General features: G+C 41.9%; 1 protein-coding gene, 1 long non-coding RNA gene and 1 pseudogene across 6 annotated transcripts in view; all 3 read right to left on the bottom strand.

Moving 5' to 3' along the window:
- Positions 1-14,225, bottom strand: part of LOC115031515 — a 64,367-nt gene extending 50,142 nt beyond the window's left edge. For all 5 annotated transcript variants that reach the window (XR_003837157.1, XR_003837159.1, XR_003837158.1 and 2 more), the window contains exon 1: positions 14,107-14,225. The gene's annotated coding sequence lies outside the window, so the exon portion shown is untranslated. The remainder of the gene's footprint in view (positions 1-14,106) is intronic.
- Positions 14,226-44,754: 30,529 nt separating this feature from the next.
- LOC110297962 lies at positions 44,755-54,115 on the bottom strand (annotated as a pseudogene).
- Positions 54,116-62,301: 8,186 nt separating this feature from the next.
- LOC110297832 overlaps positions 62,302-72,089 on the bottom strand; it is a 111,194-nt gene continuing 101,406 nt past the window's right edge. The window contains exon 13 of the long non-coding RNA XR_003837138.1: positions 62,302-62,495. This is a non-coding gene — a long non-coding RNA (uncharacterized LOC110297832). The remainder of the gene's footprint in view (positions 62,496-72,089) is intronic.

The following is a 72,089-nucleotide window of genomic DNA, read 5'->3' as shown; positions in this document are numbered from 1 at the left end:
AAAATGGGCAAATAGCTTAAGGAATATATAAGACGGCATTAAAGGCAAGCCGAAAAGCATCATGGTATACAGAATGCAGAAAGCATCTCCTTAACAGTTCAAATCTTTGTGCCATTTCCCCCCAACAAACTCTTCTCGCTCCCACTGGCCAGTTCAAATGGCACCCACGTCAAGACCTTCCCTTCAAAATATTCTGCAATCGACTCAGCCAAGCCTTCTTGCCCTTCACCACGAAGCTTCAAACTTCCAATCATTGCTTAAGCTTACTGTATTGACTTGATTTTACTTTGTAATAGTAACTAGTTATATCTATACAGTGCTTATCACATACCAAATGTGTGTGTACTTATAGATATTAATTAGTAGTTTAATAAGCAAATACATTGTATTTTGTACATTTTGTTTTGATAAATACTGTAAGCAATATTGTAAGTATGGACTTATTTTATAGATCACAAATATTTCCATGTCATCCCAACAACTCTTTAGAGTTGGACTTCTGGACTTAGGGTGAGGAGTTGGGTGGGTGGGTGGGTAGATAGGTGGGTTGAGACAGAGCTGTGGCAGGAAATTGGCAGGCTGGAGGTTTCTCCTCAAAGAAAACTTGATTCATCCTGGCTGACAGACACCCAGGAGCAAAATGACCAGCACAGTTTTCCAGGAAGACATCAAAGAGGTGATACAGAACCATCTATCAAAAAACAGTTCACAGCCTATGAATGTACTTTGCTCAGCCAGCCTCCCACTTAGGTACAAGTAGGTCACACAAAGGCAGAGCAAGTTTGTTCCTGAGGCAAAGCTTGCTTGCTTATTTCCCTAGTTCTCACTGTGCTCCGAGCCCCCTGCCTGTTGTCTTGAAGTCCTTGGGTTCTTCCTTCCTTGGGCACAAAGAAATAATAAAAGAGTCTTGAATATTATCCAGAATTCACAGAAGCTTAGTGTCTTTTCAAAACTATAAAATTTTAGGGTAGGGAGATGGTTCTAAGGGGAAAGTGCTTCACAAGCCTGAATCTCTAGAACTCATCACCAAGTGCAGAACCCATCCATAATCTCAGCCTTCCATGGTGAGGTAGGAGGAGAAGGAGGAGACAGCTAGCCCTGCGTCTCACCAGCTAACAATAAAGACCCTGTTCCAAACAAGGTGGATGGAGTGGACCCATACCTGAGGCTGGGCTCTGACCTCCACATACACCATAACAAAATCCCACCCACACTAGGACCCCTAACACACACACACAGAATCTTTTGAAAACATAAATTTAGCAGACATAAGAGTCATCCCAGTATCTACCAGCCAGTAGCTGCTGCCCTTCTGAGACCAGCACTAGTCAGTCCTTGCGTTGGTGGTAGAACCCAGGTTCCTCTCTGCCCTTGTAGTCATTCTGAAAAAGCCACAAGGCCATGTAATATTTTGAGAACCAATCCAATAAGGTCATCAAGACTTTGCTACAGATAATATACCAATTCCCTGGCTATTATGAAAATTCATTAAGCCATGTGTGACACCATTATTGTCTATGCCATCTACATGCCTACCTCTAGCAAACTGGTAGCAGCCAGAAATCACACAGTTACCCAACTATTCTTGGCTTTATTGCATTGGTGATTCTGATGGTGCATAAGATTATATTCTATAGAAAATCAAATTATGCCTCACTCTGACTAGGTTCGTAGTCAAGGAATTTACTCCATAGATTTTTGAGGATATGACAAATTTACCCTTGAAATGTCTCTCGTGCCATCAGTGAAATGTGTACATGGATGCAGTACAGTAAGTAGAGCTATTATGTTTATACATAAAAGCACAACCTAGCTGGGGATACAGCATCATTGTAGAGCACTTTTCTAGCATGTGTGAGGCCTCTGGTTCAATCCTCAACTCTGTAAGATAAAATGTATTAAAATAAGGCACCATCCAGGCAGCCAAATATTCACACAAGTCCGTGGGAGAGTGGGAAAGTGTTGCAGAGGGTAACTGAGGTGTTGTAAATCCATTCTTGCACAGGATTTTTTACTCCTGGAAGAGAAGCAAAGTTGAGTACAATAGAGGCAGAAGCAGCTGCTCTAGTTACAGCTTTATACGTATGTATTTAACTGGAGGTTTTAGGTAGCTAAGATAACTGAATTTTCTGAATGAAGGAAACCAGAAACCTAATCCTTGTCGCTCTATAGAATCACTTAATGACACTTCTCATGACACTTAATTAAAAGTCTTCAGTTAAATGGTTAACTCCATCCATATTTGGGGAAATGTAAATCCCTTTCATAACAGAGTGGTATAAATAACTCATTATCCTATGGAGGCATTGTCTACTGGGGCAAGCTTTATTGTTCCTCTCTGGCCATATCACTCTGACTGTGCCCAATCTTGTCTAGTAGGTTTTATTCAATCATTATAATGTTCCAAAGCAAGTTTCTTATCCCCATAAAATCCAGTCAACATGGAAAGTTATTAGAAACATAAAGTTGTCCCAAATCAAGTGAAGTATTAAGGTAGAATAAGAATCAGGAATGCAGTGGCAATCAGGGGAGCCCATTGCATACATTAAGGACTTTTATTTTTTAGTAGATATTTCTGGGTTGAGGATTTAGCTAAGAGGTAGTATCTGGCACTCAAGTACAAGGCCCTGAGTTTGATTCTCACCCTTAAAATGTAAAGAAAATAGGATAAAGTAAAGATTTCATATTATGACTGGACCAGCCCCATCTCTCTTAATAGAGAGTGTCCATCACTTAATATATGCTCAATAAATGTTTGCCACATAAAGACTGCATGAATTTGAAAGGCTTGGCAAATGTGCCTTCGGCTTCACTGCAACTTGAGTGTTGAAGACATCTTACAATCTAGATCTATTATTGACACATACAACCGCATTTTTGTTTCCAGAACTGACTAATGTTAGGAAGTATCTCATATAAAAACTTCATATGTTAGCCTTCTTCAAGTTGAGCAAGAAATGGTATTGAGTGCGCACGCGTGCACGCATGCATGCGCACGCACACACACACACACAAACTGAATTATTTGATGCTACATACCCTCTCACCACAATGACCTCCTACCTTTGCTCTGGCAATAGTGATATTGTCACTCTTAGGTGACACCTGCTTTCCTGGGAACCAACAGCTTGGTATGTGCCATGCTGCAGCAGATGGCTTGAGGCATGACGTGTTAATGGCAGTGATTACTTTATGAATAGTGACAGCTGATCAGGGACATAATAAAACAATAGTGGCTGCCATCCTGGAAAAGGTGCTAAATAGGGGTGACATGCTTAGTGGGGGCTATGTATGCTCCTGTCCTGAACCTCATTATCAAATCCAAAGGGACTCACAGCCTAGCCAGGCAGTGGCAGGCTCAAACACAGAAGAAAAAACAACTCAGCTCAAAGATATACTTCAATGTTAATTGGGAGGGGGTGCAATCTGGGTTTATTGCAGGAGGTATTTAGACAAATAGCTGTGAATATGTCATATAATTTTTGTCCCCCTGTATGATCCTTGAGCTTAGAGGCCAATCCCCATGCTTCTATGCAATCTGGTTCTTTCCAGTGTTCATGAATCACAGCCTCCAGCCAGGGTAGAGATCAGCATGAGGAAATCAACCTTTGCATGTAATGAATCCGAGGAGTAGCAATTTTCTGAAAAAATAAATGTATCTAATTTAAATCCCTAAAAAGAAATAGCTGCAAATGGGGATTCCTGATAGGTCTCTCTTCAGAGCAATTCAACCACTCCATTCACTGGATGTGGCATAGTAAGGCAAACAGGACAGTGCTTACCTACATGATACATGAGGGAGACTTAACAATACAACCACTCACAACCTTGAATGATGAACTATGACTATTATCTGTGTTGAGCATAAGATTGGATCAGAACTTGAGAAAAGAAGGCCATCAATTTAGTCATCTTAGTATTTAATTAAAGTAAAACAGTCAATGTTCCACTGCGTTGAGCTTAACCCTCTGATTTACCTTGAGTTATCAACAAACCTACTTAAACATCATGTTTTAGTAAATCAAAGAAACAAAATCTGTTATTTTGAGGAGGCCTCTAGTATTTGGTTGTTTTGTTTAATTGTTTGTTGTTTGTTGGTTTTTTTTTTTTTGAGCAAAAAGTATCTCAATGACCTAACATAAAAGTGCTATAAACAAAATATTGTCTTTTCCTCTTTGATGAGGGGTAAGAGGCATATTCAAACAGCCTTCAAGAGTGATAACCATCCGCTGAGGGATAGGGGTGTTGCTCAGTGGTATAGCGATTGCTTAGCATGTATAAGGTCCTGGGGTTCAGTTATAGTCATCATTTTTCTGTCCCTGTGTCTTTGTGTCTCTGTCTCTGTTATACTGTAGCTCTGTCTCTGTTTCTCTGTCACTTTGTCTTCTCTCTCTCTCTCTCTCTCTCTCTCTCTCTCTCTCTCTCTCTCTCCCCCTCTCATGTGTGTGTGTGTTCATGCACACCTCTCCTCCTCTGGCTCATATAAGCATGTAATATGTATGCAACCATGTACATAATATCTATATTCAAAATCTGAGCAGAACAAATGAGTGTGCTACCACCACCTGGGTTCCTCTGAGCTCATGACTCAAATGTCTGCCAAGGCCAGCTAGTGTCATGCAAAATTAATAGGCATCTCTTCTGTGTTCTGTGATCTTCCACTGATATTCTCTTTATAACTCTCAGGACCAAAACTGAGTGAACAGATTATAACAAGTTCATCCCACCCATTACAGGATCTTCCCAGAGTGACTATTAGGGAATTACTGTACTATATCTGCCCTGGAGACAAGAGAAGGCCCTGATGTATTCCAGTGATTTTGCTTAACCTGGTAATTAGTTTATGTGGTTTTATAGAGATTTTACTGCTCTGAAGATGACAGGTTTTCTTTGCAAAATTACTTCTGATAGCCAGTCATTTCATTTCATGGTTTACAAAAGAGCTGATATATTTGGTAAAGGTCTTCATTTAAGAATATAGAAATAGCCCTGCTTCTCAGTATGGGAGAGCTGGTTTTGTTCACTACAGCTTTTTTATGGAATATATTTTGAGCCCATGTACAGAATGGAATTACTTACAAGAAAAAGGCAATTTAGATGTAGGGCTGAGTCTTAGTAAGAATAAGAGTTTTGCATATAAAATGCATAGAATTGACTAAATAATTCCAAATGCTTTAAAACAGTTAACACTAGATGTGCAAAAAAAATAACAACAACAACAAAATACCACAGGCTTGTTAATTCCTTGAGCAGAGTATTTGTTGATCATCTTCTATGTTCCTCACGTGGCTCTAGGTCTTAAGGGACAGTAGCAAAAACAAAACCTAATCCTCTTCCTCCTAAAATGCACATCTAGACAAGAGGAGAGGAAAGTGAAGGGTGGATTAAAAACAAATAACTGCAAGTAGGAACAAGAATGGTGATTGGCAGTTGAAAAGACTTGACCAGAGTAAAGGAAGAAGATATGTGAAAACCAAAGGAAGATTGTCCCAGAAAGCAGAATCAGCATGTATGAGGGCACTGACGAAATAAAAAAACAGAGAGTTTTTTATGTGTTCCTAGCAAAGTAAACAGATAGCCCAGGATTGCATTAAGAATTGAGTTTCACTGGGTGTGGTGATGCACGCCTTTAATCCTAGCACTTGGGAGGCAGAGGCAGGTGAATTTCTGAGTTCGAGGCCAGCCTGGTCTACAGAGTGAGTTCCAGGACAGCCAGGGCTACACAGAGAAATCCTGTCTTGGAAAACCAAAAAAAAAAAAAAAAAAGAATTGAGTTTCACTGATTCAGTGGTGTTTTAAAAAGAGAGCAGTCTCCAACTGAGTCACAGGTACAGAGGAGCTGCTGTGTTACTTCAGCTGGGTATAAAATTTCTGTGAGACAGCAAGGAAATATGCATGGTTAGAAAACCTTGTTTTACAACTGGAGAGATGGCTCAGGACTTAAGAGTACTTGCTTCTCTTGCAGAGGCCCAGGGTTCTGTCACCAGCACTCATATGGCAGCTCACAATCATGCATAACTCCAGTTTCAGGAGATCTGAGGTCTTCTCCTGGTCTCCACAAGCACGAGGGAAGCACAAGGTGCACATACATTCTCACAGGCAAAAGAATCATACATATGATATAACTCAAATTTTAAAGAAAACTTTTCTTAATATTTGTCAAACACAGATAAGACAATCTATGCACTAATTATCCCAGGAGTCACAGTGGGTATGATATAGTCAGAATGGAATGTAAGATCCAAGATAGGAAAGGTATCTTGTTTTTCTATTTCAGGAGATTAATTCATCATCATTCGCTTGGTCTACCTTTTTCAATTTGTTTCTAACTTTAGAAATAGAGAATGACTATTCCCACTAGTACTACAGACTACTAGAGATTAAAAATTCTCTTTGACCTTCTTAGCTATTTTTCTTTTCTCAGCTTGTCAGAGACAAAAGAATTTAGATCTGCTGTATACCTTGATGTACATGAAATGTTTACATTTTTTACATATACCCTAGAAAACATAAAACCTTGTCTTTAAAAAATATCAAATGATATTATAATGTTTATATTCTGAAACATGATAATTTCCCCCTGTGTTTTGTGGCAGTAAGAGCCTGGCCCCATTGTTACAAGTAGTGGAGACTCTAGTTCTCAGTGTTCCTCCAGGAGTCACCAGATCACAATATATTTCTCCATTCCCTTGTGATAAACATTTACGTTGTGTCCAACTTCCTAGTACTGCCAAAACCAGTTTCAATGATCACAGTTGTATATTGTTCCCTGTATATAGCAAACTACTTTCCTGGTATATGCACCTAATTTATCACTTATTATGCTAGACTGCATATCACCTTGCCTTAGAATCTCCTTCATCAAGACAAAAAGAAACACAGCTGCAAGAACACTGTCTTGATTTTCAACTCTGAGTTCAAGTTCAGTTACTAGTAAAGAGCCACTTGTTACCACATGCAAAACAATTCCAGAATGAGAAGGCATCTCTCCCCTCAACACTTCCATCTCCTCTCACGCTGTAGATGACTTTATAGGGGAACAGAGTCCAAGTCATGTTTCTCAGGGAGCCAAGAGAAAGTTGGCCCTCAAGATACCTTGTGAGAGGACTTGGTGAGCCATGAACAGAGCAGGATGGTTTCCAAGGAAGCATGGAATTCAGAGTTGTAATATAAAACAGTTATTTGGCTATAACTAATCATACTAACATATGTTAGCATGTGTTGCCAATATACTTCCTAATTAAGAACAACATAAAATCATAGGAAATCCTGTATCCTGTCTTCATAGACTCTTCATGTATCTTTAACTCCCTGGCTTTATTTCTGAAGTATAACTACAAAGAAAGAAAGAAAGAAAGAAAGAAAGAAAGAAAGGAAGGAAGGAAGGAAGGAAGGAAGGAAGGAAGGAAGGAAGGAAGGAAGGAAGAAAGAAAGAANGAAGGAAGGAAGGAAGAAAGAAAGAAAGAAAGAAAGAAAGAAAGAAAGAAAGAAAGAAAGAAAGAAAGAAAGAAAGAGAAAAGAAAAAGACAAAAAGGTTGATTCTAAAGTTATGTCTGGCCAACCATGAACTGCAATGTCATTAACAAGATTAATGTGCATTCCAGAAGACACTACCAAGCATTTTCCTCCTTAAACAAATGCTGCCATTAAAAACTAATTTTAAAAGAAAAAAACTTATAAGCATCCCCCTCAAAAAAAAATGATAGGTCAATGCCATCTCATTGGTGAGGTAGTATCCATAACCAATATAAAGCTGAAATAATTAGGGAACACTTTTCTTCCTGGAAAAGCCTGAAATGTTGGTCACCTTTGCATGTTTGCTCATATTGTTCACAAATTTCAGGATGATTGTCAGATGAGGCTTGAGTTTTTCTCTTAGGCTCTCCTTAAAGTCATGCTAGTTCACCTGAGACTGTTTAGAGATGTAGTCCTGACCCATCATCCCTTCACAAATGGACACTGCATAATTATTCCACAGATAAAGTAGGAGGTGAGACAACTGACAGAAACTAGAAGCTACCTGGTGCAAAGGTTTGGCGAACTCCTTAGTTAGCTTTTCAGTGCTCTGACAGACATCATGAAAAGCAACCTGGGGAAGAAAGAGTGTATTTTGGCTTTCATATCACAGTCCATCACTGAGGGAAGTTGGGGCAGAAACTCAAATAGAGCAGGATCGGGAGACAAGAGCTGATACACAGATCATGGCGGGATGCTGCTTATTGGCTTGCTCCTCATGACTTGCTCACTCTGCCTTCTTAGACAACTCAGGACCACCAGCCCAGAGGTAGCACGCTCTTGGCTGGTGAGCAGGCTCTCCCACATCAATTATCAATCAAAGAAATGCAACATAGTCTTGCCAATAAGCCAGTCTGGCGGGGCATTTTTTTAATTGACATTTCCTCTTCCAAACTGACACCAGCTTTTGTAAAGTTACCATAAAAACTACCCAGCACAGTAGATAAAGACCAAATCTACCTACCTGACTTCCAACTCTAGGCTCTACCTGGCAAAAGGAGAGAATGCATTTCCTAAAGTTGTCCTCTGGACCTTCACACCCTTGCCACGCATGTGCCTCAATACCATCATACACACACATATACACTTGCGTGTGCACACATATTCACATACATACGTATATGAACACACACTAAAAAATTAGGCCTGTAGAGCCCCTAATGAGACCCTAGCTTACTGTTTGGATACAGTTTTCCAACTACAGAGTCAAACTGATCTCTCCCTTCCAACCACCAGGATATATTACATAGGATTTCTTTATTTTGTTGAAAAAAAAAAGCAGAAAGCAGTCAGTCAGAAATATATTACACATCAAATTTCTACCTCTCGTTCCATTTTACTTTTGTTAGCTCATGCCCTGAAACAGACTCAGTAATGACCCAGGCTGGATTTGATGGCATCTTCAGACACATCTAGAGGACTTCCCAGTGGTTTGAATGCTCCTGATCTCATTGCCCTTGTTCTGAGCCCCACTTTGCTTGCCTCTTAGTCTCTCCTGCTTCCAGATCTATTTATTGCCTGTTGATCTTGGCTCCATCTCACTTTCCATTTTTCACGATTAGTTCTTTATGATGGCGCATTTCCTTTTCTTTTCCCTGTGGTGGCTGCCAGCCCAGTTGTTCTCTCTGGGCCCTGCTGTTTCCCTTTGCTAATGAAAAGCCACATCCCTGCCTGGCTGGGGCTATCCAGCTGTTTCCGTTTTTAAAAATGTAAACTCATCTTTATTCTGAGGGGTTCCTAGGTAAACCTAACTCATTGTCCCAAGTAGCCGATTAGAACATCAAGGATAAATTGTTTTCAAGAGGCATGTGTGAAAAGTTAGAAGTCAGGGAAGGATGATAAACAGAAAATAAAACATTATGAAAAAAAATCAATGTCCCCTTCCCCAACATATTTCTCCTTTATGTCTTAAGATTCCTTAGCAGATCTGGGTATCAAGAAGTCTAGCCAGGAGGTGGTGGCGCTACCCCTTTAATCCCAGCACTTGGGATGCAGAGGCAGGTGGATCTCTGTGAGTTCTGGCCTCATCTATAAAGTAAGTTCTAGGACAGCCAGGGTTACACACACACACACACGCCTGTCTGGAAAAAACAAAAACAAACAAACAAACAGTCCATCCTTCCTTAGGCTAGACTTCCTTATCCTTCTTTAGCTTTCTATTTTCCCTGCTGAACATTTGTCAGCTTCTGCAAAAACAGAGCAGCTAGCATCGCCAACCTGGATGGTCTGTGACTGGGTGTGTAAAAGGTGCCAAGTCAAGGTGGAGCCTGCCCAGTCAAGTTCCCATGAATCTTGGATGGTGCGAGGTAATGGCAATCCCTCTTTAATCTCCAGCTAATGTCGGCAGATGAACCCTTCTTAACTCAAAGGAGGTCCCTCAAACAAAACAACCTGTTTACCCTTAAGCTTGCAAATCCCCCAAATATTTCTGGGGGGGAAATGAATATGCCCCACACTCATCATTCTATCAAAACAGAACGGCTAATTCTTCTTCAGGTATTATAACTGATAAAGCTGAATGGGACCGAGGGCTTATCTTCTACCCAAGCATTGTCTTAAAGAGCTGGTTGATTAGACAGATGTTGACATTCTAGATCTTACAGCTCTGAGGTAAATCGTAGAAGCTCTCCCCTTCTCTGAAAGCGTGTTCCCCGCCTCATGGAACATTTCCAGGCAGGGTGAGGGATAGGGCTCACAGTTGCAGTGCTAGCCTTGAACGTTGGAGGTTCTCTTTCAAGCCTCCTAAATAAGTAAATTAATAAACCAGCAAAAATTATTTCTCACTATGAACAGGGGGAGCTAATCAAATAGAGCTGTTAGAAACCACAAAAAAAAAGTGTTTTAAGTGTAAAGTGTCAGATAAAAGCATATCACTTAGAAATAAATTTTAGGTAAGACAAAATTTAATATTTCTATTAGAGATGGTATAGGATGGGTATCCATCACTAAAACACGCATACGTACATATATGGCATGTGACACGGGGGAACAGTACATAATCTTACGTGAAGCCCACAGGAGCTTGTAAGGTAGGGATGTAGGAGGGGAGGACTCTTGGAAGACAAGATTCACATGTTCCAAGATGTACATATTTTCTTAGAGGTGAGTCCTGGAATCCCGTGCAGTTGGACCTCCCATCTGTGGAGACTGCAGAGGATTCTCTAGTCTTAAGAGGAAAGGCAGAAAGCCTGAGGGAGAAGTTGATTTTTGTCAACCCCATTTTATTCTCCAGTCTTCTCTGCAAAACAATTTCAAGGGCTGGCAAGATGGTTCAGTGGGTAAAGTTACCTGCCATCAAGAGTGGCAACTTTAAGTCAGATCTATGGAACCTGCATGGTAGGATGAGACTCCTGCAAGTTGTCCTCTGATCTGTATACATGTGCTGTGATATGCTTGTGACCCCCTACAAACACACACACACACACACACACACACACACACACACACACATACAAACTCACAAGGAGGAGGAGTAAATAAAAAAATATTAAAACATTTTAAATAGCAATAATTTTAAACTCTTCACAGTAAGGAAAGCCACACCTACTTCTTCTTCTTCTTGGGTTTTTTTTTTTTTGTTTTGTTTTGTTTTTGTTTTTTGAGACAGGGTTTCTCTGTATAGCCCTAGCTGTCCTGGAACTCACTCTGTAGACCTGGCTGGCCTGGAACTCAGAAATTCGCCTGCCTCTGACTCCTGAGTGCTGGCACGCCTACTTCTTATCTTTTTACAGGTTTCTTAGCAAGTGTCCAGTAGACCAAGGACAATCTTGCAGACTTGAGATCTATCTGAAAAAGAAAATAGAAATATCTTGGATCCCAAAGAAATTAAGTTGCTTGGTGGGTGATATTTTTATCCCGCCCCACCCTGCTTACTGCCATCCCTGAATTCTCTTCAGCCTTGTTTCTGTTGCCTGCCTGTCTGACCTGTTCCGTCCTCTCTCCCTGTTGTTTGCCTCACAGTTCTAAGTTACGACACACCCCTGAACTCTGAGACATTGTCCCTGGAGCAGATCATGACCTCTGTCTTCTGTTTGTCCCTCTGGTCCCTAAAGAAATAATAATCCGAGGTTTACCTTGGCCCTAGCTGACCATAGATCATTAGACCAAAGATAGGCAAGATCCTGATCCCAGGGTTTGCATGGTTTTGGTGACTGTCCATGAAGAATAAGCTGAGCCTAACCTGTCTTTATTCCACATTCTATTACCTGGGTCTTCAGTGGAGCAAAATAAGACAGGAGCCCTACATTTGTGTTGCAAGATGTCTCCAACTAGAAAGAGCAGTAGAGAAATATTGAATATAGAGGTATTTCTCAACCATCTCTGTGCTACCAACAAAAATATTCAAATTTCTGTGTTTCAGAATTATTTCTAGATGTTCTAGTGTACACTTAAAGTTATATTTTTAAAAAGAGAAATGCTCCCTTTTTTGGCCAGTTCAGACTCCTCTACTGCTAACAACAGGACAGCAGAGAGGTGAGTGAGCATGAGGGATCTAGAGCTCACGAAGCTTGATCTTCAGGACCTCTGCATGCACATTCCTTGGCCTCACCAGGGCCTACCAACTGTTTTCACCATCTTTAATTTTGTTTGATTAAAAGTAGCCCTTGGGCTCTGGGGTGAAAGTTCAGTCTGAAATGTGTTTGCTGTACAAACACGAGGACCTGAGTTCAATGCCCTAAATCCAGGTAAAAAGCCAGACATAGTCAATCGTTAATGCTTGAACTCTTGGCATGGGAGAGAATCTCAGGGGCTCACTGGTCAGTCAGTCTAGCTAATGGGTAAGCTTCAGGTTCAGTGAGAGACTCTGCCTCAAAACATAAAATGGAGAGTCATTGAGGAAGACACTGGGTAGAACACACACACAAGCACACATATACACATGAGTGAAGTATTTCCATAAATTATATACTTGTTAAGACAACAAAGCTGTCTCTAGGATAGAAAATGAATTCTGAATCCTTATCTTTATCTTATGATCAGAGGATGTACCAGCAGGTAGCATTCTCCAATGATTTCCAGTGGTATAAGTAAAGGCTCAGAGTCATCTAGTCCATCCCAAGAGTAGCTAGGCAAGATTTTAAAAAGTATGATGAGTCACCTGCTGACGTAACCTAAAGTTATGAACGGTGACCAAATCGAATCGACCTTTCATGCATCACTTCAACATTGCTCAATTGAATGTTGATTTTGTCAATCTGTTTTAACTGAATCTCTACATTTATCTCAGATTCGTACTTGTAGGAGAGACATAAGCTTAAGAAATGTTTGCCCACTTTGGAGTTTTCCCATACTTAGGAAACATTAAAATGTGAAATTAATCAAATTTCAAAAACTCTTTCAAAAGAAGGAGGAGCCAAGGAAGAGGGCTAAGGTCAGTTGATAGATCACTGGCCCGGCATCTGGGAAGCCCTGGGTCTGATCCCCAGCACTATAAACCAGCACTGTCTGTTATCCCACCATGTGTGAGGTGAAGGCAGGAGGATCCAGGTCACCCTCAGCTAAACAGTGAGTTAAAGGTGAGCCAAACTGAACTACATAAACCTCTACCTCAATAAAATAAAATAAAATAAAAAGTGTTGGAAACATGGAGAGAACGAAGGGGAAAAGGGCTGTCAAACCCACTGACAATACTTTCAAAGCCTAACAACCTCAAGTTCCCATCATCTTTAGTTTACATGCCTCAGAGCTAGCCTGTGCTATTGCCTTAACACGACACAATAAGACCATCCTAAACAATAGTGTTCTCTGTATTCCCAGCCCCTATATTTGCCAGGGACTTGTGCTTGGGTGTGAGAACTCTAGTCAAGTGTTTGCTATAGTCTCCAAGAAGGGTGATGACAAAGTCATAGATACTCAAAGCAGGACTCACAAGCATTCAACAAAATAAATGAAATCATACACTTTACTTTTCTCATTGCTGAGACTTAATACCTGACAAGGAGCAGCTTCAAGGAGGAAGGTTTATTCCAGTCCACAGGACTATGAGGTAGCTGGTCATATAGCATGCACACTCTGGAAGCAGAAGGCAGCAGACAGAAAGTAACGCCAGGCTCAAAAACTTCAAGGCATGTCCTGTCCACAGTGGCCCACTTCCTCCAGTGAGGCTCCATCCCCTAAATCTTCCATGACATCCCATGACCACACCAGGAGCTAGAGACCAAGTCCAGCGACACAAGTGTCTGAGGGACAGCTCCCATTCAAACCAGTTTAAAACCTTTCCCACAGTGTGGGAGGCTAGTGACATGTTCACAATTATGCTTTTCTTTAAGATGAAAATAACTCTGGGGATGGCTTTGCTATACTAATGCCAGAAAATGTTTCATGTTCCACATTCCAATTGGCATGCTCCTCAACCAACTCCCTCCTCAGTTTAACTTCCGAGCTACTCCTGGAAAACCAACTAATTCTTAATATCGGAACAAACAAAGCAGAATTAGGAAGGCACATTTCTAAGGGAGAGAAATCAGGCAGCCGATTCCCAAGCCAGTTTATAGGATTTTTTTTTTTTTTTGCTACTTTTCACTGTTGGCATTTTCTATCATTCCCTCCTCCTCTTTCATGGGTGGCCTCTAATTAAATACTCCCAGGTACCTGGCAGCCAGAGTGTCCCTTGAGAACTGCTTCCCAGGTGTCTGTAATAAGCCTTGCTCTTTAAATTCACCATGATTTTTGATGCCCCTCTTCATGTTCTTCAAAAGGCAACAGATCGAAAGACTCTTACCCTTTGATCTGAGAGGAGGACTCTGGTTCAGATCCAAAGCCATAGCTGGGCTCAGCAGCCCCTTTTGTACCCTTGGTCACTCACCCTGCTCCCTGAGAAACAGGGCAAGCAATGAAAATTTGAAAGTTACGATTCATAGCATATCTGCAAATCCTGAGAGATGGTCTTGTCCACCCAGTTCCAATAAGAGGGCCAAACACTCTTTTTTTCTACTTCTATTGAAACCTTGGTAGGCTCTCTGAACTGGAATGGTTATTTCTAAATCTCAAATTTATTAAATTAGCAATCTCATCATTTGTATATACTCAGTTCTTGTTGTTTCAAACCGGATGTTTATTAATCTTCCAAAAGTAGCAAGACTTGGATCCAACCTGTCTCATAAAGATGTTAGGCAAGATGCCAGGTACGGTGGTATACCTTTAATCCTACTAAGAACAATCAGATCTCTGTGTGTTTGAGGCCAGCATAGTCTAAATAATGAGTTCCAGCCCAAACAGGGCTACACAGTAATATTCTATAAAAATAATATTAATAATACAAAACAAAACAAAAAGTGAAGAAGGAAACAAAAGAACAAGAAGATAGATAAGAATAGATAAGGTCTCTACCCAATGAACTGCCCTGAGTGTCTTGAAAGCTACTCTTAGAAGAATAATTAAATAATTAGATTAGGTCTAATTACATAACTGTCTAGAAATAAGTAATTTCCATTTAAAATCACTGGTTACTGTATATCTGATTGGCATGGAGTTTAAATTCAAAGACACTAAACTAGTTTTATCATGTAGAGTAGGAGACAGAATAAACACTGGGGACTACTCACTTCTGCTCTTTTGTTTCTTGTTCTAAAAGGTTTACTGCCACATCTGCCCCTTTCCCAACATCCCATATCTGAAATGTACTAAGTGCAAAAATCCATGGGAACCCTGATAAGCATGAGACAAGAAGGGAGAGTTACCAGGAATGAGAAGAGCAAGCTACAGCTTCAGGAGATCTGCATATAGATTAATATGTAGTAAATGAGAGTCTTTCGTTCTTTTATGTACAGACTTGTGCACATGTGAGCGCATGTGTGCGCGTATTCATGCACATTCCAAGAGTTCTCTCATATAGGAATTTAAGATGTTGTGGAACACCATGCAAAGCTGGGCAGAAAAAATAACTAAAATCAGAGTCAGTGAACCCCAATCTGTATCTACCACTTAGCAGCCATGTCCTCTGAGCAAAACCCTCCCCTTCCCCTTTTTCTCAGAGCACAGCTGTCAACACCAAATAACATAATGAATATGAGGTACCATGTTTGGTATTAATAGCTACTCAGTAAAAGGCAAAGAATTTATGGTTTCCATTCCTAGTGTGGAGGGCCTGGGATGCAGGGAACAGGCTAGCTTGGAATCAGCCACTCAGGTTCTGCATACATCATGTCAGAGTCAACCTGTGTGACTTGGGGTCAGTCCGTGAGCTGTTTCATCTACATGACACAAGTGTAGCTGTCCTGAGCAGACCTTTTCCAAAGCTTAGTATCATCATCCACCTTGCCCTCTTCCTACATACCATCATACACACATTCACATAAACATACACACACACACACACACACACACACCACAGCATTTACTATTTAATTGCCTAAAGTTGGTAGAGCTAAATATAGTCCTGTCCCTCCAACCAGCAACTCTAGAAAGAACCTCAATTGCCTTGACTTACTCCCTACCAAAACTTGACTTCCAGCCTTGTGAAAAAATGAGAACTAAGAACACTCTATGACAGAATGTTTCGCAACAGACGCCTTGTCTACTGTTGGGAAGGGTCTTACACTAGCACTCATTCCTTGCTTCATGTACACCCCCCTTAGAGAAACCTGAGTCCTGCTCCTCATTTACTTCTGAGCCAGGATGATTCTGAGATTACCACTTTGAAAACAAGGAAAGCAGACTTCAGCCCAGTTACCAAGCAGACAGTATTGTATTGGAAAGAGGGTTCTTAGTCTTCTTTTGTGGAGACAGGGTTAGGGAAAGGAATTGTAGCAGACCCCATTAGCAAGAACTTATGCTAATTACGTAAGTTCTAAAATGTGAACTGAAAAACCATCTTCCTCACTCCAACACAGCATCCTTTCCTCCCAATGCCATGCCCTTCCATACAGGGGACTCGGCCCAGGAAATGCCTGTCTGGGGTAAATCACAGAGAACTCCCATGCTATGGAACTTCTAGGCCAGAATACACTGCGAAGGACTCATGCCATTCTTGAAAAATCTACCAGCACATATTCATAAGCTGTTTCTCTCCTAGTTCTTAGGTGACCTTTAGAGTTCGAAAGTATTCCTTTGTGTTAAAGCAAACATAAACTAGTCTGCAAGCATCATTCAGAGAACTGAAAGATTCTATTAATCGTGTGTTTTCATTGTTATCAAGAAGAGGAAACAGTGATGCCTTTGTTTTCTGGATGACCACATACTTCTAACCAGTGGCCCACAGTGCTGGCCTTTGCCTTTTGAGTTGTAGGCAACTCTGTGTAGCCTGGGGCTTCAGTGTAGCTTTTTCTCAGATGGGAAAGGCATAGGATAAACGCAAAGTGTGCTTCCTGGACCTGGATCCAAACTGAAGGAGGTTCCTGCCCAGGATCTGAAGAGTTTATTCTGAAGAGTACTTTCATACAATCATTAATAAATGTGGTCTTCCAGATGAAAGGAGTCAAGTCAACAGGTCCATGGGGACCAGAATTCTGAACACTAATATGCAATCCAAAGGGAAAGAAATATGTCTACACTATATAAGAAGAGGAAGGAAAAGAGGAGGAGGAGGAGGAATAGCAGCAAACCAATTAATTGAGTGATAACATTCTGTGCACCTACTATGTGTGGGGCATGAAGAGCATAGTCATGAAGAAAGAATTAAGATTTAGCTTCTGTCTCTCAAGTGTTTACATTCTTCTGGAAAAGAATGATCCCAAGTCTAGAAATAACTAGAGAACAAGCTGAATGCAGTAAGTCACCAACAGGGAACAAGATGTGGAGAACCAAAGATAACTCCATGGACCAAGAAGCATTCAAGGATGGGCCTTAAAAACCCAGGAAAAAGTCAACCTCAAAAGACAGCTGAGCTAGGTAATGGGGGTGCATGCCTGTGATACCCATACCCACTCAGGAGACAGAAGAAGGTAGACCTCTCTGTGAGTTCAAGGCCAGCCTGCTCTACAGAGCAAGTTCCATGACAGTCAGGGCTACACAGAGAAATGCCTGTCTTAGAGATAGATAGATAGATAGATAGATAAGTATCCAGGCTGAAAAGCTGAAGATGAGCTAAGATCAGGAAGTGGAGAGGTATAAGTTTTGTGGAAAGTGAGCGATGCAGAGACTCAGATTTAAGACAAAAATAATTTCTAATAAACCCATGGACATGAGAATAAAAAATACACTTACAAGAGATACTTTGCTGAACATCTAAGTTTAAACTAGCCTGTCTTAGAATACCTAAAAACACACTTAGAATACCTAAAAACCTCCCACCAAGCAAAACAATCTAACACAAAGCCCATTTTAAAATGATGTGCTGACCAGCTCCTCTCTGAATATGTTGAAGGCCAGTATCCAAAATACACTGGCAGCACAGAACACTGCAGAGTGTTTAGTGATTTACAGCCAGTAGCATGTGGCTGGCAGAGATGTGGCTCACCGTGGTGGGCCAGCATTCTGACAGAGAATATACCACAGTCACGAGCCTGGGTGGAGACTAAAGTTTGAAACTGAAGGCTCACTTTGGACTGAAGGCTACTGCTTTCCTACCACCAAGGCATCAAAAGTGTGTAAGTAACGCCAGACAGGGTGGGGCAAAACTGTAGCCCCTGCTACTCAAGAGGCTGAAGCAGGGGCGGCAAAAGTTCAAGACTAGCTGGGGCTGAAGAAAGAGTTCAAGGGTTGTACTGGCTAGTTTTGTGTCAACTTGACACAGCTGGAGTTATCACAGAGAAAGGATCTTCAGTTGAGGAAATGCCTCCATGAGATCCAACTGTAAGGCATTTTCTCAATAAGTGATCAAGGGGGAAAGGCCCCTTGTGGGTGGTGTCATCTCTGGGCTGGTAATCTTGGTTCTATAAGAGAGCAGGCTGAGCAAGCCAGGGGAAGCAAGCCAGTAAAGAACATCCCTCCATGGCCTCTGCATCAGCTCCTGCTTTCTGACCTGTTTGAGTTCCAGTCCTGACTTCCTTGGTGATGAACAGCAGTATGGAAGTGTAAGCTGAATAAACTCTTTCCTCTCCAACTTGCTTCTTGGTCATGATGTTTGTGCAGGAATAGAAACCTTGACTAAGACAAGGGTAGAGGGGGATCTTACTCAGACTGTGTTGAGAAGTTACTAAGACCATGGTGAGCTAATGGGTTTTTAATATTCAAGAATGTGGTGTGAAGGAAAAAAAACCCACCATGAAGACATTTTGAATAATAATAATTTCAAATAAAACTTTAAAAATGTAAAAGGTAGCTGGGGATTCAGCCATCTTAATAGTAAAATGGTGCCCTAATGACAACTTTCTGTATTGCAAATAAATAAATAAGAATGAAAAATATTGTACATTAAACCTTTAGTTAAAGACCATCTATTTAAAGCGCAGCATATTTGGCTAGTAGCATCAGTCGTCAGTAAAACAAATTGATAAAAAGAAAAAAATTATACATTAAACTTGTATACAAAGCACAGCATATCTGGTTAATATTAGAGACTACAAGAAAAATAAATTGTAGATGTAATGCAAAATAGAAGAGGAGGGGGAAGAGGAAGGAGAAGGAGGAGGAGGAGAAAGAGGAGGAGGAGGAGGAGAAGAAGAAAGAAGAAGGAAGAAGAAGAAGAAGAAGTAGTCAACTGACTGCAGAACACACTGGATCCTGGACATTTTGGAACTCTGAAATATCATGATCATAGAAGAAAGCAGGAGAGGTACCACATGGAACAGAGACCCAAATTATAGATGAGGCTATAGACTTCTTCATTTGACAGACATTGCTTGTGTACCATGGTGTGGAAGCACTATTCATGACCTAATATATTCTAGCTCATAGTCACAAGCTCAGAGAAGATGAACGGCAAAAGAAAAATCAGTAAGATGTGAGAACTTACTGCGTGTACAATGGAGGAAGGGGTGAACCCCCCCCCCAAAAAAACAAACCAACTACCAACCAATCCCTCCACACACCCCCACCCCCCCCCAAAACAAACAAGCAAAAAACAAACCAAAGCAAACCAGCAAACAGTGAAGGAATAGGGAAATTGATGACCAGAACAAAGAAATGCCTTAGAAGAAATAACCCAGAGCAGGTTCTCAGTGGAGACAGAGTAAGCCAGGATTGATGCAGGTGTGACTCTGCCTTTTCCTGCAAGGAATCATAGCTGCCCGGTGGAAGAGAAACAGGGCATCTGACAGACAAACAACAAGGCAGAAGGAAAGACCAAGGGCAGAAAGAGTCAGATCAAAGTAGATGGGCCAAAGGGAAAGGCAGCATCAAGGGAGAGCCGACCTGTTTTGAATGTAAATAGATGAACAGTGGGACATTTCAATTTTCAGACGATCTCTGATGAATATGGAAACTTCCAGGAAACAGTCCAGGGCTAGGGAGACGGCTAATCTGAGAAAGCACTTGGCCTAACCAGGATGAAGGCCTGAGTCTGAGCCCCAGAACCCCTGTGGAAAGCTGCCTGTGATTGTGGACACTTGGAATTCTAGCACTGGAGGTAGAGATGCACAGATGTTTGGAACTCACTGACCATCCAGCTCAGCTTCCTAGGCAAATTTCAAGTAAGAAAGAGATCTCATCTAAAAAACAAAAGGGGGGGGGTAGCACAGGAGGTTAAACTCTGACCTTAACAGCTACACACAGGGCCATGGGGGGCATGCATCTGCAAAGACATGCTTAGCCTTTATATATGCACACATACACACATGCATCCACAAATCCGTATGGAAGGGTTCACAGTGTTGATATCCATCCAGAAAGACCCACTTCAGCTAATCAATCTTAGAAGAGGCTAGAACTGAGAAAGGGTTTTTCTCTTTCCCAGTAAGACCTACCAAATTGCAATCACCTTTACAGAAAGGGGCTGCAGAAATAGTGTCAGCAGCAAAGGAGTTGAGTTCGTAGGTCAATATGTACTGCTCAGAGGTTCCAAGACTCCCTCAACTAAGGTTGCCACTCGCTCCCTGTTTCTGGATTTGTGAATAACTCAAATTGGTGGATTCTGTTTCCCCATCCTGTCTTTGTGTGTCTCTATGTGTGTTTCTGTCTCTGTGCTTCTCTGTGTCTGTCTCTCAGTCTCTCTGTCTCTCAGACATTTCTGTCACACACACACACACACACACACACACACACACACACACACACACTCACACTCCTGCTGTCTCCCACCCCTACAATCGTTAGACTTTATGTCTTCCTGAAGCAGAACTTTAACTGGACATATTTTAGTGTATCCACAGTGACACATCACTCTGCAGGTGTCCCTCCAGTGAAGGACGTGTATGCAACTTTGAGTGGAATTAACACTGCTAAACTGAGTTTGAATCTGCAAGAGGAAGTGCCCTGGGATTTACCAAAATAGTCTGGGAGTTGAAAAATTACAATCCAGGTGCCTGGCTTTTTCAGGTTACTCCCCTCCCTCCACTCCCATGCACCGCTGCCTGCAAGCTTATTTACAGAGTCAATTAACGAAAGATAACCTCCCATTGTGTAACCATCAATAAATCAATCGTGTTAATACTATCTTGGAATGTCCCCCACTATTGACGTTCATATTGTTTACATTAGACACTTGAGAAAGCCAGAGCCCTTGAGTCGGCTTGTTCCAAGTTAATGGATTCTGGAGTAGCCATTACTACATATTACTTTCTTTACAAAATATTTGAAGTTGCTCTGGGGTTCACCTGCCTTATCCATGCTGGCAGGGCGCCCTCCTCCCAAGCAGCAGGATCCAATCTCTGCCACAGAGAGCCCGGTGAGTACTTAGGAGGGCAAACATTTATGAGCAGTCATAGAGCAGTCACTTAGGGTACACCTACTTCTTTGTGATGCGAATAATGTATTTCCACCCAGCCCAGCCCCCCACTGTCAGCCACCCTCAACAATCTGGGGAATCAAATTAATCTTCAATTATGTGAAAGAATCTTAGCAGCTAACACAGCTCACGTTACCAAGCCACTTACAATTGTGAGCCTTTCATACAGAGAGCACCCCAAACACGGGGCTTTTCATAATATCTCTCCCTCCCCAATAAACTTAGGGAACTCTTTCCAACCCTGTGATCATTTCTACGTGGGGGGAATCTTGAAAACGTTGTTGATTAGCTTTGAAAGTGAATGAGAAATAAATCATTGTGCATAATGCCTACGGTCTGAACTTTGTCACTCCAGGCATAAAGTCGGGTCTCATGTTTTGTTTTCTGTTTAGTACTTCCTCTCTAATGACACCAGAAAGACTTAAAGAACAGGTTTTTCTCTTAGCAGGGACACTCCTAGGCTTTCTGGCCAAGGGAGTTTGCAAAGGCAAGAAATGTGCAGGATTAGAAAGGAGGGAGAGGGAAACCCGGTGGTGCAGTGTCTGAAGTTTCAGATTTCAGAGCTGGCTGCAGACCTGGGCAAAGTTCACTACTCCCTCTTCGAGACATGGTACATACTTTTCAAGTTTCCACTTGCTTCTTAGAGAGGGAAAAATGTGGCCTGGGAGTTGAGGTTGCTAAGGCCGAGTGGAGCCAATTTAAGCAAGCATTCCTTTCCGAAAAGACAGGTTGCCTCGCTGTTGTTATTTCACTGCAAATACCAGAAAGTCTAGATCCTCCGCACTCTAAGCAAATACTTGAGCTGCAATGTTGAAGCCATCTTTCTTCTACTGTGGGAAAACAGCTATGCCCCTCCCTGGCTCTTCTCTCCTTATGCCTTGACAAAGTGGAATATTAACCTACCTTGTTGCACATCTTATCAAACAATGGCTTCATTTTTCGCTTGCTAAGGATGGGTAGTTATGCTGCCCGGGACTACTGGGTTATAAAAGAAAGCTCTCGTTGTTCCTAGTCCTTTTTTCTTTTCTTTTAACTTTCATGATGTATCTATCTTCTGAAGGGTGTTTTAAAAAGGGTGAAGAAAATAGACAGGACTTAGGAAAGGAAAACAGACCTAATTACCGTCTCTTCTAGGTCTTACTGTGACCCTAAAGTGAAAGCTCCAAAGAGCAAGAGTGACCTTAGAACTGCACACCAACATGTTTATGCCTTCAACTTGTTTGTACAATAAAGCTGTTGATTCTCTTCCAAAATAAAGAGGATTTTCAGTTTTTTTTAATGAATCAATAGTTATTAGTATTTGCGTCTTACATGAGAAAGTAAAATAAGTTTCCAAATTTATAGATATAATATTTTGCATAAAAATTTGCATCAGTTGAGCATTTAAGTCCATACCAGTATGTAACTTTATATTACATTCTGAAAAGCCTTTTTATATGGAGAGAGTACACTTGTATTCAGGGCAGTACATACTAAATTGAAAATTTAGACAGTCAGTTAGGAGACTGTCCTCTGTAATCAAAATGGCATTGTTTCTCTACAACCTGGAAACACCCATCTTTTAGTCAAACTAGAAAATGGTAAATAGACCCTGCATATGCTTTGACACTTCAAAAAGCACCTGAGACCTTAAAGTGTATGAAGTGATAAGCTGGAAGGTGGATATCCCTTCCTGGGGTGCTTTGTATGGTTTCTTTCTCCCCCTTAACTTCTTACACACTGCTCTTACCCATGTCCCTCCTTGCTAACTCTTGGCTTTCCTTGCATGTTGTCATTTTGCTTTCTGCTTTGCTTGTGTCTTGCCCTATACCACCATATCCCATGTGACAAACACTCATCCACCAGCAGCTGATTTCTCCCTCCACCACGTTGCTTCAGGCTCCTAAAAGCTCTTTCTGCAATCATCTGCTCATGTGGCTATCCAGGCATTTAAACATCTATGTCAATACTAGAGGACTTCATTTTCTCACTGGCTAGGGCTTTTGTATATAGAAAGTCTGAGACTGACATTGTTTGGGATTCCTATATGAAAACATAAACATGATTTTACATATAGGCTTGGCTTGACTAACTGATATTTCTTAATGTTCTCTGAGAGCACGCATCATCATGGTAATATTCCAGCCATTGTATAGCTCCAAATGGAAATAGTACAGAAACACCCCTGAAAGCCGGAACGACCAATTCATGTCCACCTGGCCTTTCTGACTTCCCTCACAGCACCACTGCCCCCAATCAGATCCTACTTAGAGACAAGCTAATAAGGTGGAAAGAAGAGTTTCTATGCCATCTGCCCCTTTGCTTCCTCATCTAAAAGATGGAAATGACCCTATGAAAAGCCTTATGGGCCTTTTCTGCTGGTTGCCGACTCCTGTAGTATGGACTGCTCCTAGACATTGGTATTATCATTCCAGCTAGATAACAGAAAGGAAGGCACTTGGTCAAAAATCAAAGGAAAGATAAATGGGCTTGGGTAATGGATGAGACCAAACCAGCACAGTAATATAAGACACCCACCAGAAAGGGGACAAAGGAGAAATGGGGAGCTCCTACTGTTGATTCTACATTGACTGGTCTCTTCCCAAGGCTTGCCACGAATCGGGTTGGGCTTGAAATGCCCACAACACTGGTCATGTGATATCCAGACACAACCACAAATCATTCCTCAGGCTAATCGTGGCCTAAGAAGTGGCTACAACCTGAAGAGATAGTGCTGTCCACGGTTAGTGCGTTTAACTGAACACATTTCCCTTTACAAAGCAAAGATCACTAGAAATTACATGTTCTCATGAAGAGACAAAAATTTAAGTAGAATTACAAGCAGGCAGTATCTGCATAAGGCCCTGTAGTTAATAATGTACTTGAGACGAAGGACGAGAGCCAAGATTGAGTAGAAACTCTGTATCCTTTTTACATGAGCCACACTAATAGTATGGCTGGAAACACGGGGCTGTTTCTTCTCAAGTTTCAGAGCAGGTGAGTGTCAGGATTGAAGCCCTCAACAGTAACTTAAAGAGATTGATAGTCACTAATAAATGGAAGCATCTCCGTCCATCTGTTATAGCAGCGCACGGAAAGAGAAGAAGGCGTCCTTTCAGTAAAATGCACACACTGCTCTAAGTTTTATGTGAAGTGTCTTCCTGTCCCCTATAGGTCCACATCTTAAAGGCTTGAGCCTGCTATTTGTAGTGCTACTGGGAAGCATAGGCCCATTAGAAGGTTTGGCCCAATGGGAGGAAGCCAGGTTGTGGAGTGTGCCTTTGAATGGGATCCTGGGATTCTCAGCTCACTGATGTTCTTCACCTCTCCCCTCTCTGCTCCCCTGCTCTCTAATTATTGTTTCCTCTCCTTCCGGGTCATCAATATATAGGCAGCTTCCTCCAGCACATAACCCTACCATAATATACTGCTCACTACAGAGTACGTGCTGAACCCTCTGAGCCAAGATAAATTTTCCTTATAACTTGCTATCCTCAGGTATTTTGTGATAACAATAAACAATTGAGCAACACACATAGCTATACGGCCTCTTGGGGACAAGACCACAGCCAATCATCATGATGATGACAGTGACAAAGATGTCATCCCCTGTTCTCAAGATTTTATATACACTCACTTACTGAATCTTGAGGATACCTTTATATTTCTGGCTCTAATATTACTCTTATTTTTGGATGAATCCCTGGACGCAGAATGGGGCTAACTAATCGTCCCAAGTTCATAGAGTAGACAGTACATGGCAGGGGAGGTTAAGTTACACAGAGCAGGGATGGAATCTGCCTTTTACCCTTCTGCTCCCAAGAGGGAAAAAGGAAGAAACTAGTAATTCCATTGGAATTACTCTAATTGTTGCAGTATTTTAGCTTCAGTATTCTAGTGGAAGCGGTTTCTTTGACTCTTCATATATTGCGCACTAGCCTTAAAGAGAAGAATAATTTTTACCTTTGTGTGCAATAATGAAATTACTCAGACATGAAGGTGTTTGGCTCCAAGGCCAAGTTCCATCCCTAGGATACCTGAGTTCCATCCCTAGGAGAGAATCAGCTCCAGCCAACTGTCCTTTGACTGTCACAGGCTTACTGTCATAGGAATGTACTCTCCATCACACATAGATTGATAGATAGATGATAGATAGATGATAGATAGATAGATAGATAGATAGATAGATGATAGATAGTAGATAGTAGATGATAAGAGATGGATGATAGATAGACATTAGATGATAGAGATGGATGATAGATAGACATTAGATGATAAAGATGGATGATAGATATCACTGTAATACAAATAATTATGATCATCCTCTTCTGTTTGATAGCCCATTATATATAAAGTATTAGCAAATATAGCTTATCTCTTTATGCGTTTGGCTAGATTAGAATAAATTTCAAACTTCCAAATGGCCAGGAAAAAAATCAAAAGCAAAGAATATTATACAACTCTTGAAATTAGTAATCTCAAATATGAGTATCCATGAATAAAGTTTGGTTGAAATAGAGTCAGACTTCATTTGCGTATTACTTATGGCTTGAGTGCACCTAACTTCCAGGTGGAATTAAGTAATTATAGCACAGACTTCTCTGGCTAGTGAAACCTAGAATATTTGCTCTCTGGTGAGTTGTACTAAATGTTTGCTGCTTTAAACGGTTGTAGGTCGTTCTCATGCATGCTCTTTCCTAAAATGGTGTGTGTGTGTGTGTGTGTGTGTGTGCATGTGTGTGTGTAAGGGTATGTGGTTGTATGTCTGGTTGTTGTGTGTGCATGTGTGTATAAGTGTAGACGGCAGAGTTCTCATCTAGTGGGGTTTTTTTGGGGGGGTTGGTTTTTTTTTGTTGTTGTTGTTTTTGTTTTTCAAGACAGGGTTTCTCTGTATAGCCCTAGCTATCCTGGAACTCACTCGGTAGACCAGGCTGGCCTCAAACTCAAAAATCCGCCTGTCTCTGCCTCCCAAGTGCTGGGATTAAAGGTGTGCGCCACCACTGCCCGGCTCTCATCTAGTGTTGCCCTCAGTTGCTATTCACCTTGTTGTCCTGAATCAAGGTCTCTCTCTTGGCCTGAAGCTCACCAGCTTGGCCATACTGGCTGTTAGTACATTCCAGCAGTCTACATGCTTCTACCACCCCAATGCTGAGGCTACAAAGGTGCTCCACCCGCCACCATGCCCAGCTTTTTCATAATGGAGTTCTGGGAAGTGTACTCAGGTCCTCTTACCTTCATCATAAGCATTTTGCCAACTGGGCCATCTCTCTACCACCACCACTCTACACCCCCCACCCCAAGCTCATCTTATGGTAACATTTCTCAAATTCTTCAGCATTTTCTCACCCTTGGAATCTGGCCTAGAATCTCCTAGCATTTCTGTTGTAACACACATCCTTCATGCCTCTTAAGATGGTGCTTGGTGGTGTACATACACAATTCATTCTCAGAATTTGAAGGAGAAAGCCTTGCACAGATTGTCTTGTGGGGTATTTCTAGGATTATGGATTTTCCAAGCACACAAAATGAATCTATAACAAAAAAATATATAGTCATTTAGTAAAAAAGAAAAACAGAACACGGGTTGTTTGGCAAAAATCAGTCAACATCTCTGACCATCAAGATGGCTAAGTGGATAAAGGTATTTGCTGCCAAGCCAGACAGCAACTCGAGTTTGCTCTTCAACACCTACATACTTAAAGGAGAGAATCTATCCCTACAAGATGTCTGTTGACCTTCACATTTGTGCAATGGGGTATACACAGGTGTGCACTTGCACACATATATATACAAACACTAAATAAATAAATATAATGAAAACATTAATAACAAAACTCAAATTGTACACCTACAGCTTATACACTGTACCGTTGTGCTTCCAAAGGAAAAGACCTTGTAAACACACGCTCTACCCTAATCAGCGAGCTGCAAGTGGATCACCTTGGGGCTGTCGTGTCTTAGAGCCAATTCTGAAATGCATAAGGAAATCTAGATCATCAGGAGGTTGGGTATAGAGGTAGATGGTAAGACATGAGATCAAGCAAGAGGAGAAGTGTTCATTATGGTAAGAAAGCAGAAGTAGTGAACATGAATATTTAGCCTCTAAATTCTTTCACTTCCTGTGCTTTAATTGTGTAATTCTAAAATGTGCTTTGAAAAAAATAAAACTTTGCTCTTATGCTAATGATGTCATAGTTTGAGGTCGATGTCAAAAGTTACTAAATCGTTGACATTAAATAGACACAGTTTATTGCATGCCAATCACGCTTCAAAAAAAGAATGTTTTAAAAGGTGAACTCAGTGACAGAGAGATGGCTCTGCAGGTAATAGCACTGACTGCTCTTGCAGGGGACCCAGGTTCATTTCCTGGTACCCACATGGTGGCTCACAACTGTCTGTAACTCCAATCCTGGGAATCCAACACCCTCTTCCAACTTTCTTGGATACTGTATATACATGATACATAGACATATATATGGGCAAAATAAAATAAATAAAAATTTAAAAAATAAGATAGAAAGGTGAACTCATAACATATTTTACCGTTGCTTTAGAAATTACGAATTAAATAGTGGTTCTAAAAAAAACAAAACAAAAAAAAAAACCTACATCAAAGTAGGGGAGAGGCATAAAACAAAAATCTCCAAAATGCAGCACAAAATGACCACTCTCCCTTTCCTTGGCCACACTTATGCTTGGGTTAGGTATGGTTTTGTTTGAGACAAAGGCATGCTCTAGTAGCCTAAGCTGGCCTAGAACTCTCAGTATGTTTGCCTTAGCTTCTATAGTGCTTGGTTCAGTTAGCTTTTATTTTCCTTAAATGGAGCTAAAGTATATCTTCCTTAAGATTAACTCTGAAGTACATTGGCTGTAATCCAAGTATATTCTCCAGTAGAGTCTAAGTCTACAGAAAGAAACCAGATTTTGTTTCTCTGTTTAAATTTTCTATAAACAGATTCATCAAATGGAAGTCGCAGAAGCATCTTCCGTAAGATGTCTGCAGCAAGCACACTTGTAGGACATGGGGTAAATTCCACAACTGAGTTCTTGTCCGATGAGTCTCTTTAAAGAGAAGCAGTCTACTCGGTAGTGGCTGAGCTCCTGGCCTTTTAAACCTCACCTACAGTTGCTCCGTATTCCTAAGACTATCGTTTTCATACATAACACCATTGTAAGCATGCATCACAAGACTATGTATGCATGACAAAAATTCAAAAACAGTCCTTGAAATACACAGTATCATCTCCTTATGAGGTATTTCTTTGGAGGGTCTTTATAGTGCACAATCTGCAGGCTGACCTTTGCTTTCGTGAAATGCTGGTGTTAGCAGTCATAACACAACTGTTGCAACCATTTGGAGGAGGCCAAGTATCTGGAAAGCTCTGCCTTCAGACCGGAGGCCGAGAATCAAGAAAGTGAGTAGAAAAGTCCTGAGATCGGTCAAAAGAGCCATGAAAAACACCAGGGTGCCAAGCTTAGCCATTTACGTATCGCCAAAACCAACACTTAACATCCTATGACACTTAATTAGTTCAAATCCCAATGAGCCAGGATTTGCAGTACATATACTAAGGGAGGCGGCATCTCTGCAGACACAGAAAGCACAGCAAGAACCAAAGGAATTAGTAGCCATGATTCCAATCCTCAAAGCTACACCATTTGAGCAGATGGAATGTGAGATTAAAAATATATGTGGTCTACAATCTAAATACCACCGTCATGATTTTAGTCTTACGTGTCCCCCCAAAACCACAGATGTTTGGTGGCAAGCTTGGTGCCACAGAAAAGGGATGGAATCTTTAGAAGTTGGTATCCAGTGGAGAGAATAGAGGTTTTCTTTTTAGTGAGATTTTGAGACTAGAGCCTTTTACTACACATTTCCTGGCCTCTGTGATGCAAGCAGTCTTCCTCAGCAACATGCAATAGAAACACAGGGTATAGAAACCATGCACTGAAAACTGGAAAACCACGAGGCTAAAGAACCATTCCTCCTACTAGGAGAATTTTGGCACAAACTGAAAGCTGACTTACCCAGCAACTGAGATGCCATTTTACAAACCGTGGTGCTAAAACCAAAGCTTTATGAGATAGGATATGATGGTTCATAAAACTGTAGGAGGACATATCATCAGCTATATCTAGGAGATAGTCTCCTCAGATCTAATACGTCAATGTTTACACTGTGGTTTCAGCAAACCCTAAAAAGAATACTGGCTTGCTTTCTTTTGCCTGGTCTAAGTTTTGATTTGTTTTGCTTTGCTCTTTGACCACACGAATAAAGGTTTTCTCTTCCCATCATAACGGAGTCCTTCAATCTCCCTGAATCTTCTGATCTGGGGAGTGGCTCTAATTTTTCCCACACCCTTCTTCTCACAGATGTTTCCTGCCCCGAGCTTTATATTCATTTTGTTTTGTGCAAATTCTCAGGACAACTTCCTAACCATCCACACGCCCAGTCTTCCTCGGCACTCATGTCCTTTCTCTCCCCATGCCTTTCCCCCCGGCTGCTGTTAACGGACTCACTAGCCTGGACCCTGCCTTGAAATGCTTCCCTCGTTCACTTCCAATGTTACCGCCCTGTAACTTTTGTAGCTCTCCTCTCTCCCTGCCTTGTTTTCTTCATGTCTCTAACATCGGAGACCTCCCTTCTGCCAGATCTCATCCTCAGCTGAAGACACTTGAACTTGCCCACTCTCTCTGTGTCTGTACAATCTTTGCCCCACTATCTACACTGTGCATCAGTCCTGGCCCACCCCACTGGCCTGAGTGGGGAAAAAGAGAGCCCTTCTTGGCCAAGCTCTGAGCATGGGGCTGTGGTAGCGTGGTACCACCTCACCCTTGACTTCCAAGCCAGTGTAGTCGTCTTCAGTCTTGAGCTCACACCTTATCTACTCGGCTTGGGCCCACTTTTCTCTAGACCTCAGTTTGCCCAACTTTAAAATGAGCCTACTACTCTCAGGCTGACGTTTGTCGTCAGGTTGAATTAAGCACTGTCACCCTGTGTTGGTAAGCTCTTAGTTGTATTTAGAATGTGGCAGCTTTATTTGTCCACTTTCAAACTTTGAAACTATTGCACTCATAGGAGCCGAGCTACAATTTCTTTGATTGCCTCAATTTCTCCAGGTTCTAACCGGCTCTTGCTTGGGCTCCGTGCGCCTCCAATAAGATCGCTGCTTCGATCAGAACGGTCTGTTCAATAGGGAGACTGCTGTTAAAGTGCTTCAGATAAATGAAATCTAACTGCAGCAACTGCCTCCAAGCCAGATTCTGTCATTTCCTAGGTTAAGAAGTTGGGAAGGTGCCATCATCTGTCTCCTGCTGTCACTGATGTGGCGTTGGGGCCCCGGTGCCCCTTGAACCTCTAGTAAAATCGCAGGGGAAAAGTTCAGGCTTTGAAGCCTCCCAAGGGCCTGTCCTGCCCTGCTGCTGTCTGGCCAGCTCCTCCCACCTCCTCCAGATTCCTCCCTGGCATGTTCTCCCTGTTTTCCCTGTCTTCCTGATTACAGAGTATGTCAGTGTGGCAGGATAATTTACTGATATATTAATTTTTTTTAATCTCAGCACTTGCTGGCTCTGAGCTACAAAGGAAGCCAGGCCTCTCTGTGCCCTGCCTCAGGGGAGGTTTGTTTTAAGAGCCCAAAGCCAAGACACCTGGCTTTTGTTTCCCCAAAGCTCAGACTCCCATAGGAGTTCATGCCAGCTGCTGGAAAGGAATGGAAGCCTAGAGAGGAGGAAGACAGGGAAGAAAGTGGAGAGAGAGGCTTCGAGTGAGGGGGGAGGGGTGACAAGGGTAGCTAGAGGATCAGGCCACCAGCAGGGACAGACTTCTGGAAAAGTGATAGTGTCTCAAAGAGGATGGCCTTTCCTGAGTTACAATCAACCACCAGGCCTCAGGCCCAGGCCTCCAGACTGAACAGCGGTGCCCTTATGGGCAGCAGGATGCAGAATGTGCACACAGGGAAATAAGAGAAAGTGGAGGAGACAGACTTGGAGAGCCACTGTGAAGCCTACTATTGGCATCTGCTAATCACCAAGCCCAGTTCCAGGATCCACAGGAAAGGACGAGGCACTTTTGAAGACAATGCTCGATTCCCATGGACGTTGGAAAGGAAACTGAGATACGTGGAAGTGATCTGACTGAGATCACACAGCATGGACAAGGGAGTCAGACAGGACTATTGAACAAAGCCATCAGCGTATTGTAAGATGTTCAGAATGGCATACAGCGCCCTCCACAAAACTAACAGTGCCACTGTGAAAACTGCAGCCAGGACCTGGGTCCCATAGATGTCACTAACCTTGTACCTGCTGCTTCAGTGAATTGAGGATGGTAATAGCCTTCCTCCAATGAAGCAGAGTGTACAGGGGCAGAGCAAACCAGCTAGCAGAGATGGCCTGGAACGCCAGCGTCATCTTCTACAATGCTCTGACTTCTCTTTCCTACCCTGTTAGTATTGCCTGCTCTTCCTTGTTCAGCCTTACTTTTCCCATCTGTAAAATGGATATCCATTAAGCACCTAGCACAACAGTCCAGTCATTGGATGATGTTAGGAGCTTCAGTTATAGCTACAGGGTGTCTGACACTTTTGAGGAAGAAAGCGAACCTTTTCTACAAAGTGCCCACAGTCTCATTGGTGGGAGACTGACCAACGGGCTTTCAGTGCAGTGGAAGAGGTATTATCTATCATCCCATGTTGTGTGACTCTAATCATACTGAGAGTGAGGGGGAGGTTCATGCAGAAGTTAACGGCATAAAGCTTTGCACGCAACAGTGACTTCTACCTCATTTTGGGGTGAAAGCATGAGCCACTGCTGCTCCTTTTCCCACAATGGCTTCTGGGTCCAAGCATCCTCTAATCATGGCCCCAGCAGTGAATCTGTGAGCTCTAAGTCATGGGTAACTTGCATAGCTGGGAGCCCCACACCAACCCTATTGAGAAGCCAAGAGAGCTCCGGGCAGCCAGTGATTCCACAAGCCCAAGTTTCCAGCTTTCTCAGAAGTGAGATGTACAAAGGGAATTTCCGAGGTGTCAGTTCAGGTCTTTGGCCAGGTGACATAGACAGGAAGTGTAAGTGTAGGATTCTAATTGGCCAAGTTCAAAAGCCTCCAGCTGTGTTTCCCCGATACAGATTTGTAAGCTATCAAAATCATGGACTCCATTTCCAAAGGGCCATCCTTGTAAAGGCATTTTCCCCTGGCATGTCAGAGATCAGAACACACAGCCATAGCAAAGAGATCCTCACTTCCCACGAAAGAGAGACTTCCCTGGCTCCAAGCTCCCCCAAGACATGATTGGATTTAAAGCACAATGATGTGGCCATTTGGCTGTTTCCCGCCTAAGTGCAGGGACTTCAACATGAACTGGCCACACCAGCCTTCACTTTGAATCACTTCAGTGCATATGAAACTAAACCTAGCATAGATCCCCAGCATCTGAGTTTCCTTGAAATGTGTGACTTGTTACCAGCACCAAGACTGAATCCACTTGTCTGTTCTAAGACACAAAAGGATGGAGGACCAACCTCCATCACAACAACCCAAGTGAGTTTGTTTATTACATTTCTCTAAGAAAACCTGAGAGGCGTTTGTGTTCACAAAGCACAGACACCAGGCAGGCCTAGAGAACATGTTTCATACATGCAGCCCAGCAAATCCCACACTGCAGTAGCTACCTGGGCTGAATGAACGAGCCTGACAACAGGAGCTCTCTACAAAGCTCAGCCCCTCTCCATCCCCCCTCCCAGGCCAACCCTCGAAGATTACACAGACAACCATTTGTGACATATTGCTCCCCAGTCTTCTACCTTAAATTCTATATGATAAATTCAACATGAAGTGACAGTCACAGCGAGTGTTTCCAGCTGTATCTCAAAAAAGAAAAAGAAAAAAAAACTAATTTTACTGAAGTTAGGACTCAATGAATGAGAAAATATGAATGAACACCTAGGGCATAGCTCTAAACTTTAATCTCCATGAAAGCCATAATGGTGATTTATGGTCAGGAGGATATTAATATTTTAAAAGATTTCACCACGAAGCACTCTGAGACTTTGAAATGGTATTGTTATACAAAGATAATAATATTTCAGTGGGTCTTTCTTTGCGCTGCTATGCTAATGGTGTAAAAAGAAGGAAACCCACTACTTTGGTTACTCCAGAAGTAGCCAGAGGAAACTATGATAAGAAAAGAGAGAGAGAGAGAGAGAAAGAGAGAGAGAAGAGAAAGAGAAAGAGAAAGAGAAAGAGAAAAGAAATAAAAGATAAGAAAGGAAAAGAAAGAAAAAGAAAATACCATGGGTTGCTACTACCTATTTAAATTAGGCAAATGCTATTAAGAAATTGTATATACACAGGCTCCAGTGATGGGTAAACTTAAGGTCACCAATTGCACTGTTCATCCAGCTCATTGTTTCACTCCAGCATTTAGTGGTTTAGCCACTCCAACGGCATGGAATGGAAAGGGCTCACTACCTGGTGTCCTTGTTAGTGTAGACTGATTAGATAGCTTGAGGAAAATCTTGCAGGCTTCCGTGACTGGGCAAGTGTTTAACAGAGACATTTTGAGAAAGGAAAATTGAGTTCTGTGGTGAGGACAGGATCAGGGTTCCTTTCTTGGTTTTCACTCATGGAAGCCCATGAATTAAAAGAATGTTTTCTTTTCTTGTCAGTGTAGCTGTCATTGCTATACCCTCTCACCATCTCTCAGTGGCTCATGACTATAATCCTGGAACTTAGGAGGTGGAGGGGAAGGGAAATCAGGAATTAGAGGGTAGCCTTGGCTACATTAGATCTTGTCAAGAAGAAGAAGAAGAAGAAGAAGAAGAAGAAGAAGAAGAAGAAGAAGAAGAAGAAGAAGAAGAAGAAGAAGAAATGAAAAGAAAGAGGAAAGAGAAGAGAAGAGAAAAGAAGAGAAGAGAAGAGAAGAGAAGAGAAGAGAAGAGAAGAGAAGAGAAGAGAAGAGAAGAGAAGAGAAGAGAGCCCATGTGTCCATTTCTTGTTCATTCCCAGAAGGAGTGTTCCATTTATGAGTCCTCTGGAAACGAGCATGATTATCCTCCCCCACTTCACATACATAAAGGTTATATTTGTGTGGCTTGATACTATTTTACTTTCTTAAAGTGTTGTTCCAGGTACTTAATAGATAGGAAGAAAGCATTTAACATATGACAAAAGGGGAGGGGGGGTGACATTTACAGCCAGGAGCTAGGTAGGCGATTGCAAAGGTCATCAATGAGTAAACAGATATTAATGGTTAGCCGATAACTGGCTTGTAAGCAACTCACATTAATAATTAACAGCAGGAAAAGCAGCACTTTCAACTATACTTGGGCAACTGTGAGCCCACAGGAGCAAGCCCAGAAAAGCTCAGATGATGACGTACTTCCTGGTTGCTAGAGGCTGAAAAACTCTTTTTTGCATTTGTCATATTGATACCAAAACCCATTTTAAAGATGGTCATGTTAAAAAGGAAAGTAGGTTGGTAGAGAAGACAGTGAAAAGATGTTCAGAGAACAGTGCTTAGTCTAACATTTAAGCCCCCCTGTTTTCCTTTTATTGTGACGTGTAAAAGTCACTCGGATCTTCATCATTACCCTATAAACTCTGAGATTCTAGAAACATAAGCTTTCTCACAGTATTTTATACCGTGTGTCTCATATGTAAATTTCTAAGTTAAGTGTAACTTCTAAAACTAGTTAGTGTCTCTAGTCCCCTGCTCTCATTATAGCCCAAGCGGGCCTTGAACTCACTATGTAGGCAAGGATGGCCTTCAACTCTTGGCCCTACCCTCTATGACTCTCTGATACTGAGATACATGCATACACCACCATCCCTGGCTCACTCCAGGTTCTTTGGGGAGGGAAGGTAAGTTCAGAACTGTGGCCCAGAAGGCAAAGCCTGAGAGGGCAGGAAAGCAGGTAGCTGGGGCATGTCTCCTACGGGTGTAAAGGAACCTGGGAACAGAGGTACCTGCATCCCCACAGAGTCACTGGGATCAAAGGCTTGAGACCTGTGGAACTGTTTAGAGAAACCCAAAGTCTTTGAAATCTCTAGACTTTTAAATGTTCTGACTTCATGGAAACCCTGCTAAAAACTAAACACTAGACAGCACCTATAAGATATAAGGCTAATTGAAATCTGTTCACTTTGAAAAAAATGAATGAATGAATGCATAAATAAATAAAGTTCTCAAAACTTGGCCAAGAAAAAGCAGGGAGGAGGGATCTTTCAAAATGATTATAGAGTTCTTTCTTCCTCCCTTCTGCTCCCCTCCACTCCTTCTCCTCATCCCCTCTGCCCCTCCTGGCCCACTTTCCATTTCTGAGACACAGTCCCCTTATATAGCCTAGGATTACCTGAAACTCATGTCAATCTTCCTGTCTTAATCTAACATGCTGGAGTGACAGACATAAGCACCCCAGTCCAGAGTTCTCATCTTTTTTATTCGTATTTCTAATGTGTGACTATAGTAGTCTCTAAGAGCACAGATATGACTTATAATATATATGTATATATACATACATATATATATGACTATATATGTATAAGTCAATACATGTAATAAGGAAACAGAGTATCAGCCAAGTACTAAAAGCACTACTCAGAACCATGTGAGTAAAATTTCCACTCTGATATTTTTAATATGTGGCTTGCAGATGAATGGCCAGCACTGCTTTCACATAAAATGTGAAGAAACCACTTTTTTTTCCAATAAATGCATAGTTTGACTATCAAGCCCACAGGAGAAATTGTTAAGTACCCAACCTGAAAATCAAATTATTTAAGCTTGGTTATACTAATAACAGCCACTAACCATCCATCTGCTAAGGTAGACTATAAAACCAAGCAAGCCAAAGGCAGCGCAAAGGAGATGTGTTTCAAAGGAAGGAGCATGAAGTAAGACACAAACTTGCTTCCTGCTGGCAAGTGGAATAAAACTGGGGTAGCTGCTTCTGAACCTGCCATTGGAGGTTCTACAAGCGTCTAATGGCTTTATAGTCTGGTCCCTCTCTATTCCATCTCTAGCCTACATTGTGAATTCTTCTCATCAGGAACCCTCGGCCCAATACGATGGGTTATCTTATCTGGCCTCACAGAGTCTTCTCTCCATCTTCCTCGTTTGGGGCTTGGGCATCTCTAAAGTTTAGCTATCTCTGCATGCTTCTTCTTCCAGATGACCCCAGCTAAGTCTTCTCCACTGGGTTACAAGAACACTCCTTTGTGATTCCCCAGGTGGCTTGCTTCCTTTGTGAAGGTAGGAGGTACTGTTTACATTATTAGATCACACGCTGCACTAGTCCGTTATCTGTTGTTGTGACAGAATTCATAAGTCTTTGCCCACAGTCTTTCACTTACTTGGTACAGAGGCAGCACTCTGCCTCTAGTCTCAAGATTTGCAAACTTCTAACATTATGCACTGCAGAGCCAACATTCACTGAATGTTTATAACAATGGCCTGGAAAGCATCATAGTGTCCTCGTGCACTCAAATACTAGACATACTGAACAGGGCAGGCTAGGAGTAGTGAAGCACCCCTTTAGTCCCCGAATTCAGGACACAGAGGCAGGCAGATCTCTTCGAGTTTGAGGCTAGCCTGGTCTACAGAGTTCCAGGTAAACCAGGACTACATACTGAAATGCTTTCTCAAAAAAAACAAAAACAGGACAGGACAGGAAATGAAAGGAAGAAAAAAAATGAGCCTACTAACGGGCTGCTTTTGCTCTGCTTTCTAGATAACTAGTTTTATTTATTTTACTAGGAGATGTCCTATAAGCCTACTAAGTAACTCATATTGACCTTCCTGTCCATGGAAAGAATCCATTCTTACTGAATTGGCTATCATACAAAGGATACACAGTTCATCCCAGGAAGAGCCAGCATTCTTACCCAGAATCCCAAACTGCCTTCCTATATCAAGACCCACACTCCTGCAGCAGAATGTCTCCGGCATCTCTGCCTTCACTGAATCAATGACTGTGATTTTAGTCTAACCTCTAGACTATAGATGAGGAGGCTGAGGTTCAAGGAAAAGGACACTGTCAAAGCCAGAGAAAGAGAGTAACAAAATGTATGTGAGAAAATGGCAGGCTGTGGAAATGCCTCAATACTCAAGAGAGACTTGATAAGGTCTTGACAGAGGTGTTCATCAGCAGATGGTTGGATAAAGTAATATTACTATATATTAATATGTGCTATTCTATAGAGGAGTCTCTCTCTCTCTCTCTCTCTCTCTCTCTCTCTCTCACACACACACACACACACACACACACACACACACACACACTATTCAAGCCATAAAAACATGAGACCCTGAGGTCATTTATGGCAGCATGGATACTCTAGAGAGCATTACACTCAGTGGAATAAGCAGGCACCAGAAGACAGAAGCTATAACATGTCAGCCATGTAGCATCTCAGGGAACTGGAGAGTAGTACATGGACCCCACAGTCTGGGAAGTAGGGAAAGGAGGGAGATGTACAGAGGTTGCTTAGTGTCTACAAGGGTGCACCTGAGGAGGAGAAATGGCTTCTGGTCTCCTGTAGCTCAATGGGATAATAGCTTTAGTCAACTTTCCATCACTAGAATGCGATGCCCAAGATAACAGACTTCTAAACAAGGGTAGCATCTTTTGAATGTTTGGATGACATTTTTGGAAGCCCTTCCCCATGTACAGGCAGAATCACTGTTTTAAGGTGTCCAGTGGGAAAGCCAGATGGCCATAACGAGGAGAACATGGCAGAGCAAACCTCATGGCTAGAAGATTAAAGAATAAGTGGCCATAGCCCTACAGACCCTTCAATGGCATGCCCCCAAAGGCCTACGGAACTCCCATTCATCCCTACCTCCTAACAAACAGCACCATCCTGGAGACCAAAGCTTTAACACATGGGCTTGAGAGGGGGCAATAATGAACATGCAAGCTTTATCACTGTGGTGAACAACAACTCATTGTGTAACTGAGAATAGCTCACAGAAAGGATTTTGAGTATTCTTACACAAATAATTTGCAAGTACTCAGGGTGTTGATGCAGTGATCGAATGATTAGAGAACATTTGCTAGATAGACAGAATCACTACACTGTAACCCTGAGTGTACACAATTATTTCCCCCACTGAAATTATTTTTTAAAAAAATTTAAGCAGCTCAAATCTACTTCACAAGTTTGTTATTTCCCATTTACAAATAATCTTCGTTCTATTTACAAATGTCTCTTATGGTTCACAAATATGTGTCTGTATGTGTTTGTACATGTATACGCAATGTGTGTAGAGGCCAGAAGTCATGTGTCTTTCTCAGTCACTTTCTAGCTAATTGAAAGAGACAAGTCTTTCACACAGTCTAGAGCACACCAATTTAGCTAAAGCCAGATGGGCCAGCAAGCCCAAGGGATATAGTGTCTCTCTTTCCAGTGCTTTGATTACAGCCATGCACCATAGCACCCATTTTTTATTCTTGGAGATTCTAGGGGACTGAACTTGGATCTTTATGCTTGCATGACAAGCACCCAACTTGCAGAGCCATTTCCAGAGCCACAGAATTTGTTTGGTCATCTTTCTCTGCTTCATCTGAACCTTTATAAAACATGCATGCATTTTCAGTGCACATGGGATTATATCTTAAGAAACTAAGCAAAGTTTCTCTTTCTTTACAAAGCATCCATGACCTTTCTCTTAGGTAAGAGACCAAGAGTATGGACTGAAACCCTGGCAGGAAAAGCAGGGGGTTAGACAAAGAAAATCCTCATAAACAATAATTAGAATAATAATTAAATGCCAGAAAAGGGCAAAGGCATGTGCTCTCTTAAAAACCTTAGGACAAAATAAACGAGGATAAACCCGCTGTGAAAAACCTCTTGGGCTATCTTTAAAAGCTTTCCCAAATTTCCAATGGCTGTTATTAGCGATTCTTAATGCATGAGGTCGTCATTTCAGAATAAATCTTTCAGTAATTCAAAACAAGGACTCTTCAGTAAATAGTTGAAATTAAGGGGAGAGTCCAAGTCATCTGGTTTCCATTAGGATGATAAAATAGTTCACTTGAAACCTTTTACAATACACTTTGTTACTGGGAGGTGTCTGCACGGCTCACTCCATCACCGGCCATTTGACACAACATAAAAAGCTTCAAAAGCCATGTTAGGCCTCTTAATCAAAAACTAATTGTAATAGATATTGGGGAGTGTTAGCACGGTGACCGAGAGGTTGTAGCAGTGGTGTGGAAGCGGCAGTGAACATTAAACACAACCCGGGGTGGATAGGGCTTATCTCAATTTCAGAGCTCAGCGCTAAGTACCACAGGCCACTATCTCTCCGGCTCTTGCTTTGTGCCACTTTTGGAGTTAATTGCCCCAGAAGGCTCCATCTTCTCCATGAAATTTATAACACTGTCAAAGATCTTGGAAGACATGGGCTAAAGTTTAGGGTATTTTACAGAAAACAGAGATATAAACAGAGGGGGAAAAGAAAATACATACTAGGAACCTAAATGCATGCCAGGCTGGACAAAGCTGGTGCAGGGCTCCCAGGGAGGGAGGGAGGGAGGGAGTGAAGCATCCTCACCACATTAACTCTTTCCTGTCTGTGATGGGATCCTCACTGGGGAGTTCTAATGGGAGGTAGAATGTTAGGGTTCAGTGATGAGACTTATGGGGCTGGAGCTGCCAGCAAGCCAAAGTTGAACAGAGGCTTGTTACACTTCAGTCCTGGACACTGCGTTAACAGGATGGCCGGTGCTCAGGAGTGTTTTCAGGGCTGATAATTAAATAAATAATCTTCTTATGTAGGGTGCATTTCTTCATGATTTTCAGGGCCCTTTAAGGTTAGCTTCCTACATTCAGCTCCTTGACAAACCTAGGGTTTCATTAATCACCCACCTGGCCACAGATGGTCACTCCATAGTCTTCCAGCTTTCCTCATGTTTGCCAACCCTGACAAAGAAGTATATTAAACGTTAAAGACTACAGACGATTCTAGATGGTGGACTAAATCTTAAAATAGCAAAGGGAAGATATGAAGAAGGGGGGGGAATGAGAAGACAAAAAGGGAGAAGAGAGCTTAATTAATAGTACTGTTCTTAATTGTATTTATTTTCTTAGTACTATGATATCATAAAAGACTAGTTTTGAGGCAAGCTGTAAGGAAGTCGAAATTTTCAGTAGCATTTTGCATTTTTCTATAATGCTAATATCATCCTAAAATTTTTAGAAAAGCTTTTGAAAATAACCAGTTTGCAACAAGAAAGGTAAGTGTGCCTGTGTGCCAAACTGGCACTCATAATTCTAAGTAAATATTATTGGAGGAAAGGCATAGCATTCAACTAAGTCATTATCAGCTAGCCAGAAGGACCGTTTGCAGTAGGTAAAGATGACATAACTTCTCATTGGAGTTTGTACATTATTATGTTTGATTCTGGGCCCTGACTTCCTTTTGTGCTGTTCAGGGCTGTGTTGTTTTCTTACCGGTAGGCCACAGTGAAAGACTGTCTCAAAAAGCAGGGTGGACATCCCCTGAAGAACAAAACGTCAGGCCTACATACACATTCACGTGGACACGCATCTGCACATATGTGTACCTGCACACACATGAACAGACATATGCCTGCACGCACACACACACACACACACACACACACACACACACATACACACACACACACACACACACACAAAATGAAATGAAATTATTACCACTGGTTTTCTTACTTGTAGAAATATTAACATTAAAACTGATTTCAAATTGTTTGATTTCAAAAACTAAATGATGATTTAAAGAGAGAATGTCGAAGCTTACACAGAGAGTTGGTGTGAGAAAGCTAATTATGGCTGTAGAACACACCAGAATTTCAGTGACCATCTCTTCCATGATTTCCAAGTGCAGGCTTCTAGCTTGGACATCTGTCCTGTGCTTCAACCCAAACTTCTGCATCCCACCTAGGCTCCTGGCTACTTGACTCCTCTCTCCTGCCTGTCTGGCCCTGGGTCTCCTGTCTACGGAGGCTCTTCCCTGTGAGTTGTAGATCAGAGAACCACCACTTCCCCTAGGCTTGCCTCCGTGTGCTCTATGAGAATCGCACGCAGCTCCACACACACACCACAAAGGTCTCTGTTCTCATTCTTTACTCCATTTTCTGCTGTTAACAAACTTCTCTGCCATACTTTCAAGTCCCAGAAGGAAAGGTCTGTGCTTAGCGGCTCCTCTGAAATAATCTGAGCACATACCCAAAGAAAGAAAGAGACTGCATCTATTTTTTAAAGACCACAACACCAAAGATGTCATCTTACAAATTAGATTGGTTGGACTACTTTCAAGTGTCAATGGCTAACAGATCCTGGAGAGTTTATTTTTCCTTGGCATCAGAGAGACTAGGAAGGCTCTGCCCTCCACTTGACACTGCAGCAAGCCTCTGGTCTGTTGTTCTTCACAGCCTAGTCAGAGGTAGCTCAGTACCCCATGTGTGTGCTTCAGACAACCTAAAATGGGAGGAAGAGGTAAAGAGCCAGCAATTTCCTTTTAAGTTATTATAGACTGAAGACAGATGGCCACACCTACCTGCAAGGGATGCTGGGAAATACATTCCAGTGACAAAGTTTTCTAGCCACCTAGAAAGAACAGGAGGAAATGGGGTATTAGCAGAGAATTTTGAACTGGGCCAATTATCATGTCTTAGAGAAATTAACCACTTAGAGCAGGGTGCTGTGCCTCGAATCCCAGAATTTATGTCCACTAGTAGTCACTCTAGTCTCTTCTCCTCTGATTCACAACAACTAGTACCCTACTTTCTATCTGTATGGATTTGCCCGTTCTTCATATTTCATATACACAGAGATGTATACTATATCCTCTTAAGTGTCTAGCTTCTCTCGCTAAGTGGATAATGTTTTCAAAGTTTATCTCTATATCATACAAGTACCTCATTTCTCTTTATGATCCAATATGATCTAGTGCATGGATGTCTCATGTTTTATGTGATTACCAGTTGGTCAGTGTTGGAGTGGCTTCCACTTTTGGCATCTTAAATAATGTGGGTAACAAGATTCTTGAAGCTCTTATTGCATACATAGGTTTTCAGTTCTCCAGGGTCCATGCCTAAGTGTGAAATCACCACATCCTATGAAAACTCTGTGGTTTACATTTTGAAAAACTGACATGCTATCTCCCAAAGGGACTGCAGTATTTCTTACTCCCATCCACAGTGTAAGGGGCGTCACTTTCTCTCCTCGTTAAGTCTTGTTATCATCTGTCTGTCTTCTTTCACCATCTTAGTGAACAAGTACAGTGGAATGTCATTGTGGTTTTTACTTGCAGTGTCTTAAGAACTACAGATACTGAGCATCTTTTTATGTACTTATTGGTAATTTGTACACTTTCTTCAGAGAAAAGGATCTACTCAAATCCTAGTACACAAGGCCCCTGTGTGTGAGGGGGAGGGGTACATATATGTAAGAGCATATGCCCATATGTCAACAACAGGTTGCTGCCATATGTTACCCAGGCACCGTCCACCTTGGCTTTTGTCTTTTCCTCTGTTGTTGCTGTTTTGTTTTGTTCTTTGTTTGTTTGTTTTATTTGTTTTGTTGATGCAGGGTCTCTCATGGGTCCAGAGCTTGTCAGTTAGGCTAGATTGGCTGCCTAGTGAGCCCCAGAGTCTGCCTATCCGAGCACCCCAAGCACTGAATACCTGCCACCACTCCTGACTTTTTACATGGGTTCTAGAGATTGGCCCATTTTTTTAATAAAATATTTATCTTCTTGTTGTTCAATTTAGGGAGACATTTTATACTCTGCCTGCAAGTTCCTCATCATATATATGACTTGAAAAGACTTTTCTGCCCTGTGAATCTTGTTTTTACTTTCTTGATGGTGTTTTGAAGCACAAAAGTTTCTTATTAACTTTGATAAAGTCAGATTTACATTATGTTTTTTCGTTGCCTTTGGTTTGATATCATATTTAGAAAACAGTTGTTAAATTCTGTTTTCGCTTCACATTTTAATTCCGTGATCCATCTTGAGGCTACTTTTGAGCATGACACGGGACATGTGGTCTAATTTAATCTTTGGAAATAGATGCTTTGTCACCCAGTATTGTGTTTTGAGAAGATTGTGTTTGTTTGTTGTTTGTTTGTTTGTTTGTTTTTGCACCAACTTGTTTTGGCACACTTGTTCAAAATCAGTTGACTAGAAAAGGGTTTATTTCTGGATGCTCGGTTCAATGCCATTGATCCAAATATTTCCCTTTTTGCAGAACCAAACCTTCTTGAGTGCTCTAACTGTACAGTTAATTTCAAATTTTGCTTGTTTTCAGGATTGTTCTCTTTCTCCTACACTGGATCCCTTAGATTGCCATTACATTTTTAGGATCAGCCTATGACTGCAAGAAAAAGTCAACAGGAATTGGGAAAAGATTTGCATTGACTCTGCAGATGCATGTTGTCTTCCAGTTCAGGAACTCAGGATGCCTTTGCAGCTAACTGGAGCTGCAGCTTGCGTCTATGAGTTTGGTGGGGTTCGGGGTCCGAATGGTGCATGTTTTCTTGAACTTCTTCTAAAGCATTTTACTATTTTTGACGTCAGTAGACTGAATTGTCTTCTTAATTGTATTTCCCCATGGCTTATTGCTAATGTGTCAAAATAAAATAATCTTTGTATATTGATCATGTATTCTTCAACCTTGATAACTCATCTATTATCTCTAAGAAAATTTGCATTGATTCCTCAAGTTTTTCTGTGAATGAGATAGTATCATCTTTAAATGGACATAATGTTAGTTTTCCTTTCCAGTCTTGATATGTATCTCCTCACATATCTTTCTTTGAGTTAACTTTTTCATGTTTTTGTGGGTACAGTGAACTTTATAATTATGATGTCTTCTTGGTTGATTTTTTTCATCATTATAAAACTTCCATCCTCTTCTTTGGTAACAATTATTGTCTTGATATCTATATCCTCTGAATTATAGTTCCACTCTCACTGACTTTCAGTTATTATTTGCCTGGTAAATTTGTCTATATTTCTAACTTTGATCTGGTGTTTCCTTGAATGTAAAGTTTGTCTGTTATGGAAAAGACATGATTTTTATTTCCTGAAACTGGGCACTAAACCCAGGATCTTATATTTGTTAGACAAGTGTTTACCTTGAAGCTAGATCACCAACCCCACAATATTTTTTCTTTTTGGATTTTTCTTTAGTTTATTTTGAAAGTTTTGACAATTTAACTTTTTAAATTTACTATACTTTCCAATCACAGCGTTCCTCAACCACATATCTTTCTTTAAGTTAACTTTTTCATGTTTTTGTGGGTACAGTGAACATTATTAATGGTACTCAAGAGAGAGTAGGACTTCCTAGGCCCCTTCCATAATCCTGGAAGTCTGGGATGGAAGCTGTGAACAAGATGCTCAGTACTAGGGGCTTAGTTTGGACTCAGAACCCTCAGCATCTGAGGACCTCTCTCTTCCTCTTGTGTCCTTGCTGGGTGGGTACTCCTGGGCTTCTTACTCCTAGGAGACCATGTAGGCCATGAGGTCCACCACCCTGTTGCTGTAGCCATATTCATTGTCATATCAGGAAATGAGCTTTACAAAGTTGTCATTGAGAACAATGCCAGCCCCAGCATCAAAGGTGGAGGAATGAGTGTCACTGTTAAAGTCACAGGAGATAACCTTATCCTCGGTGTAGCCCAGGATGCCCTTTAATAGATCCTCTGATGCCTGATTCACTATCTTCTTGATGTTATCAGACTTTGCAGCTTTCTCCAGGCAGCATGTAAGATTCACAGCAGACATATTAGGGTTAGGAACATGGAAGGACATGCCAATGAGCTTCCTGTTCAGCTCTGGCATGACCTTGCCTACCGTCTTGGTAGCACCAGTGGATGCAAGGATGGTATTCTGGACAGCCCCATGACCATAATACTACAGATTTCTGTAGGGATCTTCCACAGTGTTCTGAGTAGAGCTATAGCATAGACTGTTGGTCATGAGTCCTTCCACAAAGCCAAAGTTGTCATAGATGACTTGGCTATGGGGGCTAAACAGTTGGTGATCCAGGAAGCATTGCTGACAATCTAAGTGAGTTGTCATACTTCTCGAGGTTCACTCCCATCACAAAACTTTGGAGCATCGGCAGAAGGGGCAGAGATGATGGCTTTGTTGACCTCACCTTTCAAGTGGGCCCCAACCTTCTTCATGGTGGTGAAGACGCCAGTCAATTCTATAATATACTCATCCCCAGCATTACCCCAATTACTGTTAGCAGGATATTGCTCCTGGACAATAGTAATGGCATTCCCATTGATGATAAGCTTTCCATTCTTAGCCTTGCCTGTGATGTTAAACTTGCCATGGGTGGAGTCATACTGGAACATGTAGACCATGTAGCTGAGGTCCATGAAGGGGTTATGCATGGTAACAATAGCCACACTGCCAGATGAGTAGGCAGCCCTGGTAACCAGGTGCCTAATACAGCCAATTCTGTTTACTCTAACCTTTACCAGTGTGTCTAAGGCATGAGGCTGGCACTGCCTGAGAAGATGCAGCTGCCTCTGAAATTAGGAGGAGCAGAGAGCCTGAACTACCTTTTTAATACCTTTGATGATCTCTGCATCTTAACTGGAATGGTTATCACATGTATAGTGACTATTTATAAGTTCACGCTTCCATCTGTCATTTCTGCTATATGTCTTAGTCTATGTATTTTATATTAATTTCATTTTTCCCTAATTTCTGCCCCTTTTGTGAGAGATACTTTATAACATGATATTTTAGTAATCTCATCATTGGCTTTAGTTATTTTCCTAGTGGTGACCCTAAGTATTATAAATAATAATCTATAATAATGTAGTTTATACTAATACCAACTTGGTTGTAATCATATATAACAATATTACTGCAATGTGCCTCCATATCCTCCACTGTCTTTGTGCAATTATAGTCATAACCTATATATTTATACACATATGCTAGTTGATTAATTCTTGTTTATGAAGTTGGCTTATAAATAAAAGATTTGTGAAGAGTCACTAATCCTCATTTTCATACTTACCTGAATAGCTTCATTTACCCATTTCTAAGTTACTTTCTGTTATCCTTTTATCTCTACATGAAGAACTTACTTTAAAACTTCTTTTGGAGAAAGCCTATTGCCATAATAGTTCTTTTTCTTTTCTTCTCTCCTTCTCCCTCCTTCTTCATTGGCTTTGACTTTATTTCTTGTCTAATTTTGGAGGATATTTTTTTTCTGGGTAGGAATTCTTTCTACATTGTCTTTCCGTCTTCCCATCCATTGTGGGAAGAGTTGCCCTTCTGGTCTCTGTGCTTCTGGTAGGAAGACAGCTGTTGATACCACTGAGGAAGGTGTGGTCCCCTTGCTGCTTCCAACATTCCTTCTTTTCCTTGTCTTTGAGTAGTTTGACTATGAGTGAGTGATTCTCTTCTTCCAGAAGTTGTTTTAGCTAGCTTCTTCTGGCAGTGTAGGCTTTGAACTCCTGAAGACAGGTATCTGATGTGCAAAATAGAAATAATAATGCTTACCACTAAAAGTTATAAAAGGAGATACAAAAATTACATTTTTTCTGGCTGGTAGAAAACATGTCACATGTTTTCTTCTTAAAGCATGGACCCCTTTGGGGGAATATGTTGGAAGAGGACACTGCTTGCTTTGCCATTTCTGTGTTTATGCACAGGCAGAGCCTCTGTGTGCTTTCACCTCATCTCAAATATGACCTTCTTAAAGAGGCATTCTTTCACACCCCCAAAGAAACTCTCCACTAGTCATTCTCTTTCCCATTGCAGATTGAGTATCACCTGACCACATGCCTGGGACCAGTAATGTTTCAGATTTACGGTTTGCTTCCTTTTCATAAAATTGGCACATACACAGTGGGATAGCTTTGGTTGGGACCCAGCTGTAAGCATGGAATTCATTTATGTTTCAGATATACTTTATTCACACAAAGTAAAGACAATTTTACATAATACTTTTAGTGCAAATGAATTTTGCCTCTACCCCATTACATGAGGTCAGACTAGAAGCTTCTGCTGGTAGTGCCATGATGATGCTCCAAAGGGTTTTATGCAAAATGCCTGCAACATTTTGGATATTTAATAACCCAGTTAAAGATATACTTAAATGGCAATGGTCCACAAAGGTACATGTTTATCTAGGACTGGGGGATTCTAAGATGTAGTGTTTTTCTATCTAAACCCAGGACAGTCTGGAAAACACAGGGGATTTTCAGTCATTATCTTGCTGCCCCTACCTCAAAGGCTTTACAATCTGATAACATTCAGTTTGCTTTGTGTGTGTTTATTGATCAGTTCCTTTGGTCTAGAATAAAATCCCTATGAGGGTCCAGAGAAAACTTGGTATTATATGATTGTAGTGCTAAGTTGTAAGTACTAAGTAACTGTTGAAAATCAAGTGAATTTTTGTATTAGTTGACTGAGTCCTTTGTATTTGTTTACATGTGTATACAAATGTGATATATATGTCGGGGGTGCATGTATGGGTGCATGTGTGTGGAAGCCTGCAGTTGAAATAGAATTGCTAAATTGATTGCTCTCCACCTTATTTATTGAGACAGGTTCTCTCGCTGAACCCAGAGCTCACTGATTCCAGTTGGTGTAGCTAGCCAGCCTGTTTTGAGTAATCCTCTGCCTTGGTTTCCCAGAGGCTGAGATTACAGATGACTGTGACACCTTCCCCACTTTTGTGTAGGTGGTGAGGATTCACCATTGAGGCATTTCCCCAGGTCTGATGCCTTAAAAAAAAAAGTCTAGTTTTCCAGTTTTTAAATTTAACAACATAATAAGAAATATAAAGTTCCGTGGAACACCATGATTGATGAAGGAGCATTCTGTGAAGGGAAAATACCAAGTGAATTTTAAACGATTGGGCCTATGAGGTTGTAAAGAATTCAAATAACTACATTCCTTCTCATCTGATCCCCAACTCTGTAATGAAAGAAATATAGACATTTCTACCATTTACTCTGGAATGTTGGCTGTAGCCAGTATCACCCAATGTGTTAAATACAAGATTAGTGTCTGCAGAGGCAAAGCTCCCTTTCTGTAAAATGCATTCAAGAGGAAGTCGCCACCTTTTCTTCCTCTTATTATAGCAAGAATGTTACTTGTAAGACCCATAATTACTTTAAATATTCCAAAATGAACACAAGAGCCACAAATCTTACAGTACCGTCTGAGCGCCCCCCCCCCCAACTTTGGACTCTAAAAGGAGCCAGATAAAGATGCTGCCCTTTCCCCCTCTATCAGTTTACTATATAAATGAGAAGACATAAAGTAGTTTTAGATTTAATTAAAGTAATTGACTGAATTGCATTTTGTGTGGTGATCGTCATTAACACTCCTGACCTTTCTGTCACATACATATGCCAGAGGATTTTTCCGATGGATATTTATTATGAATATTATCATCAATAAGCACCATCAACATATTAAAATTAATTTTAACTTCTTTATGGAAGACTGAAAGCGCAACCAGCTGTTGGAAGCCGTCCGATCTAAATCATTTTTTATCGATTCAACATGGATAAACCTCAAGTACAACTAATAGGGAATTTTATGTGTGTGTGCATGTGTGTGTAGGCAAGTTTCTACACATATAAAAGATTTCAGTTTATTTCATATCGAACTCTGGTTACATTAACGGCATAACCTTATTTTCCAAAGCCCAGGATCTGATGGCTATTTTAAGCACTAACTGTGCAGCCCCCGTGAGGGCTTATTTCTTGCCCATGTGGATATGAGGTTGGCGGGAGGGGCATATGGACATTTGGTCTTATTTTGACGGCTTGCAAAGAGCTTAATAAAAGACAGGCTTTGGTGCATCAAAAGAACTGAGTCCACAGGTGTTCTGAGCAGGGCTAACTTGTGTGTAGAGCAAACAATTAAGCTCTGGAATTTGAGACCCTAAATTGTATCAGTTGAGCACCTGTCCTGGAGAAGAAGGAAAACACCTTTCATTACATTACCCAGGGGCATGGCAAGCTTTGGGCTGTGTAGAGTTACAGCAGATTCTATTCAAGCTTGCTAGCTGAGTTGCGACTCCCTCTGCTCACACCGCCAAGGGCTCCAAGTTAAATGCTGTCTTTTTTTTTAATTTATTTTTTTATTAGATATTTTCTTTATATACATTTCAAATGCTATCGCGAAACTGTCCCCAGCTCTATTTGTCCCCATAGCGATGTGTCTCTCCACATCTTTTCCTGCGGTTGCCATTTTATTCACCACTTACTCAAGTCCGAGGTACTGTGCTAAAGATTTTGAGCACAGCATTCAGGTAATCCTTCTAACAAAACAAAGTGTTTATTTAGAAAGGCTACTACCGAGCTGAGGTGACAACTGAGGAGACAACCCGGTCAATAAAATGCTTGCTTTGCTCAGGTGAGGACCTGAGTTCAGTCCTTAGAACCTACGTATAAAAATGCTGGGCGTGGTGTCCATGAGTTTAGTTCCAGATCTGGGGTGGGGGAATTGGGGGCAAGGGAAGACAAGCAGAACCTTGGGGTTCACTGGGTAGCCAACCAAGCTTACTTGACACTAAGACCAGTGAGACCCATTCCAGAACAGTGAGAGACTCAGTCTCAAAAAGTAAATAAACGCATAAGTAAATAAATGAATAACAATACAAGGTGGGTACTCACACACATATGGGTACGCACACCATAATGGTGCTCTGCACATACATACACCCAAAGAAGGAGAGAGAGAGAGAGAGAGAGAGAGAGAGAGAGAGAGAGAGAGTCTAAGCCATATGTATAAGGCAGTGGAAATATAAGCGAGGAAATCTAGTGTCACAGATTCCAGAGCTATACATCTTTATCATGTGGAGGTCCTTCAGTGGGTCTTCTGACCTTCTTGGGGGCAGGGCTCCTACTTTAGGCTTCAGCTATTTAGATTTGTTCCAGTTGTACTGTCAGCTCTCTTCTCTCCCTTCATAACCAGTCCCACCACTCTTCTCGAGGATGGCCCCAGTCATGGGCCATCAAGTGTCTGTCAAACAGCTCTCCTTTCCTGTATCCAGAGTTGGACATTCAATTCTTGCAGAGATCTCATGAGCTGCCCCCAGTAGCATAAGCTAACCAGGCATCTTTCCCAACAAGCCTGTCTTTCATCCAGCACCACCCAAAGATAGTCCTGTTGGAAACCCAGCCTCTCCTCTGGTCCCTTTCCTTCTTCCACGTCAGACTGATTATAGCGCTTCTCACTGACTCTTTGTTCTCAGTGTTCAAATCTATCCTCCAGCCCTCTACCAATAAGGCAACAGTTCAACACTTGTTCTAGAGTTCTCACAACTCAAGCAGGGACTAGAAGGGAGACCTTGGCCCCTAGTTGGTAGACACTGGGGATGGTGATAAATTCCTTAGAGAAGAGATTCTCAACCTTCCTAATACTGTGGCCCTTTAATACAGTTTCCACATGTTGTGATAACCCCCAACCATATAGTCATTGCTACATCATAACTGTAATTTTGCTACTGTTATGAATCCTAATGTAAATATCTGATAAGCAGGATATCTGACATGTGAACCCTGTGAAAGGGTCATTTCACACCTCCCCCAAAGGCGTCATGACCCCCCAGATTGTGAACCTCTGATTTGGAGCCTAAGAGAAATCCCTGCCACTAAGAATTATCCAGCACCAAATATTGCAATGTTAAGAAACCCTGTTCTGACCCAAGCCACTAGCATCTTATATCTCCTATGACCTAAGCCATGTCCTTCTACCAACATCCCCTTCTCTTGGGATCTTCAACACGTTCTCCATCCCACATACCCAGAATGATCCTTTGCAAACACTAATGCAGTCCTCTTAGAGTCCACTATGGCCTCCTGATTCCCTTACAGATAAAATACTTGGCACATTTGTTTAGCTTGCTTCAGGCCACTTTATTCTTTCTTCTCTTGCCTATGAGGTGACTCTTAGCCCATAAAGCTACCACATTCCCTTTACACGCCCTGCTCAAATGTCATCCAAACAGGGGAGTCTTCCCCAACCCTCCCACCCTTTCTCTCCCATGCCCAGCTTTAACTGTCCACTAGCATTTAACTCTTTCATTAAGGCTGCTGTTATTATCTGCTAATTGGTTTCCCTGTTTTCTGTCTCCTCCATCAAATAGCATTCTGTCTGTCTTTTACTGTTATACATCTGTCAGTAATTGTCCAGCAGATAATAAGTACTCAATAAATGCTTAGTGAATTAATACTCATTTTCCTTAATTGATATATATATATATATATATATATATATATATATAAAACATAATATATAAGAAGAATTGAAGTTTCTTTTTCTCGACTAACCTTAAACAACTGCATGGATTGAAGACTGAGCTGACCTCCTAGACAGCTGAGTCTTCCCAGACTCTTGAGCTATGATTGCATGTTTTAGACATCCAGGCTATGCACACCAGGTGCACACAACAGCCACAGCAGGAACCTCTTCCCATATAATCTAACAGTCTCTCTGAATAGGGAAGTCATGTTGCTTCAGACTAATTCTTTGTTGACTGGTTTTACAATTACAGTCTGGATGAGTGGATCCATCTGATATACTTCCTACCTTTTTTGGGAGGGAGGGCTTGGTTTTGGCTTTGGGTTTTTTTGGTTTTTGGTGTTTTGTTTTGTTTTGTTTTCAAGACAGGGTTTCTCTATGTAGCCCTGGCTGTCCTGGAGCTCACTCTGTAGACCAGACTAGCCTCGAACTCAGAGATCCGGCTGCCTCTGCCTCCCCAGTGCTAGGATTAAAGGTTTCCTACCTTTTTAAAGACAAGGACAGTCTCTTTGAAAGCCAACAGAGCTTGATGGATGGACCCATCTCCTGAGCCCTTTCATAATTCTGTGCTGTGGTTTGGATGTGAAATATCCCCCAGAAGCTGGAACACTTGGTCCTGGCTGGTGGCCCTGGTTTAGATGGTTGCAGGCCTTTCAGACATGGAACCTCATAGAAAAAAGTGAGTCATTGGAGGAAAGCTCTGAGATTTTATTGCCTCACCCCACTCCCTGACTGAGGATACAATGTGACCAACACCCTTGTCACCATGTTCTCCCACCATGATTAATGACACCCCTTCCTCGGGCTGAATTTCACTAAGGGCTCCAGGAAGTCTTGCAAAGTTATTTGCTTAACCTAACTTTTTTTTTTTTCAGAAAGGATTTGGAAGCTGTAAACTTTAGATCCAATGAAGCCTACCTGTGCTAAGTTGTTTCAGGCTAGCTATTTGTCACAACAAGAAATGAATATATTCCCGTTTAATATGAAAGTCCCTTCAGAGGGTTTCTAAGCTAATACAATGGCCCTAGAGGTGGAACTAGTAATGTTACAAGCACAAATGTCGAAAAGAGAGCAAAATAGTACAAAGTAAGCATTGGGTGATAATTAAATAAACTCTGAGTGACCTAGCCAAAATTTGCCTTCAAATGTTGGAGAACAGCAACCTGAGTCTGCTCATCTGGGGTGGTTCACATGGGCTTTATGAAGGAGGTGACATCAGAGTTGGGTAAAAAGTTGGAAAGATAGCAAAAGTAATTATAATGTGTTCAAAAGGGAGAGTGGGCATAAGTAATGATGATAGGCAGAGCTCAAAAGCTATGTTTTGGTAAAAGAGACCAGTGTGGCAGAGGCTTTGGACTTTGTTCAAAGGGAGTTTCCAAAACTGTTCAACAATATGACCAGCGTGTTACCTGTACAAAGGAGTTTGACCTTGACCCTACTTGGGAAGTGTTAGGTTAAACAATTTGTCAGGATTTCATGGGGCCTTCAGTCAATTTCTATGCAGGGGGATGGAGACTGGGGGGGATGTAGGATGTGTTGGGTGTAGCTTGTAACTTATTGAACTGTGGATGCGTGAAGAGACACAAACAAAATCCATAAAGCCCACCTAATGTCCCGGGAGACATTATCCTCTCAATATTAAATAAATAAATAAATAAATAACCACTCAAGAGTCTGTGTCCCCTTTGGTCACATTCCCAGGTATTAGGCAGCAAGAGTGTCACTCCTAGGATACTTCATTTGACTATAATCTCTGTAGGGTCCAGAGTGTGTCTGGCTCTGAAATCCCAGCAAAGGGTAAATAGTTAAAAACATGCTATATATATATTGGTGTGTGGAAATAGATGACTAGTTCCCTACAGAGATAAGAGGATGTATTTGAGGATACTTTCTAGTTGTTTCTATGAACAGCCCATCCAATGCTCCAATATGAACATTAACACATTAATAAGGCCTTTATCTTTGACTTCATGCCCTACACTACCATTCCTATGTCTATGAGTCAGAGCCATGAGCTGCCTAGGTCCTACTTGTTACCTGTAGCCGGGGTTGGGTGTGGGGTGCCTATGTGGTCTTTGTCCTTGTTAGACCACCCAAGGGAGGCTCCATTTATGCCTTCTCCACTCATTTTGCATCTCAGTTGACCTTCCTGACTCCCAATGCCTGTGGGATTATGAAACAGAGTTAGTCAATTTCCACTCTGGGGTCCTGGCTTTACTCAGCCAAGACTGCAGATGGAATTAGATCTGGAAGGTCAGATCAAATCTCTTTTCTTGCCTTGTTACCTAGATGAGTTGCCATCTCGCTGTGGAATCATCTATGTAAGTAAAAATATGTTGTCACATCTCCTCATGTCAAATGACTAGGCAACACATTGGGAGCTACCCTTCTCTTCTTAAGCCTCGCAATACCTCTAAAGAAATGTACAGTTGTAATAGCTTTCTCTATTTAATGCCTTTTATTATTTTATATCTATTATTGTTCCGTACTACCCAAACCCTTTTGCTATGCCATAGGAGGGTTGCTTGGGCTCTCTTTGCTTCTTTCTCGGGCTCACCAAGCCCATGATTCGAGCTGAGTAGACCTTTGGCACCAATGTATGTTTTAAGGTGGAGTCAGGTCATCTTCTTTCTTTAAGCCAATGATTTTAGGGCCTGCTTTTCAAAACGATACTTTCAGAAGAGTCCCTAGGACCCTTTGGGTGTCCTTCAGTAAGGCACATTTACATCATTTTGCCAGAGAAGCCCAAGGACAAAGGTTTTAAGGACACAACTGACCCCTGAATTTAGCCTGGAAATATCTCTGCCTCACTTCTAGAAGGCCATCTTGCTTGATGACTTGGCCCCAGGCACACCCTCTAATGGCAGTTAGTGCTCAGGCCAGGTGCAGGAAGAGAGCGTCACAAAACACCTCCAGCCATCTGAGCTGTTCTCAAACTTGCCTCATGGGCTTGTCTTGGAGACTGTCAAAAAAACGGAATGACCTGTCTGGCCACCCTCTGCTTTCCCTCTGTCCCTCAGAAACACGCGGAAGGTTCTCTGAGGCTCTGGGAGGTAACTGCAAAATGTTGTCAGCGTGCCACCCACTAGCACTCAGTCAATATCAGCGCATACCTTCAGACATTGCCCAGATAAGTTCTATTTGATCGGGTGACCTAAAGGTGAATTGTAGGTCAGACTTCATTACATGTTAGCTGAGCTCAAGTCCGTACCAAACTTTCTCACTCTGTTCTGAAATATCATGAAGCCCCTTCAGGGAGTCCACTGATTATACTGTAGAGGTTTGTGTGAACCAACCAGGGTAAATAATTAGACTGCTCTTTTAATTAAGATTGCAGTGCCTTCTAGCACAGTGATATTTAAGATTGTGACGGGCGTGAGGGTAAGTACAGAAACAGTCTTCACTTGTGATAAAAGCAAGAGGAACAAAGACCGTTGTGTCCGATATGTGGAAATACCCTGCAATTTTAGAAATCTGCTGTCTGAAGTCTCCAGGGCACTGGGAGGAAATTTTCAATTTAGCACACATTCTATTTGCCAAGGTGGAGACTGGTCTTCAGTACCAAAAATAAATCTGGGGACAGAGGCGGTGGGGGGGGGGGAGGGAAGGAAAGGCAGGTACTGTACATTTCTGGTTGACATAATTGCAAACTTTTCTTAATCATCTGAACTTTATGGGGATAATAACAATTAACACAGATTCCATAATGGGCACTGTTTCAAATCTGTTTCACAGAGCTTTATAAAAATATACGCTCATGAAGAAAACCAGTTCAATTCAACATGAACTTTCCATTATTTTTAACACATTTTACCTACTTTTAATTGATGGAAGTGTTACGTATTTTCTCTACCCAAGAGTTTTTTCACACCTCCTTAATTCAAACCAGCTTGATTTTTGCAATTCAAATAGATAGATTTTATGTGCCATTAACTGGAGACCAAATAAACGAATACTAGAATTTATTAACGGATTACAATGCATACATTATTTCCTAAAGAAATTGACTTCATATATTCAAACTATGGTAACTTTTAACCCTACCTAATTCTTTCCACACCCTAGTGATGATGAAGATACGAATACGGCACACAGTATCTTCTCGAGTTAGTTTTAGAAGTGGGGAAGAGAAGCGCGCAACAGTTCTGCTACTTATCTTGGCTCACACAGCAAAGAAAAGGCCAGCGTCGGCAGCTACTCTGTCCATGTGTAAGGTCTTCAGGGAGCTTCAGATAAGCAAATCGAGTCAGGCACAGTGGAGTACAACTGGAAACCTAGCACTAGGGCAGTGGAGGAGGAGGAGTTTGAGGTTTGTCTGGTTTACATAGTAAGTTCTAGACTACCTTGTGGTATATAAAGAAATCCTGCATCAAAACCCTAAAAGAGGGTGGGCAGGATGGCTCAGTAGGTAAAGGTGCTTAGTGCCAAGCCTGACAACCTGAGTTTGGTCTCTGGGTCCTACATCATGGAAAAATAGAGCACAAGTTGTCTTCTACCTCCTTATGCACCCTTTGGGAAGTACACACACACACACACACACACACACACACACACACACACAATTTTTAATTGTAAAGAATTTAAAAGTATAACAAGCAGATTGAGTGAGTTGTTTTTCTTTTTGTTCTTTTTTCTGCTTCTTTCAATGGTTGCTAATGTTGAAGGCTGTACTAGGCACATTTTTCAGTGAACATGACCAATAACTCTTTTGTATCTTGCTTTCCTATAAACACAGCTCTCTATCATCTGCCATTTCATGCACCTGTGGTCAAGCCACATTGGATTTTAACTGAGATGATACTACAGATATTGCAAAGTAATGAGGACCCACTTGACACATCAGATTAAAATAACATTAAGATCATGTATGTCTGACTCCAGGTATTTTTAATTGTTGACTGCTTGTTAACCATCTCTGATGGTTCGACTTCCAGTTTACACATCATTGTAGTATGAAAAATATGGGAAAACCTAAGCATCCAGCATCAGAGGAAGTAGAAGAGAAAATGCCTAAGGGAACAAAGCTGACAGGGGTTGGAGTAAGAAAAGACACACTCAACATACAAGAAACATATGTGTGAAACTCACATACTTAAATCATGACATGGTTGATTAAATTCCTCACATTCCCAACATTTCACTGGCCAAGCATCTGATGTAATATTTCAGGGTCCCCTTTAAATCCTTTCCTCCTCTCAAGCTCCCTTACAGTCATGGGGTCCCACTACAGCTCACAATCCTCATGACCCATCCTGCTTGCCTTGTTTGCTGCCTGAAGAATTGTGACCCTTACCCTCCTTTACCTAGAAGACTGGAAATGCCTAGTTATAGGCGGCCTTGGGCTTCATCTCTCAACAGTGGTATTCTTCCTTCAGGGCTTGTAGTTAACTTTCTGAAATAGAACACCTCCACAATTTCTGAAGCCTGCTGCCCTGAGCCTCAACCCTAAAGAAGCATTTTTTTTTTCATCACAGGATCAGAACCCTTGGATACTCATGCTGTCAAGGGCCACATTAGAGGCTCTGAGAAGATCCACAGGGAACAACATATGCACTGGGACTTCTACTGTTTTCTCTCATCACATTTGGTCTTAAAGCTTCCTTCTCCTCTGAGCACCATCTTCTGCAATCAATCATAACACAGTTGTTACTTTTTCCCCGAGTAATAACACTGGTCGAATCAGATATTTTCTTCCAAATAGTGCAGCTCCCTGACTTTTCAGTGTGAACAGCTCCTGTGAAAAGCTTTAAGCCTTGGTTTCAGTGACTCCTGCCCATCTAAAGCTCCTTGTGAGTCACTCCTTCGTGCTCACTCTGCTGTGGATTGTTGGATCTCATAGACTTTTGTTCCAGAGTCCTCCTTACCTACAGGACTGTGTGTGGCCTTGGCTTTGTGACTCTGAAGCACAGATCACACTACCCAGCATGCCTTGGAGACCCCACATATATTGATAGGCAAGGTGTTGTTCTACATTCAACTTCAAAACCATAGAAAGTGTAGGTATCAGTGCCAATTCATAGAAAATTCCCAAGTTAGAAATACGTAACGTTAAAAATAAGTAACTTCTTCCATCACTGTAGCTGAGAGATTTCCAAAGAGGCTGAATAGCTTCTTCTTTCATAATAATGAAGTACTTTATAAAGAAAATAAGTTTAATTTATCTTACAGATCTGCATAAGTAAGGTCTGGGGGCCTGATCTGGTGTTGACAGCCTTTGCATTCTAGACAGAGATGCAAAGCAGCATCGAGCATCACAAAGAGAACATAGTATGTGACTGGGGAGGGGGGCTGTCTCCCTCTTCTTACAAAGCTGCAGGCCTAGAATCATAGGATACCCACCCTAATCACGTTATGTGATCCTAAATGCTTTCCCAAGTACCCACCACTGAACACCATAGACACAAGTTGAAGACACACTCATCTGTACCAGATTTGTACTGGGAACCATAGAGGGCCAGTCCTTGCTCAGGAACCAAAGGAGTAGTAACTTCCTGGCTGCAGGCTAGCAAAACAAGGTTCATTGAGGAGCTGCATGTAGCTCCCAAGAAGTTAGTTTCCAAAGAGTTGCATAAAGCAATTTTTTGAGCGGAGGCAGATCTGTGAATGACTTTGCCACTTTCCAGCTGGGTGAGAAACTTCACCTCTTCACACCTCCTTTTGCTTGTCTGTAAGATCAGGATAAATGAGGCAGCATTGGAAAACATTTAACACCTTTCTTGGCACATAGCAGGCCATCAATAAAAGGCATTGCATGGGATCCTGCTTCCTCTTGAGTTTCACAGTTTATAAAAAATAAAAAAAGGAACCACTCAAATAAAATTAATAACTGACTCAAAAAATCTGTTACCAAATGTATTTTGGATAAATCTATTTATCTTTGCCACTCTGTGTGCTAAATTAAAATTAAAATGTGGGCTTCAAAGGAGCCCTTCCAGCTCAGCAAAACAGTACTTACAATTACACATTTGAGCCTTACATTTTGATGCCAACTGACCCCAGATAGTGCCCAAAGCTTAGTAGTCTGAAGCCTTGATGTCATGAAGGAACGGTTGGAAAAGACCTGTATATCAGAGAGTTCCACTGCTAAGGTTGACCTTCCACATTCTTCTATTATTCTGTAAGGGAGCAAAATATAGGAGGTAATTTAAACATGCTGGGTAGGAAACAATGCCCATTTCCCACAGGGGACTGGGCACACAAAGAGGTCTGCGCCACCATGGGGTAAGGGCACCAACTCTGATGAGCACCAGTCCTCTCGCACCCCAGTTAACGAGGCCTCTGCTTCACTTCTCTTCTTCCCAGAGATCATCATGATCAATTTGTATGGTGATTATGGGAAAAAATTAAAACAGCATTTCCAAGGATCAAGTTAATAAAGGTCTCTGAGACTAAAGCTTCCTGGAGGAGAAGGGTATGTTTTCTCAAAAAATAAATAAATAAAAAATAAAAAATGAAGACAACACTTAAACTCTTGAGAGATGGGTATAGTCCCGCATGTAATGGAGAGCTCCTTCCCCTCCCCCACCTTTTTATTGGTGGTGTCTTACATCTCAATTAAACCCTGGAGAACCTCTCTCCCTTAAGAGCAGATAATGAATTTAATGTAAATTCAACGGGGAAATAAAAGAACAAGGGGGTATAATGGAGTCGGAGTGAAGGAAAGAAAATAGGAATTTGCACACCACATATGGGACAACAAAGCTGTGTTCTCTGCATGCCCAGGGACAGGAGCCTACATTTCCTAAATGCAAATGGCAAAATCTTTCCTTTTTCTATACTGCCATCCAGCCTGGGAGAGAAAGATCTCTAGGGAGGCACCACCTTCTGTAGGATGGACAGATCTACCTAGGATCCTGTGGAAGCAACTGCAGTCAGTGCCTCCTTTGAGTCCCGACTTCATTCTCATCCTCTTTACTTACCAGACAAAAGTCAAAGGGCTTTGTAGTCCTGCTCCTTGCAGAAAGCATCTGACAATTGGATTTTAAGAATGAAACCCATGGAATCAGCTTATACCCCCATCATTCCTCTTCACAGGTCATGCTACACACAGAGCTAGAATCTCCCCTATACAAATTTGGCTCCATACTTCCACAAAGAAGAGCCAAAGAAATGGGCTGCCCAGGTCTCCCATTTACAGAGGGTTTTACTGTTAGCATCTAACAATTTTTATTAAACAAGCAAAGGAAGCTTCTAAGGTAGTAAGTTTCCATTTAGGTTTTTAAATATTCTTTAGTGTTAGTTGACCATATCCCCTCTACTCTACCTTCCCATAGCATTAGTTCTGTGGTTTCTGTTTCATCTCCCTCAATTTTGTAGAGCCTCATGAAGTATAAAGCCTTGAGAGGCTGGGGAGATGGCTCAGTGGAAAGGTGCTTGGGAACTGAGCGTGAAGATCCAAGTTGGCGTCTTCAAAGCCCATACACAGACAGATGTGTTAGGTCAGGTCTATAATCCCAACACTCCTTTGGTGAGATGGAAGACAGAGACAGGAGAATCTCTCAAAGGTCATGGGCCAATTAGATGGGCTTATGTTGCTGCGGTAACAAAAAGACGCTGTCTCGAGGTGTAAGGAGAGGACCGACACTCATGTTTGTCCTCTGATCTACACACAAAAACGAACACACATAAACAACACTTGGATTAAAACAATCCTGAATGTTCTTGGTTGTGCTGCCTCAGTTTTACTGTAATTTTCTTCTATTCTAAGATATGTGAATGCACATACATCAGAGGAGGGGGAGGCAAAATGAATAAGGAAGGAAAAAGAGAGGGAGGGAGGGAGGGAGGCATAGGGAGGGAAAGAAGAGAGATAGAAAAAAAAGAACTCAATGACTTGTATCTGGCCCACCCAGAAAGAATAAACTGCTCTGTTTCCTTCTGTGATCATCTATATCACAAGGAATGTTCTTGAAAGAATAAAAAGTCCAGTTATGTTGACTTTCTTACATTTCATCTATAATGTATCCCTTATGCCTTTCTAGTGACATAAGCCATCTCTTCAAAAATATAATGTCATCATTGAATGCAGAGTAGCAACTGAAATAAATCTAGAAACATCTACTGAGCATGTGCATCAGGCCGTGCACTAAATCATAGCACAGAGAGGCCAGTACAAACTGTCAAGTAGGGCCTTGGTCATGGCCAGGTGCCTGGTTGAAGGGACCACTGAGCACTATCATGTCCTGTCCCACTGGGTAGAGCAAATTGCTGCTAATGACACCTTCCCAAAAGAAGGTTCATTTCTCATAATCTCCTCATTTTTCCATCCCACTGAGGGATACAGAGAGGTCAGGGTGGAACACAACATTGTTTTGGTGGAAGGTCATATGGGCAAGCTGGATCTCAGCATCCTTAGGCAGACTGTGGGTGGTCATTGCTTCCTCTTTTATCATGCATCTACCCTTTTAACTTGTGGGTGGCCTCTTTCTAAACATGGAAGTTCATTTTTCCACCATTCTACTTCTGCCCGCTCGATTCTAATAGACTCGGAAGAACTGGATGCCACTTGACAATGGACAGACAATGCTAAACTGCACTGCCACATGGCTTTGTGGCTGGGAAAACATGATGGCGTGCATTCAGATACCCTAACCAGTGCAGGTCATTTAAGATGTATGACAGCGTGTGAGATGCAGTCAAGGGGGTAACAAACAGGTCCTAAAGAGTGCCAGCACCAAAGACAGCATCATGGACAATCAATTATTTTCTACCAAATAGGAGGGGACCTGAGAGGAGTTAAGGGCAAGGAAACTGTGATCAGAATATATTGTGTATGAGAGAATATTTTTTATTTAAAATGAATCAATAGAAAGAATATACTCTAAAATAATAAAACACACACTATAAGCCAAGTTTTGTGGTACCCATCAATAGTCTCATCACTAGAGAGGCAGAAGAAGGGAGACTACAAGTTTGAGGCCAACTTGGGTGCCCTAGTTTGCTCTCTAGCCATCTGATAAGCACCACAGCCAAAAGACACTTTGAGGAAAAGAAAAGGGTTGATTTCAACTTAGAGTCCATCATGAAGGTAAAGCAGGGCAGGAATTCGTGGCAGGAACTGAAACAGTGGCCCTGGAGGGACCTTTTGACTTGCTCTCCAAGCTCACAGTCTGCTCTCTTTCTTATTCCTCCAGCCCAGGATGGCATGCCCCACAATGGGCTGCTCTTTCCAGTAACAATCAGTAACTAAGAAAATTTCCACACAGGCTTCTCAAAGGACAGTCTGATGTGGACATTGTGTCAATTGAGATTTCCTCTTCCCAGAGGGCTTTAGTTTGTGTCAACTCAATGAACAACAACAAACAAACAAACAAACAAAACAACTTGCCAGTGCATCAGGATGATTAGGGAGACTGCCTCACATATACATGTATATACATATATATCTTATACATATAGATACACACACATATATGTCAAATATATATACATACATATGCACACATATATATCATATGCATACATATACACATATATCATATGCAGATATAACCTAGAATAAATAAACATAGTTTATTATGTACTATGTGGTATGCACAACTACATTGCTATATTTTTATTAGACTGGCAGTATAGTGGGCTGTTTCAGACCAGTATCCCCACATTGGCAAAGTGATGGCTACACTCTGATTTTACTATGACTACAAAACTGTCAGGCCAGAGGAATTTTTCTACTCCATCATAAAGCCATATAGATGGTCATTGTCACATATGTGATTCAACATTGACATAATGTCATTACATCACCTGTGACAGCTTGCTTCCCACTGTTGTGGTCATCAGCACACAGGAGCCTTGGGAGGTGCTGAGGGAGCGTCAAACTGAGCACTGAGCACAGGTGGCTTCCTCTCTCTTCCTTCTCATGCCTACTATGCATAAGCATAGAAGTGGCACCACGTTCAACTCCTGAAACTGCATAAGCACGAGTCCTGAGCCTGTTTTCTCACCTAAGAAAAATGAAGAGCAGAAAGTTGACCCCAAGACCTCACGTGCTTTCCGGTGACCCAGAATTTGCAAACCTAAGAAGTAGAATGCAGGCTGGAGCACCTGCATCATGGATGCTCAATACTCATGCCCAGTGCCTGGCATGTACCTGATGCATGGTGGGCTCTCAGGATATGTGTATAGAGCTGAATTTCAAAAGGAAGACTGGAGGAAACAACTCCTGATCAGGTCCCAGGGACCCCCAGGGTGAACCCATAAATCCTTTGTCGTGGGGAGACTTGGTTTCTCCTGATCACTACAGTGCTCTTCTTCAAGGAGCCCCACATACTCCTCCTCTGCACTCTCTCACCAGCCCTCTGGGGTATGGAGACTTTATTAGTATTCAAGTCCCTTGATAGAGGCCTGTCACCAGGGTGTCTATTCTCATCTGCTCACTGGTCCTTCTTCAGGGTCACTACCAAACCTGCACAGACATGTGGAAGCCCCTGAGGGAAGCTTCCCATTTGTCTTCTTGGTGGGCTTTCATTTATTTGCCAATAAGGTGATCTGCTTCACAACACATGTCGATGGATTTGACATCTGTCATAAAACCCAGGTCAGGCAGTTCTGTCTTCTGTTAAAACAAGGCATTCGACAGAGACTTCCTCTGTTGTTTGAGCTCCAGCAGAAATAATTATTGACATGTCTGTACATCTAGCCAACCCTCTTAATGGGAGCCATAAATTACTAGCCCTGGTCACTCAGACAAGGTGATACGTAGAGGACCAGGAGGAGACGCTATGGTATTAGATCTGAAGAGGAACTGGTTTCAGATATGTAGCCATCTTTAACTTCTTTCTAAAGCTAGTGGCTGTGGTGGGCCACTGCTGTTCTCATAACTGTACTGAGGTGAGTCTTAGAACCATAAAACGGGAGCAAACTGATAGTCGTTTCTGCACGACAGTAGCCCTTCCCTATACTTGCAGTAGGATTGACGCTCTTGGAAGATTTCATATCAGGGAAAACAAGAGAGAAGCACGGATCACTTCTCATTATTGACACCCTGAGAAGTACCCACGGGAGGGGAGACAGATTACAATTCTCCAAGGACTTGCTAGTTGGGAGATTTATCACAAGATGAATAAAACCACCATCATGTTTGAAGGTGTGCAGTTCCCTTGGGCCTCTGTGGATCAAATATAGATTACAAAGTACACTTGGCAAAGTTAGAGAATGTCTCTCCCTTGAGCAGAGAACATGGGCATTGTAGCTTTACCTTCTGGTTGGAAGAAGTGGAGTGACTTTCGTGGGGTCGTTGGGGTAAGAGTTAAGAACTCCTTTTGTTATTGTTAATTAAAAATACTGTTTCCTACATAAATTCTGATCGTGGGTTCCTCACCCCATCTCCTCCCATGTACTTCCCATGCCCCTCGCCATTTAACTCCAAGCCTTCTTTCTCTGTTGTTAAAAAATCAAACAGGCAAATAAAACAAACAAACAAATAAACAAACTGGAGTAAAAATGAAAAGCACAAGTAACCCACACAGGCATACACACAAACACACATACACACACACACACACACACACACACACATACACACACATACACATACACACACATATACACACATACACACACACACATACACACATACATACACACAGAGGCACATACGGGCACACACAGACATACAAATCAAAACCTACAAAAAGAAAAAATTGGAAATCATAATATATATGGGTATGTGTAAGATTTTTTTTAAATACCCAAACAAAGCAAAATGAGACAAAAAAAAATCTACAAAAATATCACTGATGTCTTCCACAGTTTCTATACCCAGTGTGACTCCATTGGAAAAAACTGATTTTTCCTCTGCAAGTGTGTGTAAACTGGACATAAATTTCTTGCTTAGGGTTGAGAGATCGTTTCCTCTTCTCCCTCTCTGCTCTGGGGCTCTGTCTGGTTTGCACACTCAGGCCCCATGCATGTTGCCAAGTGTTCTGTGAGTTCCTATGCGCGTCAGTTCTCTGTGTCTGGAAGACAGAGCTTCCTTGCAGTCACCCATCCCCTCTGGCTCTCACAGTCTTTTTACCTCCTCTTCCACAGAGCTGCTTGAGCCCTAAGGGGAGGGGATTAATGATGACATCCCATTTAGGACTGAGAGTCCTAAAGCCTCTTAGTCGATATACACGTCCGGCTGTGGGCCTCTGTGTTAGTTTCCATTCACTACACAAGGAGGTTTCACTGCTGATGGCTGAAGACATGGGTAAGTATTTGTACAGTTAAAATGGACCCAGGACTGGAATTATGGATCCATGGAACAGCACTTATCCAAGAAGTGTGAGCACCTGGTTTCAATCTCCAGATTTGTGTACATGCGTGTATGTATACACACACATACATTTTCCCATGTATACACACACTGTTCCATGTACACACAAACATACATTTTCCCATGTGTACACAACACACACACACACACACTGTTCCCTATGCACATACACACACACATTTTCCATGTATACACATACACTGTTCCATGTGTATACCCACATACACTGCCCCATTTACACACAACACACACATACTGTTCCATGTACATACACACACATACATTTTCCTATGTACGCACACGCACATACACACACATTGTCCCATCTCCATGGTGTACCCATAGAGATCAGAGGACATTTGTCTGGGGTTGGTTCTCTCCTTCTACTGTGGGATTTGGGGAGGGAACTCACGATGTCAGGCTTTCCAGAAAGCATTTTCACACACTTCACCATGTCATTGTCCCATCTGGAACAAAGCATATTGCCTAAAGCAAGTATCTCACCCTAGCCAAAAGGAAAGGAGTTGGAATAGAGGTTAGGAATACATTCTAGGTTTGAAACCAACTTGACTTCACAATAGCCCTGTCAGCTATTTGGTGGAACAAGGGTTGTGAATGCACATGAAGTTGAAGTGAGCCTTCTTGGGGTGACCAGAGTCGACTGAGAATATGCAAAGATTACTGTTAGCAGTGCTTCCTAAACAGAACCTTTAAGAACAGAGATCTGTACAGAGAGAGAGTAACCCCCAAATACAGAATGATGCACACTATCAAAAATGCCTCTACTATAACATCCTTTGTAGGACTCTCTCTTTTTAACTCAATAATTGGATAGAAATCATATTTTTTTTTGCAAATGTATAACCTGCTGGTTCTGTATCTTGATGAGAAGTGGATTGTCTCGTTCAAACTGGAATAAACTGTTGCAAGGAATACAAGTGCTCAGGTGTTTGCTTCAGGATGTGGAAATCATCTATCACTTGGACTTTGAACTGGAACATTAGGAAGAACTTAGCTCTTACTGTCGCACTGCTAACCTGGGAGCTGCTGTAGAAAGAGGTGCATGAGCGCTTTCTAGTTGAGAGATTAACTCTACCAGAAGCAGAGAAAATCACCGATTTCCCCCTGTCTAACCCACTCAACTCAAACCACCCAAACCCGTCACTGGCTTTGAAAGGAGAGGAAGCAGCTAAGTTTGTGTCCAATAGCACCACTGAGAGTTGAGGATGTTGGGATAAGGGTAATTTAACTTACGTTCTAACTATGAGCAGGTCAGGGGCCAGGAATGGCAGCTGACTCGCAACACTCCATCTTGGGTGTTCCACAGCACCCATTTTCAAGCCAAGAGTGGACCTTTCATCTCAAGTTCGCACTCATTTCACATGAAGTTACACTTCTTTTCTAGAGTCTGAGTTAGCCAGGCAGGTTCACACTGCACAAGTTTTCCAGCCTCCTAAGAGATAAAGGCACAAGTATTACAGAACTCAGCGTAAGAATCCTGGTCTATTTGGCGATTTGATGGGATGTGTGATAGCATTCCCTATAAATGACTCCAAATGGAGCCTACCAGCAGACAATCTGAGGTGTGAAACTCATGTTCCCTTTCACGCGTAGGATTTCAACAGGGTAATTGTTGGGAATTCCAGGAAGGTTTCTCATTCCACTTTGATGACCTTTGGGTGACTGGCATGCTGTAAAACATCTCCACATCCAGCCTTTGCCTTGCTGCTTACGTTAAGTGAAGGATGCGCCTATTCCATTCAATGTCCTGGGCACATAGAGGATGTACTGAGGAGGAATTAGGCCACTTCCTTGGCAGATTCTAATCTGTGTTTGGGGAATTGGAGAGTCTTTTGCTCTGACTGAGGTCACACTGTGTTTCTCTTTAAAAAAAAAAAAAAAGAAAAAGAAGAAGAATGAGGAAGCAGCAGTTCACCTCTGTTACAAGAGCTCTGTTTTGATCCTAGGGATTGCGCGGGTATTTACTGCCCACATGCAAAGGACAAAACAATCTCCACTCACAAATTTCAGTGGAATTACTTCTCCATGATTTCAGCGTAAACCTTGGCATGCCTCTTGGGCATATTCAATTTGGCTACTGCCATTTGTCTTCATATTATTCGACATAAAAGGCCACCGACACATGTTGAGGTTTTCCACTAAGGAAGCCTTTCCCCTTGACTTGCTGATACTTAAACACTTAAGACAACACATTTCCTCAGGATTGTCTTCATCTGCTTAAGCCTGAATGCTGTGCCCGTAGGTGGGGAAGGACTGGATACTGTTACGCCGATAGCTGGTGATAATATTTCGACAGCCATTGTTAAGCTCCTTAAGTTTCTTCTTCACTTCAGTAGCATTTAGCATCTCGTTTTCTGAGAACCTTGCATTGTAATGTGCCGTAGGGAAAGTCAGATGCGATACTGTGTTGGGGGGAGATTATCTAGGACTAAGCTGCTGAGGGAATGTGTCGGCCTCGCTCAGCCAGCCTTTCCATAAATGCACATCTATAAACCTCTCAGGGGTAAACTGGGTCACTTGATATTGTTTCAGAACATCTGGAAAAGAGTAACTGGGGTGGGGAGGGCGGGGAATTCTCTTTGTACAGAGACTCCGTACATACAAGGAAAACATGGCTAACGACACATGCTTAATGGCTTAAATGACTCTAAACCATCCTCTTGTTTACAAATGCCCACGCTACTGATTAGTGGCTTTGGTTCCTAATGTGAGGGGTCTGGTAAGTCCATTGAGTTCAGAGAAGAAGGGGGTGTTAGGTTCCTTAAGGTTTTCTATCACTCTTTTTAACAGTCTTTAGCAATTGGGAAACTACATGTAGAGTGAATATCTCATCAAGGACAGCTCTGAAAGACTATTATATAGCAGCAGAGAAACAGATAGGACATGGTAGCTACCAGAGGCTGAATGGAAAGGAACACCCAGAGGTGCTGTTGAAGGGTAGGAAATATCAGCTATCAGAATATTTTGGAGACCTGAAGCCTCTCATGGTAATAGTTAGTAACAGTATATCTATCTGGACATACAGTTCAGTGGTAAAGCACTCGCCTAGCATAGCCCCAGAGATTCCATTCCCAGAATATCACAACCCTAAATAATCAATAGTAATATAGTATTATATATTTGAAATTTTCTTAAGAAATCAGATTTTCTTTTAATTTAAAAAAACACATTATTATTATTATTTGTATATGATATGTACATGTGGGCATATTATATGTATTGTGTGCATATATGTACATGTAAACACGAGAGTACCATTGCATGTATGTGGAGTTCAGAAGATCCACTGTGCTTTATAAAGTCAGTTCTCTCCTTCCACCTTGATGGTGTTCCAGGAATCATACTTAGGTCCTCAGACTTATATGCCAAGTGTTTTACTCACTGAGCTATCTCACTGAACCAATATCGTAGGTCCTAAATGTTCATTTTCACAGAGAAGATGAGACAATTGAATAATATAATAGAAAAAGTCTACAGTGTGCAATTCATCTATAAAATGGACGGGGAATGGGCTCAATGGGGTTTAGAATACTGAGTTCTTGAAAGAACCCACACCCACTGCACAGGTCCAAGAAGCACCCACATAGTGTGTATCATGGTGTCTTTTACTAGCTACTCCTACAGCAACTGGCAAGTTCTTTGCCATCCCTGAGCCTCTTCACAAATTGGCTCTAAGCCCTTCGGTAGACTAAGATTCAGACTTTTCGAATAAGAACAGTCCTTCCTAAAGCAGCCTAAGTTCCAGGTGGAAGAACTTTCAGAGTGCTGCAGTTGTGTGTCCTGTGGTTCTCTCTTTCTTTACAATATGAACTAAGAACTCCATGGAGAGCATTGCATCTCAATGAAGGGGCCACACCAGCAAGATGAGCTAGCTGGTCCTCTGTTGCAGCCATGTTGTTCCTTCCTCCGTGATTCACATTAAGACAATCTTCCAGTGATGAGACATCTTGGTCATCTCTCTTCCTTTCATGATATGCTTCCTGTAAAGCTGAAATGAAGCCATTTCTTCTACCTAGAGTTGAGTAAATGGACCCTCTTTTAAAGAACTCTGGTGATTCTCCATAGTGCACATGTCAGCCAGCACCTGAAGGCCCTGGCATCTCTGCTTCTATCCTAGAATGCAACATCTGTTTCAGAGACATGTTATCGTTTTTATGATCCAGAATGTCTCTCTAGACTGACTGGATACAGCTCACTGGATAAGCAAGGCTGCTGTGCCATGGAGAGTGGATGGTCCCTGAGAATATCTGGTTCCTTTGAAGAGTGAATAGGCTAAGTCTGGGAGAAGTTCTATGGCCTTGGGGAAAGCTTTTATGGCTCATATTGTACAATGTTCTTCCTTCATACACAGGTCAGGAGATGTAAAATCTTTGAAGTAAGACATCCTTTTCAATAATTCATTTTGTCCTGGTTAGTTGTTGTTTCCTGTTCTCTTTGGGTTTTTTTTTTGTTTGTTTGTTTGTTTGTTGACAATTTGGCACAAGGTAGAGTCACCTGAGAAGAGGAACGTCAACTGAGAAAACCCTTCCTCTAGACAAGTTTGTACTCGCTGATGATTGACATGGAAGGAGCCAGCCCTCTATGAGCCATGCTATCACTGGATGGGTGGTAGTGCAAGGTATAAGAAAGCAGGCTGAGCAAGCCAGAGAGTGCAGTCCAGTAATCAGCACTTGCCCATGGTCTCTGCTTCTGTTCTTACTTCTAGGTTCTTGCCTTGAGCTTTGTCCCTGCCTTGCCCTCATGGTGGGCTGTCTAGCCTAGAAAGGAAATAAGCCCTTTCCTCCCTCGGTTGCTGTTGGTCGTGGTGTTTATCAGAGCAACAGAAAAGAAACTAGGAAGTATGTCTTCATTCTGTGTTTAATGTCAGCTGATACCCTATACCAGGAGCTGAGCATAGGATGAAGCTGTGCAGTGCAGACCTATGATGGAGACAGATGCTCAGTGATGCATGGAGGCTATGGGGGGAGCCTCTCAAGTGGAAGAGAGCCAGGAAGACAGAAGAGAGGATAATATTTGGGGATACTCAGAGATAATGACTTATGGGAAGTGACATTTAAGTTGTGGCCTTGAGAAAGAGAGTAGAAGGATTAAAGAGTTGTTTGGTTTTGTCTTGGGTTGGTTTGTCTTGGGTTGGTTGGGTGTGGGTTGTGTTTGGTTTGTGTTGGTGTGGTTTGGTTGTTTTTTTAGCCAAAGGTAGAGGTTCAAAGGCTCTGAGGTAGAAGGGTGACACTTGGCCCACAGGAGGAATGAAATGAAGTCACACGGAGGGAGATCAGCTCGTCTGGAACTGGTAACACCTGCACAGAGGCCCAGCCTCTGGGCAATAGTTGTATTTAACAGCTGCAGGAAAGTGGGATGTTGACTTCTAGGTATAAGAGGAAAGGATTGACTAATGTTGAAAAGATTCCTGCCACTCACTGGGTGGCAGCCATTTGTTACTCAACTTGCACTGAGTGGACGTGTCTGATTTATGGTCTACAGTCTTTCTAATGTCACTTCAAGGTAGTAAAGGAAGGAACTTTAATTGAAAAATTATATATACCTCCATAAGATCTGGCTGTAGGACATTTTTTAAATTAGGGATAGGGACTGGGGTGCTCAGCCCACTGTGGGTGATGCCATCCCTGGGCTGGTGGCTCTAGGTTCTATAAGAAAGCAGGCTGATCACGCCATGGGAAGCAAGCCATTAAGTAGCACTTCCCCATAACCTCTGCATCAGCTCCTGCCTCTAGGTTCCTGCTCTACCTGAGTCCTTGGTTCCTGCCCTGACTTTTTTCAATGATCAACAATATGGACGTATAAACCAAGCAAACCCTTCCCTCTACAACTTGCTCTTCAGTCATGGTGTTTAGTCACAGCAATAAAAACCTTAAGACACATGGACAAAGTGAACGCTGTATATGTGAGGATGAGGAGATACAGAGAGAGAAACAGAACACAGGTGTATGTCAGCCCTGGAGCTTCGATGGATTCTCCTGTGTCCACCTCAGATCCCCCATGGGAGCATTGGTGTTATACACCCTCACACCATGAAGGCAGTTTCACATGGGTACGGTGATTCAAACGTAGGTCCTCATGCTTAAGCTTCCAGGGCTTTGACCCACCAAACCGCCTCTCTAAACCAAGGTAAATATTTTTACCCCACTCACTAACATTAAAAAAAAAACAAAACAAAACCCTGTGACTTAGAGGGAGGAAGAGCAACACCTACCCAGCTACCTGCAGGGCCACATCTAAACCCAGGCCAGCCTCAAGCTCTTCTCTCTGGGTCATACCATCTGCCCACTCACAGACCCATCCAACTATAAACTGCTAACATTTATGGTGAGCACGTGATATTTTGTTCTTTCTAGCTCTTTGCTGTTTGAAGAGACTTTTCAATGTATTGACTGACAATGTTGAAGTGACATCAGGAACATTTAAATCCTTATAGAATTGAACATAACCTAACATGTTCACCTTGCCTGTTAGAAAGGGATTCTTGGAGGAAATTTCTGAGTTAATGCTTTCCAGCCACTGATCACCTGAAGTCTGAAATTATACCGACATGGGTTCAAAACTTATCTTGACCAGTTACTGACTGGGTAACATAGACTACGTTGGTCGTGAATATGAAGACTCAGTTTTGCCCCCGGTAAAATGGGCATATTAGTATTGATTTCCCTGGATCACTGGGACAAATACCTACACAAAGCAAGTTTCAAGTTCCTAGGTAAAGCTGAGCATATAAAAACCTTGACTGTCATTATCCCCATGACAGCATAACACAGTTGATTATATATGTAATGCAAGCCCCTCTCCAAAAAAGGTAAACAAAACATGTAGACTAAGACCTGGGGAGATAGCTCAGCAGATAAACTGGTTGCCATACAAGCATGAGGGCCCAAGTTCATATCTCCAACCCCATATTAAATCCTGGCATAGTGGCATGCATTTGTAATCCCGGGCTTGGACTGAAACAGAGAGGAATAGAGACAAGCAGGTCTGTGGAGCTTACTGGCCATCCAGTTTATCTAAAACGGTGAGGTTAGGGTTCAGGGAGAGAAAGACCTTGCCTCAAAAATAAGATAAAGAACCATAGATGAAGACCCCTGAACACCAATGTGTACCCTTCACATACATGTGCGTGGAAAAGGACACCTGCCCCTCAACACACAGGTGCGTGAACACACACACACTCAGGTGCTCAGACACACACAGGTACACACACACACACACACACACACACACACACACAGGTGCTCAGACACACACAGGTGCT

Source organism: Mus caroli, chromosome 7, assembly GCF_900094665.2.
Source record: "Mus caroli chromosome 7, CAROLI_EIJ_v1.1, whole genome shotgun sequence".
NCBI classification, from domain to species: domain Eukaryota; kingdom Metazoa; phylum Chordata; class Mammalia; order Rodentia; family Muridae; genus Mus; species Mus caroli.
This window is presented reverse-complemented; position numbering and strand designations above follow the sequence as displayed.